The 72,089-nt window shown below is 33.8% G+C and overlaps 1 pseudogene; it reads right to left on the bottom strand.

Annotated features, from left to right (window-relative positions):
• Nucleotides 1-17,796: 17,796 nt before the first annotated feature.
• On the bottom strand, nucleotides 17,797-32,859 carry LOC141549873 (BAG family molecular chaperone regulator 5-like; annotated as a pseudogene).
• Between the last annotated feature and the right edge of the window lie 39,230 nt (nucleotides 32,860-72,089).

The raw sequence follows: 72,089 nt of genomic DNA, 5'->3' as shown, positions 1-72,089 counted from the left end.
CTGGAGAGCAATCTGGAATTATGCCCAAAAAGTTATCAAACTGTGCATACCCTTTGACCCAACAGCGCTACTACTGGGATTATATCCCAAAGAAATACTAAAGAGCGGAAAGAGACATATATGTGCCAAAATGTTTGTAGCAGCTCTTTTTGTTGTAGCTAGAAACTGGAAGATGAATGGATGTCCATCAGTTGGAGAATGGTTGGGTAAATTGTGGTATATGAAGGTTATGGAATATTATTGCTCAGTAAGAAATGACCAGCAGGAGGAATACAGAGAGGCCTGGAGAGACTTAGGTCAACTGATGCTGAGTGAAATGAGCAGAACCAGAAGATCACTGTATACTTCAACAACAATACTGTATGAGGATGTATTCTGATGGAAGTGGAAATCTTCAACTTAAAGAAGATCCAACTCACTTCCAGTTGATCAATGATGGACAGAAATAACTATACCCAGAGAAGGAACACTGGGAAGTGAATGTAAATTGTTAGCACTAATATCTGTCTGCCCAGGTTGCATGTACCTTCGGATTCTAATGTTTATTGTGCAACAAGAAAATGATATTCACACAAATGTATTGTACCTAGACTATATTGTAACACATGTAAAATGTATGGTATTGCCTGTCGTCGGGGGGAGGGAATAGAGGGAGGGGGGGCAATTTGGAAAAATGAATACAAGGGATAATATTATAAAATATATATATAATAAAAAAAAAAAAAAGGAATTTACAAAAAAAAAAAAAAAAAGAATCTAAAGCAATTCCATTGCAAATTATACTGACAATTTCACCAAAATAAAAACAGGGACTTATCTTTTTCTTCTTCCATGCTTTTCATTCATTTCCCTTTTGCATTTGTTTCTCCCTCCACTGTGTCCTGTAATATTAATGTGAAACCACTTTTATCTATAATAAAATATTAGGTATTAGAAAAAATATGATATAGTTGTCATAGGTTGCCTTTTTATGCATTGCAAAGTGTCTAAAAAGCTTTCTTAGAAGACAGAAGCATTATGTCTAATTACAAGTCCTAATATGACACATTTAAGTAGCTTTTGTGTTATCAAGGTCCATTATAGTGAAACAAAAAAAATAGGGTAAGGAAGCTTATTGGTGGAGGGGGTAGTAAGTGGAATTGATAGAGACAATAATTATCTAATTTAGCATGGTTCAGTATAATTGATATGATTTTACAAGGAGATGTTATGGACCAGAACTTGAAACAAGGTATATGGAATTGAGGAGATAGTGATTTAATCCTACAACAAATTATGGTTTCCTAGTGATTTAATGATTGGTGTATACTCAGTATGGGACATATAAGGAGGGGGTCCCAGGGCCAGGAAGGAAAAGTCCACTAGAAGCTCTTGGAGGAGGAGACAGAGTCACTCCATCTTCCACCTTTGTTGTGGCTAGAGGCTGAAGTACAAATCTTTGGAATCAGAAACATTCAGAGGGAGCTAGAGGCAGAAGCTAGCAGAGGCAAAGGACTAGGGGCAGGAGCCCTAGGAACCAAGACTACAGAAGGCCTCCGGAAAGCTAACCATGTGGCAGGAAGGATACAAGACTTTGAAGGACACAATAAAGGAATTGGACTTTAACTCCTGGCTGCATTTGAGGTGATAATTGAATCTAAACTGAATTATTGAACTGAAAAGAAACCTGCTCCCAGAGAACAATATACTCTAGAGAAGAATATTACACCAGGACATCTGCTGGGGATCTGAATGGAATAGAATACCCTTAACCAGGTAAGTCTTCTGGGTTTTTAATGTTTTTAATATGAATTTAATAAGAATTAGGCATCTGAGAAAGTAAGAACTATGGACCTAATGACTTTTTTCTTTAGTTATGGCAGTGTTTGACAGGGAAGGTGTTTGGAAGTCTCCCATACTCCTGAGGAATTGGTGGCTAGTTGATATTCATACAATTAAGTAGAGGACTTTGGGACATTGTTGCTGGTCTTTCCTTGACAAGATGACTTAGGGGTTTTGAACTTCCCCCAGGGCATGATGGTTAAGACTACTGGGGTCATTAGAGGTCCTTTTCCCTCTATTCCCTTGGGTTATACCTGGGGATATGTGTTGATCAAAAGAGAAAGCAGTGAGAGAATCAGGACAGAATTGTCAATCTGTGCATGCAAGTGAAGGAAAACAGTGCACAATGTTGTGGAATGAAACTAGTCAAGCATTATTGCTTTTCTGTTTTTTGAGTCCGACCCAAACAATTGTTATTCTGATTTTTTACCATACATATGTACAGCCCCATACTCATATCCACATACACATACATACATACAGATATACACACAGAAATATATATATATATATATATATATATATATATATATATATACAATTTTTGCAAAAATTTCTCAACTTTATTTGTTGAAATTATTGCAAGTAGGTTTTTCCAAGATTATGCTGGTTCTTCTCTGTGCATTGGGTGTTTTAGTGGTATCACCTCTCAGATTGGCTAAGATGACAGGAAAAGATAATGATGAATATTGAAGGGGATTTGGGAAAACTGGGACACTGATACACTGCTGGTTGAATTATGAATTGATCCAAATATGCTGGAGAGCAATTTGGACCTATACTCAAAAGATTATCAAACTGTGCATACCCTTTGATCCACCAGTGTTACTACAGGGCTTATATACCCCAAAGAGATCTTAAAGAAGAGAAAGGCACCCATATGTACAAAATATTTGTGGCAGCCCTTTTTGTAGTGGCTAGAGACTGGAAATTGCATCCATTCAATCCATCCACTGTAGAATGGCTGAGTAAATTGTGGTATATGAATATTATGGAATATTATTGTTCTGTAAGAAATGATCAGAAGGATGATTTCAGAGAGGCTTGGAGAGATTTATATCAACTGATGATAAGTGAAATAAAAAGAACCAAGGAAGTCATTATATACTTCAACAACAATACTAAATGATGATCAATTCTGCTGGATGTGTCTCTCTTCAACAATGAGATGATCCAAACCAGTAACAATTATTCAGTAATGAAGAAAATCAGCTACACCCAGAGAGAGAACTATGGAAAATGAGTGTGCACCATAACCTAGCATTTCTACTCTTTCTGTTATTGTTTGCTTGCATTTTTGTTTTCCTCAAGTTTTTTTTTTTTTTTTTTTTTTTTAACTTTCTTTCTAGATCCGATCTTTCTCATGAAGCAAGATGACTGGGTGAATATGTATGCATGTATTGTATTTAACATATACTTTAACATGTTTGGCATAAATTGGACTGCCTGTTGTCTGAGGGAAGGAGTGTGGGAAGGAGGGGAAAGATTAAAGTGTTAAAGCTGAAGGTTTGGCAAGGGTCAGTGTTAGGGGGTTATCCATGCATAAGTCTTGTAAATGGAAAACTATAATGAAGGGGAAAAATAATTTAGTGGTATCTACATAGGATGGTATGGAGCAATTAAAATTGTAATTAATCCTCATGGCACCTTGTGCAGTCAGTAGGGCATAACTATTATACTCATTTAACTAAGAAAGAAACCTGAGAGTCAAATTGTTTAAGATCATACACAATAGGAAAAACATATGTAAGATTCCACACACAATTATGACCCATTCATTAATTAGGGCATTTTACATATGTTATTGAAATATAGAACTTGTTAAATTAAATATAATCTTCATAAAATGAAATTCAGCAACAGACTTCTAGTATTTTTATTCTGGATTATCTGTGGGGATTTAGGATCCTTCAAGAACTGTTATGCTAAATGTCTAAGGGTATTGGATTTGTGACCATTCCAGACTTCACTTCTAATTTTTTTTGCACAACTTTATTATAGCAATTCATAATACTGAACATAACAATTTGCATTAAATTATATTAGGCATTTTTGATGATTTTGAAGACCTAAAAATAAAGTATCTTATTGAACAATAAGAAAATTAAATGGTAGATAAGACAAATGAGATCAAATTGACCTGTACTATATATCTTTGCCTTACAGCTGGTATTCAGCTTCAAATGTCAGCACATATTAAAAAATAATTCTCATGGCAAATGAAAAGGAAGGTGATCCTTTATATTAAACAATTCAAACATAGAGAGGACATATTTTAGGAATATATGCAATCATTGATTGCATATATTTTAAAGCCAATTTATTTTTTTTCTAAAACATGGTTTCCCTCCAGTTTTTGATTTTTTTGTCATTTCTCAACTAGACCCTAGTTAATTGGATGTGAATGATATGAAGGAGGTGGAGCAAAGATAGCTACATAAAGGCAGAGATACATTGAGTTCTCCCCAATAATCCCTTCAAACACCATTAAATAATGACTCTAATAAGATTCTAGAATGTCAGAACCTACAAAAATACAGAGTGAAGCAGTTTTCTGGCTCAAGATAATTTATAAAGTTAGCTGAAAGGGTTTGTTGCACCAGGCTGATAAAAAGATCACAGTTTGGCGGAGGCTGTAGCAGCAAAACCTTGGCTCTAACAAACCATGAGGAGTCCTCAGGGGCTCTGAAACTGTAGTAGTAGTGGTTTCCATACTTTTTTTTAGCCCACAGAAAGCAAAGACTACATGGAAATTCAGCATGAAAGGCTGATTGTATGAGGGTGAGAGGAGAACACAGTCTAATGCAGGGTATAACATCACAGTCACTACTCCAGCAAAATAGAAGCAGGCATTGGCAATCTCTTAATTAGCAATGGCTTCTTCTGGAGATATCAGCCCATGGACAGTAAGGGAATCAGACAGTTGGTCAAAAGGAGATTACAGAGGTTTTTTTTGCTAGCACTGAGTCAGGACTATATTGCTTAGCTCATCTCAGATACCAGACACAGTCCTGGGTCACAATCCTAGGATTTGGAAAAACATTAGCACACTAACATTTAGAGCCACAATGGATTAGGGAATGTTCTCACAGTACTAGAAAAGAGTGTTTGCAGTCAGTTATAGACTAAAGGATAAGGTGGGAGAATAGTTAAAAAAAAAAAAAAGCAACAAAACTCTTCTTAGGATATACTACCTTGGAAGATTAAAAACTCACATATCCCTAGATAATTATATGAAAACAGCCACCCCAAACCCCTGAAACTTGGAAAACTGCACCTTCCACCCTGGAAACAGAGCCCTACCCCAATAAAGAGATAAAAGTCAAGTAACAGGCTATGGAAATGAGCAAACAACAGAAAAAATATTCTGAGTTACTATAGTTACTATGATGAGAAGGAAGTTTAAAACACATGCACAGAAGAAAGTAAAATGAAAGCTCCTAAATCCATAGGTTTCAAGAAACATGAAAATCATCTCAGGCCATAAAAAAATTCAAAAGGGATTTTGAAAGTCAATTAATAGAGATAAAGTAAAAATTGGGAAGAGAAATGCGAGTTTCTTCAAAAGGAAGGTTTTATTTTAAAAACCAATAAAGACAAGAATGCCTTAAAAAGCACAATAGACCAAATAGAAAAAAGCGATACAGAGACACAAAAACTCACTAATTTTTGTAAAAATTACAATTGAGCAAAATGAAGCTAAAGACAGTGTGAGAAATTGGAAAACAATGAAAACAAAACCAAAGAATGAAAAAAAAAAGAAAAAAAGAAAACCATATGAAATATTTCATTGTACAAATAACTAACTTGGAAAAAAAAAGTCCAGGAAAGAAAATTAAAAAAAAATTGACCTACCTGAGAACCATGATAAAAAAAGAGGCTAGACATTATCTTTCAAGAAATTATTAACAAAAATTCTCCCAATATTCTAGAACCAAAAGGTGAAATAGAATTCCAAAAAATGTACCAATGATCTCCTGAAAAAGATCCCAAACAAAAACTCCCAAGAATGTTACAGCCAAATTCCAGAACTCCCATGTGAAGAAGGAAATACTTCAAGCATTCAAAAAGAAACCATTTAAGGATAGTAGAATAATAGAATAATACAAGATTCAGCAGTTTCTACAGTAAAGAATCAGAGTGCTTGGAATATTATATTCTGGAGAATAAAGGAGCTATTATATACAACTATTACAACTCAAGAATCACCACTTAGAATATCCAGTAAAACAGAATATAATTTTTCAGGGGGGAAATGCGTATTTAATGAAATAAAGGACTTCCAAGTATTTGTGATGAAAAGAACAGAGCTTAATAGAAAATCCAAGTTCCAAATCCAAGTTACAAGAGAAGCATTAAAAAGTTAACCAGGAAAGAGAAAACGCAAGAGACTTAGCAAAGTTAATCTATTTATATTGCTATATGGAAAATGATACTTGTAACTTATAAGAACTTTCTCATTATCAGGATAGTTAAAAGGGATATTTATATCTATATCTACCCCCTCCCCCTCTCTCTCTCTCTCTCTCTCTCTCTCTCTCTCTCTCTCTCTCTCTCTCTCTCAAAGACAGAAACAATGAGAGAGATTCAAAGAATATGCACTTATTTTTCTATTTTTTTTCCATCTCCCATGTTTTTTGCCTTTTGCTCTGAATTTTCTCCCCCAACATAATTCATAAAGCAATATGTAATAAAAGCAAATTAATTTGCTAGGAAAAAATAAATCTATCTTGCCCTAAAGGGTAAAGGGATAAGAAAAAGGAAGGCTGATAGAAAGGTGAGCTGATTTGAGGAGGGAAAAGTCAGAAACAAAAGAGTTTTAAGGACTAAAGTACTTTTGAGGATAAAGCAGAGAGAAAATAGAATAAATGGGGGAGGGTTGGATGAAAAGAAATACAATTAGTGATAATAACAATGAAAAAGAATTGAAGCAAGTTTCTCTGTTAATGGTCTCATTTTCAAACATAGGGAACTGAGTCAAATTAAAAACAAAAAAAAATCATTCTCCAACTGAAAAATGATTAAAAGATATGAAGTTTTCAGATGAAGATATCAAATATATTTATTGCCACATTTTTTAAAGTTCTAACTCCATTGACTTGAGAAATGCAAATTAAAACAATTCTGAGGTACTATTTCGTATCTATTAGTTTAGTTAATAGGTCAGAAATGGAAAGTAAAAAATGTTGAAAGAGATGTGGGAAAAAATAAGACATTAATGCATTTTTGGTAGAATTGTGAAGTGATTCATCCATTCTGTAGAGCAATTTGGAACTATGTCCAAAGGATCATAAATCCTTTGACCTAATAGTACCACTCTTAGGCATATATTCCCAAAAATGATTTAAAATAAAAGAAAAAAAGAGATATGTACAAAAATGTTTCTACAAAGTATTTTCTCAGGGCAAAGAACTGGATTGTGAGGGAATGCCCATCGAATGGGAAATGACTAAACAATCAGTGGTATGTAATTTTGATGGAATCAAAATTGTGCTAATAAGAAATGAAGAGCAGAATGTTCTTGGGAAAAAACCTGTAAAGACTCCTGTGAACTGATGCTAAGTGAAATGTACTCTGCACAAAGAAATAGCTCAAAATGATCCACTGTGAAAGATTTGCTTATTTTCATTAATACAATGATGCACGATAATTCTGAACAATTTATGAAAGAAAAGTGCTATCTATATAGAGAAAAAGAACTGATTGTTTCTGAATAAAACTTGAAACTTATTTATAATTTTATTTTCTTGAGGGTTTATTTGGGGGAAGACCTATATTTTCTTTCATAAATGACATATGGGACATAATTTCATGTGTACTTTCTCAATGAGGGGGAGGTTAGGAAAAAAGAGAATCTAGAACTCAAAGTTTTAAAAATAAATATGAGTTATTAATTTTTGTAAAGACAGAATGATTTTAAGGTGGGCTTATTTATTGAGTACATTTTTAGGGAGTTATAAACTTTTAAAAAATTTCCATTGCATTGGTTCTTCATTTATTATTCATGTGACTGACAGAACATTTGCCTTTAAGAGACTATATTATACATTTTTAAAAGCCAGTGATTTCATTCTGTTTCACTAGAATGCATTTGGCATTAAACAGTGCATGAGCTGCTTTTATAAATACTACTATTTGGTTTGTTCAGTGTTGGGAATGTTGTATAGGGCATAGATAGTAAAATATGCTCTTGGAATCAGTTTAATCAACAAAGGCATGCCTAAATGAATATACTCACATTGTCTGCCTTTATTTCATTGTGTAATCTTGCACATAAAAATATCTTGTTTTGTTCAGAACATATTTTTCTTCCTTTTTCTTGTATCAACAATTTTTTTTCATGAAACTAAACAAATATCTTTACTTTTTCAATTTTTTTCTATCTAATGAATTTTCCTTATGATTTTTCATATATCTATATTTACATGTATATATTTGTATGTATGTACAAATATATATATATGCATACATATATGTGTGGAACTATATGTGTGTATATATGTTTATACAAACATATGTAACTTTGGTAATTTTTAAAAATATCCCTTTTTCCTATTTATTGAATGTTTTCTGATCTATCAAGTTTACAATGTCTTCTCTTGATTCCCTCAGTTTTAAGGGATCAAGTTGGATTTCTCTCACACTGGTCAGATTGCACTTTAGTTAATGTATGTCTTCTATCTTTCTACATTATCAGCACTCAGTGGACAAAGACATTGTTTCATTTTTTATTAGCTCCTTCCATGATCCCAATCAAAACATTATGAATATTGCAGTAACTAATTGTTGAACTGAATTAACATATAACATATTTTTATTAAATGATGCAAAGCTACAAGTTGAAACATTTCATTATATGTATCTGGTATTTAATAGAGCAAAGTTCTTTGCAACTGCTTGGTAGCTCAACCTGTGAAAAGTGGGTCAATTAGTTTAAGGGAGCTCTGTGCTAATAAAGCAAAGGTCACAGCTTTGACTCTTGTTTTGGCCAGTTAGCTCTCACCAGGAAAAACAAAACTGCTCTGCAACCCCAGCCATAACCATCACCTCTAACCCAAGCCAGCTGCTTCCTAAATGTTTGCCATTAATTACAAAGGTTACCAGGCAAGAGAGCAGAGTTTACATCAGTACAAATCCAACATCACTGCTGTAAAAATAACTGCATAGTAGCATGTTATCTCTGTTACAAAAAGGCAGATTCTTTAAGCCTGAGGGAAAATGTCATGCTACTTTTCCAGTGAACAGTGGAGACATTTGTAGTAACTTAGTTTATCATCAACATTTATCATCAAAACATTTTTTCTGCAGTAGTGATTTGAACACACCTTACTTGACTATAGATATAATGCTCTAGTCCATAAAAAAACCTTGCTGTCTCTATCATTATACGTGTGTGTGTATGAGAGAGACACACAGAGAGAGACAGTGAGACAGAAACAGAGAGATATAGAAACAGAAAGACACAGAGAGAGGCATAGAGAAACAGACAGAAAAACAGAGACAGATAATTGGAAACAGAGAGACAGAAAAGGAGAGAGAGAAACAGATACAGAGACAAACATAGAGAGACACAAAGAAAGAGACAGACGTACATAGAGAGACACATAGAGAAAGATACACAGAGAAACAGAGACTAGTAGAGAGAGAAAAAAAGAGAGGGGGAGGAAGAAGGAGATGAGAAAAGGGGGAAAGGGACACACAGGAAAGAGAGAAACTGTATATGTGTTCAGTTGTTTCCATGACCCCCATTTGTTATTTATATTTTGTATTTTCTACATAGCATATATTTATTTCCTTTTTCTTTTCCTTGTGTATGATACTAAAGTGCATATCTTTGTTAGCAAATAGAGTGAAGTGATTTGTCAGTTCCTTCTCTAGCAAATTAAGACAAAGAATAAGTGACTTGCTTAGCTTCACTCAGCTAATATGTATATGTCTGAGACCAGATTTCAGCTCAGATATTCCTGATTCCAAGACTAGTGATTTACTTGGTTGACTCTAGGGTACCTGAGAGATTCTTTGAGGACTATTCTGGGAGTCAAGCTTGAATCAGGCTTTTTCATGAATTACTGTATTACCTTATTTTTTCACCACATAAAACAAAGACATGCACTTTAGTATCACACACAAGGAAAAAAAAAAGGAAAGAAATATATGTTGTGTAGAAAATATAAAATATAACTGGAAAAAACTTCAAAGTGTATATATAGTAAAAATAGAATACATGATCAATGACATTCATTTTCTGAGTAAAAAATAAAACATACAGCATGAATGGATGAATCAGCAGGATATTTATTCAGAATCACACAAGAGCTAGTCATAGCAAGAAATAGGTTTAGAAGATTAGAATTGGAAGGGGCCTTTTATGTCACCTCATTCATCTCCTTTTTATACAGATGAAGATATTAAGGCTTAGGGAAATTATATAATATACCAGAGATCAGGCTCTAGAGTACCATCATCTCTCCCCAGATTAAGTAGTATAGCCTTTCAGGTTAAAAACAAAAATATCAATAACCAAAAACAACAACAACAACAACAACAACAAACTTTGCCTCTCCAAAAAAAACACCCAACAAACAACAACAACAACAACAAAAAAACCAAAATAACCAATTCTATTTGTTCTGCATTCACTGAATGTTAGCACCTTTATCTTTCTAATATTTCCCACACTTAGGCTTATGACAAGCAAACTAAGCCATCACTCAAATCGGTCTTTTTAATATTCTTAGCCTTTCAGGTAATAATCTGTCCAGTTTCCAGTATGTTTTCTCTCCTCCAGTCATAAGCTTCTGTTCTTTTTTTGTTCCTATGAGAATTAACTGTAGAGAAAATTCAGAGAATTTTCAGCTAACACAGAAAATCAGCTGTTTTTCTAAATATTGTGCAAAAAAACCTCTTGGTGTGGTCAATGGCATGTTCATATATTATTGCCTTTGCAAAAAATACTTAATGTAGAGTGGTATTATTGAAAGCTATGCTAGTATGGGTCAAGTTCTGGAAATTTCCTTTATGCCATTGTCATAACTCTTCTATCTCTCCTAGAAAATTCCTTTTTAATATATATTTGTCCTTAGTTTACAATATTTCTTCATGCAAAAATTATTAAAATTTAATATAATGAGCTAACTTGAAAATTCCATTCCAACTCAAACCATTTCCAGTAAGTAAAATAAAAAAACTAACCTGTATGCTACTAGATGTCATTTTACCACTAAGTACAATAGGAATGAATCCTTGGCAAGAAGGAATAGGTTAATATAAATAAAGCATGCTTAAACACTAACCAAACAGATCACTTTCAGTTTTTTTCCCACAACAACCAAGGTAGATCTCAAAGTTTTGATGGACAAAATAATTCCATGATCAATTTAAGTCAAGTGGCAAATTCAGCACCATGTATACACACAATGCCTTATACTAAAAGCAGTTTTAAATGAGATTATTTCTTTAATAAGTCTTGGAAAATAGTTTTAGAAAAAAATATTGCATGAAAAAAATGCTATATTCTAAAGGTCAGTGAATATATTTAAATCTTGAATAACCCCTCTCCCTTTTAAGAGACAATGCAAAATTAAAATAAAACTGGGGTGATAGAGATGTATCATGTCACATCTTATTTCTCAGAGATTGAAAATGTCACATTCAATTAACAGGCAATATTGTAGTTCAGGGATTATAATCCCTTTAAAATTTAAAATGATCCATTAAAAAAAGTCAGTGAGGCAACAATGGAAAAAAAAAAGTGAAAACACAAACTAAAAACAATACTATGATGGGCTGGGGAACACCGGGCAAAGAAGCTATCATAAACAGATTGCTTCTGCATCTGGTTTCCAGGTTCCTGTTATATAATGCTGACAAAATGGAAAAAAATAAATGAAGCACTAAGTTAAGACAGCCAACAACCTTTTTGTAAAATCACCAAAAACAAAAGCTAAACACTTGTTTCAAGTGGTACTTTTATTAAAATTTTTCCTTTGCCAACAGTTTTTTTCCTAATTCAAAGAACAAAAACATTTGAAATAATATTAACATATAGTCTAAACTAGATAGACTAATAGGTTTTTAATATTTTCTGAGGGAAATGTTATAGAAATGTCTGGTTGTCCCATATAGAATTTGGGAATCTATAAGGATGATACTACTTTTAAGATGCTAAAAAGGCACTTTACTTTTCAGAAATTCTTTTGAATAGGCCAGAAAGAAAACAGAATCAAATTTAGAAAAAATACTTATGGAATCTTATGAAAACTTTCAAGCATTCCAATTATTTTAATGTGTATTTCAGAATTTAAAAAAAAAGCTTCAACATGTAAATAAAATTACTCCCAGCAATCTAATGATGATTTCAAGGCCTTTTTCCTTTTTCTTTTTTAGTTTGGTGCTTTAAATGCTGGAATCTCTTTTTCAGTGGCAATTAATTTCTTATAATGGTAAGTCAAGGGAAATCTACTTCAGTGGCTGTGTTTTGCAATTATCTGTTGCCAAATAACAGGTTTACTTAACAAATTTATCCATTACATAACCTTGATAGTCAGATGGAAGAAAACCATTACATGCTATATATACATATACATATATATATATACACACATATATATATATATATGTTTTCTGACCTTTAGCATAACTTGTCATTGATAACAAGTTACTCATTTCTAGTCTCCACAAGTTTTTCCTTCCCCCAAACAAGAACAAAAACTTAACTAAATTCATACAAATTACTAGCCTTCAACACAGATTTAACATACAATTTTTAAAAAAAAAAGATAAAAACTTAAAAGTATCAGAGAACTTTATCTCCTCTTCAATACAATCTATAACTTTCCCCTTTTTTGCTATTAGTTTCCATAATTCATTTTTTTCTTAATAGTTTTTATTTACCAGATATTTGCATGGGTAATTTTATAACATTGACAATTGCCAAACATTTTGTTCTAATTTTCCCCCTCCTTCTCGCCCCCCAGATAGTAGGTTGACCAATACATGTTAAATATGTTAGATTATAAATTAAATACAATATATGTATGCATGTCCAGACAGTTGTTTTGCTGAACAAAAATAATCAGACTTTGAAATAGTGTATATTTAGCCTGTGAAGGAAATCCAAAATGCAGGCTGACAAAATTAGAGGGATTGGAAATTCTATGTAGTGGTTCACAGTCATCTCCCAGAGTTCTTTCACTGAGGGTAGCTGGTTCAGTTCATTACTGCTCTATTGGAACTGATTCGGTTCATCTCATTGTTGGAGAGGGCCACGTCCATCAGAATTGATCATCATACAGTATTGTTGTTGAAGTATATAATGATCTCCTGGTCCTGCTCATTTCACTCAGCATCAGTTCATGTAAGTTACCCCAGGTCTTTCTGAAATCATCCTGTTGGTCATTTCTTGCAGAACAATAAAATTCCATAATATTCATATACCACAATTTATTCAGCCAATCTCCAATTGATAGGCATGCATGTAGTTTCCAGTTTCTGGCCACCACAAAGAGGGCTGCCACAAACATTCTTGCACATACAGGTCTCTTTCCCTTCTTTAAGATCTCTCTGGCATACAAACCCAGTAGCAACACTGCTAGATCAAAGGGTATGCACAGTTTGATAAATTTTTGAGCAAAATTCAAAATTGCTCTCCAGAATGGCTAGATGTATCCGCAGTTCCACCAAAAATGTATAATTCATCAATGAATCCATCTGATCCTGGAGATTTTTTCTTAGGGAGTTGATTAATAACTTGCTTTATTTCTTTTTCTGAAATGGGACTATTTAAGCAATTTGCTTCCTCCTCTGTTAATCTGGAAAGCCTATACTTTTGGAGGTAGTCCTCCATTTCACTTAGGTTATCAAATTTATTGGCATAAAGTTGGGCAAAGTAACTCCTTATTATTTCTCTAATTTCCTCCTCATTGGTGGACAGTTCCCCCTTTTCATTTTTAAGACTAACAATTTGATTTTCCTCTCTCCTTTTTCTAATCAGATTTACCAAAGGTTCATCTATTTTGTTTTTTTTTCCCATAAAACCAACTCTCAGTTTTTTTTATTAGTTCAATAGTATTTTTACTTTCAATATTATTAATTTCTCCTTTTAATTTTAGAATTTCAAGTTTAGTATTTGATTGGGGGTTTTTAATTTGCTCTTTCTTTTTTTTAGCTTTTTAAGTTGCAAGCCCAATTCATTGATTTTCTCTTTCTGTATGTTCTTCAAGTAAGCCTCCAAAGATATAAAATTTACCCTTATTACTGCTTTAGCTGCATCCCATAAATTTTGGTAGGATGTCTCATCATTGTCATTGTCTTGAGTGAAATTATTAATTTTGTCTATAATTTGCTGTTTCACCCAATCATTCTTTAAGATAAGATTATTTAGTTTCTAATTACTTTTTGTTCTATTTATCCCTAACTTTTTGGTGAATGTAGTTTTTACCACATCGTGATCTGAAAAGAAAGTCTTTACTATTTCTGCCTTCCTGCATTTAAGTTTGAGATCTTTATGTCCTAATATATGGTCAATTTTTGTATTGGTTCCATGAACTGTTGAGAAGAAAGTATACTCCTTTCTGTCACCATTCAGTTTTCTCCAAAGACCTATCATACTTAATTTTCCTAATATTTGATTTATCTCTTTAATTTCTTTCTTATTTGTTTTGTGGTTTGATTTATCTAATTCTAAGAGTGCAAGTTTGAGATCTCCCACTATAAGAGTTTTGCTGTCTATTTCTTCTTGCAACTCTCTTAACTTCTCATTTAGGAAGTTAGATGCTATACCACTTGTTGTATATATGTTTAGTATTGATATGGCTTCATTGTCTATGCTACCCTTTAGCAAGATATAATTTCCTTCCTTATCTCTTTTGATTAGATCAATTTTTGCTTTTGTTTGATCTAAGGATGGCTACTCCTGCCTTTTTGACTTCACTTGCAGCATAATAGATTCTTGTCCAGCCTTTTACCTTTACTCTGTAAGTATCTCCCTGCTTTAAATGTGTTTCCTGTAAACAACATATTGTAGGGTTGTGACTTTTGATCTAGTCTGCTATCTGCCTCCACTTAATGGGAGAGTTCCTCCCATTCACATTTACAGTTAAAATTACTAATTCTGTATTTCCTGCCATCATAATATCCCCTCATTATGCTTTTTTCCTTTACCCCCACCGAACCCCTTCCCCAGTATTAAACTTATGAGCCCCACTTGCATCACGCAGCCCTCCCTCTTTAATATCCCTCCTTCCTTCCTTTAAATCCCTTTCCCTTTCTTATTCCCTTTTCTTATTGCTCTTTTCCTTTTCCCTTTTCCCTTCCCTCTTTTTATCTTCCCTTTACCCTTTTTCTTACACTATCCCCTTTCCATTTCTACTTCCTTTTTTTTTGTTATATCCTTAAAATCAAATTATACATGTAGTCTTAGTGTATATTCACAACAGAAATACAGTTCTCAAGAGTCTCTTTTACTTTTTTCTGCTTCTCTTGAGTCCTACAATTGGAGATTAAACTTTTTCTTTAGATCTCTTTTTTTACGTAAAAACATATGGAATTCATCTGTTTCATTAAATGTCCATCTTCTTCCATGGAAGAAAATGCTCAACTTAACTGGGTAGTTTATTCTTGGCTTCATTCCAAGTTCTTTTGCCTTTCAGAATATCAGATTCCAGGCCCCTTGATCCTTTAACGTAGAGGCAGCCAGATCTTGAGTGACCCTTATTGTGGCACCTTGGTATTTGAATTGTTTTTTTTCCCAGGCTGCTTGTAATATTTTTTCCTTAATCTGATAGTTCTGAAATTTGGCCACAATGTTCTGTGGAGGTTTTTTTGTTTGTTTGTTTGTTTGTTTGTTTGTTTGTTTTTTTTGGGGGGGTCTTTTTCAGAAGGTGTTCGATGAATTCTTTAAATATCTATTTTACCTTCTGGTTCTATTATCTCTGGGCAGTTCTCTTTGATGATTTCCTGTAAAATAGGATCTAGGCTCTTTTTTTTCATCATAATTTTAGGGAAGTCCAATAATCCTCACATTGTCTTTCCTGGATCTATTTTCCAAGTCTGTCATTTTGGCAAGTAGATAGCTGACATTTTTCTGCAGATTTTCATTTTTTTGGCTTTGTTTGACTGATTCTTATTGTTGCAGTGAATCATTCATTTCTATTTGTTCAGTTCTGATTTTTAATAGCTTATTTTCTTCATTAGCTTTTTAAACTTCTTTTTGGTATGTGTCCAATTGACTTTTTAAATGTGTTGCTGCTTTGCTCCATGGAATTTTTTTCCATTTCATTAAATTTGTTTTTTAGTGAGCTATTTTCTTTTTCCAATTCACAGATCCTACTTTCCTGTGGTTTCTTTACGTTTTCCAACGCCTTAATTCTGTTTCCCTTCACTTCCTGTGAATTTTTTACCTTTTCTAATTCACATTTCAGGAAGTTGTTTACCTTTTCTAATTCAGATTTCAGGATATTGTTATTCTCTTGCATAGCTTCTCTTTCCTTTCCCCATTTTTCTTCTAATTCTGCTCTTCTAGGAGAGCATTATTTGGGAATTGTGTGGAGGCTGTCTGCTATTAGCCTCCTCAGGTTTGGAAACTAGCACTTTTTCTGCATAGAAACTTTCAATAGTTTTCTTCATTTTTTTGCTCATTTTTTTAAAGCCTTCAGGGTCTGCCCTCAGGGCAAGGAGATTACCAGCTTCCTCTGTAGGGCCAGGATGGATTTATGGGCTACAAGGAAAGGCCAAGCTGTGGGAGGGCTCTGGGAAGAGCTCCACTTGAAAGTGATTATACGTGGGTATCAGGGACAGGCTCTGTAAGTGCCCTGCTAGGAACCCTGCTCTGAGGATTAGTGACCACCTTGGGGCTAGTCGTTAAGGAGCAAAGGTATCATTGCCCCCCCACCCCCCCAACACTCCCTTTGAGTATTTGGGATGGTCCTGTTCCTCACCATACTGGAAGTGTCCCTGCCTGGGGTAGCTCATTTGGGCTGGGGAAATTCCACTGTCTCTGGTGAGCCCCTAACTGTACAGATGAGAGGCTGCCCTGAGTTGTATCCCTGCTGTGTGTGACTGTCCCTCATGAGCCCCTTGCTGTGGAATGCCGCGAAGAGCTGTGTTATGGTCTGTGCTAGGTCACTTCTGGTCCTGGGTGTGCAAAGCCAGAGTCTCTTGGGCTTTGGCGTCCCCCATCTTACCCACACTCCAGGTTTTCTACTGGTACCCTACTCTGCCACCGAAGCAGAGCAGTCAGGCTACAGCAGAGAGCTCTGTGTAAACCTTCCAACTGAAGATGCTGCCCAGCTCCTGTTTCTCTCCCTGCCCTGAGCTGGTCTGCTCCCACCACTTCAGGTTAAACCTTTTCTGGTGATATTTTAGATTCTCTTCTGCTGGTAAATTTTTGTATTTCCAATCTTGCGTGTTTTATCAGTCAAGTGTTGTTTTTGAGGCTGAATTAAATACTTGGTAGAAAGGGAATTAGAGAGCTTAGAAAGTTCTGTCTAGCTTCTCTGCATTCTTGGTTCTACGCCCCGCCCCCCCCCCCAGTTTTCATAATTTCATTACAAAAAAAAAAAGAAATAATTTGTTGACTACCTTGTTGTCCTCCATGCATAGCACAGGGGAAAAGATATTATTTTAAACACAAAGTTTTATCAAAAAAGAAAAAAAAAGTTCTTTAAACAACAAAAACTAAAATGGAAAAACAAATCAACATTTCTAAATTTTAAAAAAATTAATTTTCCTTTTTGTTTTTATTTAACATATTAAAAATTTGTGCTGCTCTAGCATTTGGGTTTTAATCTTATCAGGATTAATCAAGTTAATCTATTTATTTTATTAATCTATTATTCTATTTATTAATATTTCAAGTATTGAGTAAGGTGGCTATCTGAATTTTAAAACATCTGCATTTTTTACTTTTGCACAATCCATTTAAAAAATAAATCAATTCTTACAAATTCTTCTTCTTAACCCAACTCTTTCCCCCCCCAGAATAATAAAAATACACATCATGTAGATATTATAACCCAAATGGAAATGCTGATGGGTTGTAAATACATCTATTTTTGCACCATTAAAAATGGTAGATATGTAATCTGCTCAAGTCAGGGATCATAAACAAATACTGGTATTGAAATATGCGTCTTTACATCATATATATACATATATGCCTCAGTAGAATGAAAGAGCTCTATATAAATATATAGAAATCTATATAAAGTGCGAAACAAGCAACATCAAATGTGTGACCTCTGGTATCTTAGTATTCCCGTTCATCTGATTTCAAGTCAAGATAGCTGAGAATATTCTGTGCAAGTTTCACAGCTTATTTTCTGGCAGCTTTGCATTTCTCCTCTCCTTCAGGATCAACAGCATCTAGTGCTAACAGTTGCATTGTGAGAAGTTTTTCCAGCCATATATAGGTCTTATCAGTTCTATTTCCATCAAATGAAAGAACTTCTAGCAAGAACATCTCAGACAAGCTTCCAAGAACATTCCAGATGGCTCTGTGGGATGGGTGTTCCTCAGCAACCCCCTGCTTTCTTTTCTCAAGAGCTTCTTCAAAGTCAATAAAAGTCATAAGTATTTGCACTTTTATTACAGCTCTTCTTTATTCTGGAATACATGGTTTCTTTCCAAGGTCCACTTCATCCAACTGTCTAATTAAACCCTACAATTCTGTCTTTGATCCCAGGTATAAATTAGAAGGATTTTGTGCTTTAAGAAGTTCATTCTTTGTTGAGAGTATAAAGTATTTGGGAATCCATCTACCAAAGAATAGTCAGGAATTATATGAGAAAATTATATGAGAAAAATTACGAAACACTTGACACAAAAATAAAGTCAGATTTAAATAATTGGAAAGACATTCAGTGCTCTTGGATAGGCTGAGCGAATATAATAAAGATGACAATACTCCCCAAACTAATCTATTTATTTAGTGCTATACCAATCAGACGCCCAAGAAACTATTTTAATGACCTAGAAAAAATAACAACAAAATTGATATGGAAGAATAAAAGGTCAAGAATTTCAAGGGAACTAATGAAAAAAAAAAGTCAGATGAAGGTGGTTTAAGTGATATAAAGCTATATTACATAGCAGGAGTCACCAAAACCATTTGGTATTGGCTAAGAAATAGACCGGTCGATCAGTGAAACAGATTAGATACAAAGGAGAAAAAAGGGTACATCTATAGCAATCTAATCTTTGACAAACCCAAAGATACCAACATTAGGGATAAAAATTCATTATTTGGAAAAAACTGTTGGGAAAACTGGAAATTAGTATGGCAGAAATTAGATATGGATCCACACTTAACACCATATACCAAGATAAGATCAAAATGGGTCCATGACTTAGGCATAAAGAATGAGATAATAAATAGATTAGAGGAACAGAGAATAGTCTACCTTTCAAACCTGTGGAGGAGGAAGGAATTTATTATTGATCACAAAATAGAATATTTTGATTACATCAAACTAAAAAGTTTCTGTACAAACAATACTAATGCAAACAAGATTAGAAGAGAAGTAACAAATTGGGAAAATATTTTTAAAGTTAAAGGTTCTGATAAAGGTCTCATTTCCAAAATATATAGAGAATTGATCCTAATTTATAAGAAATCAAACCATTCTCCAATTGATAAATGGTCAAAGGATATGAACAGACAATTCTCAGATGATGAAATTAAAATTATATCCACTCATATGAAAGAGTGTTCCAAATCACTACTGATCAGAGAAATGCAAATTAAGACAACTTTGAGATACTCCTACACACCTGTCAGATTGGCTAAGATGACAGGAACAAATAATGATGAATGTTGGAGGGGATGTGGGAAAACTGGGACACTAATACATTGTTGGTAGAGTTGTGAAAGAATCCAGCCATTCTGGAGAGCAATTTAGAACTATGCCCAAAAAGTTAATAAACTGTGCATACCCTTTGATCCAGCATTGCTCCTATTGGGCTTATATCCCAAAGAAATACTGAGGAGGGGAAAGGGACCTATATGTGCCAAAATGTTTGTGGCAGCTCTTTTCGTAGTGGCTAGAAACTGGAAGATGAATGGATGTCCATCAATTGGAGAATGGTTGGGTAAATTATGGTATATGAAGGTTATGGAATATTATTGCTCTGTAAGAAATGACCAGCAGGAGGAATACAGAGAGTCTTGGAGAGACTTACATCAACTGATGCTGAGTGAAATGAATAGAACCAGAGGATCGCTGTACACTTCAATGTTGTATGAAGATGTATTCTGATGGAAGTGGATATCTTTAACATAAAGAAGATCCAACTCACTTCCAGTTGATCAATGATGGACAGAAACAACTACATACAGAGAAGGAACACTGGGAAGTGAATGTAAATTGTTAGCACTGCTGTCTATCTACCCAGGTTACTTATACCTTCAGAATCTAATACTTAATGTGCAACAAGAAAATGATATTTACACACATATATTGTATCTAGGTTATATTGTAACATATGTAAAATGTATGGGATTGCCTGTCATCAAGGGGAGGGAGTTGAGGGAGGGAGGGGATACTTTGGAAAAATGAATACAAGGGATAATTTTTTTTAAAAAATTACTCATGCATATATACTGTCAACTTTTTTTTTAATAAATAAAATTTAAAAAAAAAGTTTATTCTTCAACATAGAGAGAAGAGCTAATCCAATTCCAATTGATCAATGATGGACAGAATCAGCTACCCTCAGAGAAGGAACACTGGGAAATGAGTGTAAACTGTGAGCATTTTTTTTTTTTTTTGTTTTTCTTCCCAGATTATTTTTACCTTCCAAATACAATTCTTCCTTTGCAACAATAACAACAAAATTCGGTTCTGCACATATATATTGTACCTACGATATACAATAACATATTTAATATGTATGGGAATGCCTGCCATCTAGGGGAGGGGAGGGGAAAAATTTGGAACAAAAAGGAATACGAGGGATAATGTTGTAAAAAATTACCTATGCATATGTACTGTCAAAAATTTTATAATTATAAAATTAATAAAAAATAAATTAAAAAAACATAAAAATGATGATATTCAGATATATGCCTATATGTTAAAGAGAAGATTTTAATTGCTATCTAAAGTTTCTTTTTCTAAGAGAAATGTGAACTGAATACAAAAAAAAAAAAAAAAAAAGGTCATTCTTTATTTATCTCAGTTTTTTTGAGAACCCCTTCTATTTTTAAATGGATTGATTCTGTCCCAGGTCAAATGCATAAGTAGAATCTGATTCTTCTTCTAAATCCAAACATTTCAATAATTTGTTGATATCTTCTACAACTCCCTTACTATAATTTCTTATTTCTGTACATCCACAAACATCTAAAGCATCCAGATCAGCAATCAACCCTGACAGCACACATGACAAATGCTTGAAAGTTTCACTGTTATTTACTCCCATTAAAAGAGCAATAACAGTCCCTCTAGCTTTGTTCACTTCACACATAACAGAGTTTATTTTCGAGACAGAAGGATGTGCATCTTCAGAAAGTGGCAAGGAAGGCTGCTTCTTCATGGAATCTTCAATAATCTCTTGAACTGCACATATTCTGGTCAATGTGTGATATCTTGCTTTTCGCAAAGAGATTTTCCCTCCCATTTTTACATGTGTCAGTCTCAGTATGACATCTTGGATGGCTTCTTCAAATTCATCTGTTACCCTGTTATCTCCACTACAGAGTGGAGTAATTTCTTCCTTGACAAGTATCTGAGCTTCCTTAAAAATATTCTCTCTCTCTATCTGGTGTGGGTGTTTTACATTTTGCTTCAGTTCTTTGAGAAGGCACTCTGTCTTGAGCAACTCTTTTTCTGGCTTGTTGAATACCCTCCTTTCCTTCAGTATTTATAAATAAGGCAATGGCATTATGTGGGAGATCTAGGTAAGTAGACCATCTTGGCTTGGAGGAATATGTGGAAAGAAGTAGTAAGAAATGAAGGTGAAATATTGGGATAGTAGTTACAAAGATTTTCTACATATTTCTGTTTTTTCACTATTCCCAGCTCTTAGTACAATGTCAAACACAATTCTTGGTACTTAATAATGGCTTGTTAAACTAACTGAAGAAATGAAGGAATTGTAGAAGAAATAACAAATTACTGATTATGTGCTTTATTTCACCCATCTTCACCTTCACCTTGTAATGAAACAAAGTGGAATTAGAGTAGGGTTGCAGACAAAGTAGAGTGAATAAATACCCATCATGACACAGAATATGTCCCCCCACACAGTACAGGAGACACCTTTTGGTCTATTCTATTTTGTTCACTAAATAACAACCTATTGTCAGCCTAACAAATCTAAATTATTTACCATATGAATATACTCAAAATCTCTCAGGATCCTAAGAGAAATAGATTTTCTCTACTTGTGACTCTAGCTCTTAAAACTCTATACAGTTTGTTTTCTATTTGGATAGTCAGTCACAGAAAGCTATTTTGTATATTAACATAAATATTTCCTTAACAGTAAGGCAAAAGGAAGATGGCGGCGTGGAGGCAGACAGCTGCTTGAGCTCCTCGTTTTCTCTCAGAACTTACTTCATGACAAGCCTCTGACTTAATGCTTGACCCAGAAAGAAATCCACAAATTATCACCAAGAGAAGACATCCTTGAAAGTCGCCAGAAAAGGTCTGTGTTTGCTCGGGGGAGGGTCAATCAGACTGGGTGCAGACTGAGGGCAGACAGCCAGAGCAAGACAGGCAGCTCACACAGCTCAGACCTGAGGGGGAGGGGTACGATCTCTGCCGTTTCTGTGAAAGGGCTTTTGCCCCAGTGTGGATGCTCTGTCTTGGCAGCAAGCCAGGAGCGGTGGAGAGGGTGTAAACACCGGAGGTGAAGATTAAAACCCCAGAAAGCCAGCATCTCTCAGAGCCTGGCCACCCCCAACCCCCACCTGGACTGACTCGGTGTGTTCTCAGAGCCTCAGAGCGCAGACTCAGTACAGTCATTGCTGTTCTGTTAGTGGCTCTCTGCTGCCCTACCCCCGGTCTATGGAGGAAGCCCATTAATACCATCCAGCCCCATCCCCCGCAAAAAAGACCAATTGTTTCTCTTGTCAGTTTGTTTTCTTTGATTCCTGCTCTGACAAAATGAACAAAAAATTCAAAAGGGCTGTAACCATTGACAGCTACTGTGTGGAGAGGTAGCAGACTTCAAATGCTGAGGAGACTAGGAACAGACTGTCCACAGATGTATCCCCTGGGAGGGATATAAGCTGCTCCTCAATACAAAAGAACCTCATAGAGGAAATCAAAAAGGCTCTCACAAGAGAGCTGGAAGAGAAATGGGAAAAGGAAAGGGAAGCTTGGCAAGAGAGCCTGGAGAAGTCATCCCATGCATTCAAAGACAGAGTGGATAAAGAAATCAAATCATTGAGAAACAAGATTAGTGAGCTGGAAAAGGTAAACAATTCCAAGGAAAACAGGATTAGTGAGCTGGAAAAGGTAAACAACTCCAAGGAAAACAGGATTAGTGAGCTGGAAAAAGAAATCAGCTCTCTAAAAAATAAAATGGATAAAATGGAAAAAATTCCATAGAAGATAAAAACTCAATTGGACAAGTACAAAGAGATATAAAAAAAGTGAGTGAAGAAAATACATCATTGAAAAATTAGACTGGAACAAGTGGAAATGAATGACTCAAGGAGAAACCAAGAGGGAGTCAAGCAAAACCAGAGAAATGAAACAATTGAAAAGACTGTCAAGTACCTTACCAGAAAGACAACAGACCTGGAAAACAGATCCAGGAGAGACAATTTGAGAATAATCGGACTCCCTGAAAAATGGGAGGAAAAAAAGAGCTTGGACACCATTTTCAAGGAAATTATCAAAGAGAACTGCCCAGACGTTTTGGAAACAGAGGGTAAAATAGACATTGAAAAAATTCATCGATCGCCTACTGAAAGGGACCCTAAAATCAAAACGCCAAGAAATATAGTGGCCAAGTTCAAGAACCATCAGACAAAGGAAAAGATATTGGAAGCTGCTAGGAAAAAACAATTCAGATATGGAGGATCCACAATAAGGATAACACAGGATCTAGCAGTGTCCACATTAAAAGAATGCAGGGCCTGGAACATGATATTCCGAAAGGCTAAGGAACTTGGTATGCAGCCAAGAAAAACTTACCCAGCAAGAATGAGCATCGTTTTCCAGGGAAGAAGATGGACATTTAACGAAATAAATGAATTCCATCTATTTTTGATGAAAAAAACAGACCTACATAAAAGGTTTGATCTTCAAATACAGAACTCAAGAGATTTCTAAAAAGGTAAAAAGAAATCTTGAGAACTATACTTCTGTCAAAAAAAATATGTAAAGAACATATGTACAATTTGTCTTAGAAACTAGTGGTGGAAAGGAGATTATATCATAAAAAAGTGTAAAGTGGTGGTACTACATCTCATGAAGAGGCAAAGGTAACCTATTATATCTGAGAGAAAGAAAGGAGGGAGATGAACATAGCGTGTATCAATAGACATATTCGATTTATGGTGAAACTTCTTCCACTTCATTGAAAAGTGAAAGGGAAGGAGTAAGCTAAGGGGAAGGGAATACAGTAATTTTGAGGAAAAGGGGTAAAATAAGGGGAGGATCTTTAAGGTGGGGGAGGGATCCTAAAAAGGGAGGGCTGTGAAAAGCAAGTGGTGTTCAACAGTTTAATACTGGATAGGAGGGTAAAAGGGAAGGAAAGGGGAAAAGCATAAGCAGGGGTTAATAGGATGGCAAGCAATATAGAATTAGTCCTTCTAACCATAAGTGTGAATGGGGCAAACTGCCTCATAAAGAGGAAGCAGTTAGCAGACTGGATTAGAAGTCAGAATCCTACTATATGTTGTTTACAGGAAACACACCTGAAACAGGATGAGACATTCAAACTAAAAGTAAAAGGGTGGAGCAGATTCTATTATGCTTCAGGGAAAACCAAAAAAGCAGGAGTAGCCATCCTCATCTCAGATCAAGCAAAAACAAAAATTGATCTAATTAAAAGAGATAAGGAAGGGCATTATATCCTGCTAAAGGGAAGCATCAATAGTGAAGCAGTATCAATATTAAACATGAATGCACCAAGTGGTGCAGCATCTAAATTCTTAAAAGAGAAATTAAGAGAGCTGCAAGAGGAAATAGATAGCAAAACTATAATAGCGGGAGATCTCAACCTTGCACTCTCAGAATGAGATAAATCAAACCACAAAATAAATAAGAAAGAAGTCAAAGAGGTAAATAGAATACTAGAAAAGTTTGATATGATAGATCTTTGGCGAAAGCTAAATGGAGACAGAAAGGAATATACTTTCTTCTCAGCAGTTCATGGAACCTATACAAAAATTGATCATATACTAGGGCATAAAAACCTCAGTAAGGCAGAAATAGTAAATGCATCCTTTTCAGACCATAATGCAATCAAAATAACATTTAATAAAAAGCCAGGGGAAAATAGACCAAAAAATAATTGGAAACTAAATAATCTTATACTAAAGAATGATTGGGTAAAACAGCAAATCATAGACATAATTAATAACTTCACCCAAGAAAATGACAATAATGAGACATCATACCAAAATGTGTGGGATACAGCCAAAGCAGTAATAAGGGGAAGTTTTATATCTCTACAGGCCTACTTGCATAAAATAGAGAAAGAGAGGGCCAACGAATTGGGCTTACAACTAAAATTGCTAGAAAAGGAACAAATTAAAAACCCCCACACAAACACAAAACTTGAAATTCAAAAAATAAAAGGTGAGATTAATAAAATTGAAAGTAAAAAAACTATTGAATTAATTAATAAAACTAAGAGTTGGTTTTATGAAAAAACCAACAAAATAGACAAACCCTTAGTAAACCTGATTAAAAAAAGGAAAGAGAAAAAGCAAATTGATAGTCTTGAAAATGAAAAGGGTGAACTCACCACTAATGAAGAGGAAATTAGAACAATAGTTAGGAGCTACTTTGCTCACCTTTACGCCGAGAAATTCGATAACTTAAATGAAATGGAAGAATACCTTCAAAAATATAGCTTGCCCAGATTAACAGAGGAAGAAGTAAGTAGTCTAAATAGTCCCATCTCAGAAAAAGAAATAGACCAAGCTATTAACCAACTTCCTAAGAAAAAGTCCCCAGGACCAGATGGATTTACAGGTGAATTCTACCAAACATTTAAAGAACAACTAACTCCAATGCTATGTAAACTATTTGAAAAAATAGGGATTGAAGGAGTCCTACCAAATTCCTTCTATGACACAGACATGGTACTGATACCTAAACCAGGTAGATCGAAAACTGAGAAAGAAAACTATAGACCAATTTCCTTAATGAATATTGATGCTAAAATCTTAAATAAGATATTAGCAAATAGACTTCAGAAAATCATCCCCAGGATAATACACTATGACCAAGTGGGATTTATACCAGGAATGCAGGGCTGGTTTAATATTAGGAAAACTATTAGTATAATTGACCATATTAATAATCAAATTAATAAAAACCATATGATCATCTCAATAGATGCAGAAAAGGCATTTGATAAAATCCAACATCCATTCCTACTAAAAACGCTTGAGAGTATAGGAATAAATGGACTATTCCTTAAAATAATAAGGAGCATATATTTAAAACCTTCAGTAAACATCATATGTAATGGTGATAAACTAGAACCTTTCCCTGTAAGATCAGGAGTGAAACAAGGTTGCCCACTATCACCATTACTATTCAATATAGTACTAGAAACTCTAGCCTTGGCAATAAGAGCCGAGAAAGAGATCCAAGGAATTAGAGTAGGAAATGAAGAAATCAAATTGTCACTTTTCACAGATGACATGATGGTATACTTAGAGAACCCCAAAGACTCTGCTAAAAAGCTATTAGAAATAATTCAGAATTTTAGCAAAGTCGCAGGATACAAAATAAATCCACATAAATCCTCAGGATTTTTATATATTACCAACACAATCCAACAGCAAGAGATACAAAGAGAAATTCCATTCAAAATAACAGTCGATAGTATAAAATATTTGGGAATATATCTACCAAAGGAGAGTCAGGAATTATATGAGCAAAATTACAAAACACTTGCCACAAAAATAAAGTCAGATTTAAATAATTGGAAAGACATTCAGTGTTCTTGGATAGGCTGAGCGAATATAATAAAGATGACAATACTCCTCAAACTAATCTATTTATTTAGTGCTATACCAATCAGACTCCCAAGAAACTATTTTAATGACCTAGAAAAAATAACAACAAAATTCATATGGAAGAATAAAAGGTCGAGAATTGCAAGGGAACTAACGAAAAAAAAAAAGTCAGAGGAAGGTGGTCTAAGTGTACCTGATTTAAAGCTATATTACAAAGCAACAGTCACCAAAACCATTTGGTATTTGCTAAGAAATAGACTAGTTGATCAGTGGCATAGGTTAGGTTCACAGGGCAAGATAGTGAATAAAAATAGCAATCTAATCTTTGACAAACCCAAAGGTCCCAAATTTTGGGATAAGAATTCATTATTTGACAAATACTGCTGGGAAAACTGGAAATTAGTATGGCAGAAACTAGGCATGGACCCACATTTAACACCACATACTAAGATAAGATCAAAATGGGTCCAAGATTTAGGCATAAAGAACGAAATCATAAATAAATTGGAGGAACATGGGATGGTTTACCTCTCAGACTTGTGGAGGAGGAAGGAGTTTGTGTCCAAGGGAGAACTAGAGACCATTATTGATCACAAATTAGAACATTTTGATTACACCAAATTAAAAAGTTTCTGCACAAACAAAACTAATGCAAACAAGTTTAGAAGAGAAGTAACAAATTGGGAAAAAATTTTTACAGTTAAAGGTTCTGATAAAGGCCTCATCTCCAAAATATACAGATAATTGACTTTAATTTATAAGAAATCAAGCCATTCTCCAATTGATAAATGGTCAAAGGATATGAACAGACAATTTTCAGATGACGAAATTAAAACTATTTCCACTCAAATGAAAGAGTGTTCCAAATCACTATTGATCAGAGAAATGCAAATTAAGACAACTCTGAGGTATCATTACACACCTGTCAGATTGGCTAAGATGACAGGAACAAATAACGATGAATGTTGGAGGGGCTGTGGGAAAACTGGGACACTGATGCATTGTTGGTGGAGTTGTGAAAGAATCCAACCATTCTGGAGAGCAATCTGGAATTATGCCCAAAAAGTTATCAAAATGTGCATACCCTTTGACCCAGCCATACAACTACTGGGCTTATACCCCAAGGAACTACTAAAGAAGGGAAAGGGTCCTGTATGTGCCAAAATGTTTGTGGCAGCCCTTTTCATAGTGGCTAGAAGCTGGAAGATGAATGGATGTCCATCAATTGGAGAATGGTTGGGTAAACTATGGTATATGAATGTTATGGAATATTATTGTTCTATAACAAATGACCAACAGGAGAAATACAGAGAGGCTTGGAGAGACTTACATCAACTGATGCTGAGTGAAACGAGCAGAACCAGAAGATTATTATACACTTCAACAATGATACTGTATGAGGATGTATGCTGATGGAAGTGGATTTCTTCAACATAGAGAAGAGCTAATCCAATTCCAATTGATTAATGATGGACAGAACCAGCTACATCCAGAAAAGGAACACTGGGAAATGAATGTAAACTGTTATTTTTACCTTCTGAATCCAATTCTTCCTGTGCAACAAAAAATTCGGTTCTACACACATATATTGTATCTAGAATATACTGTAATATATTTAACATATATAAGACTGCTTGCCATCAGGGGGAGGGGGATGGGGGAGGAAGGGAAAAAATCTGAATAGAAGTAAGTGCAAGGGATAATGTTGTAAAAAATTACCCATGCATATGTACTGTCAAAAAATGTTATAATTATAAAATAAAATTAAAATTAAAAAAAAAACAGTAAGGCAAAAGATAATAATATTGAAGAGTTATATATAAACACAGACCCAGAAAACAGATACACAGAGACAACACCCCTTATACACACAAACACATATTTGTACGTAAAATCAATTAGATGAATAATAAAACATTTTAATCTACATATAAAAACTGAACAGATCACATTTCTCCACTAATACCATATTTTATTTTATGTTGCAGAATGGGTACACAATTATAAGAAATTTATTAGAAAGTACATGAGGGAGGAAAACTCACGTGGTTAGAGTAACTTTCCCTTCTAGTATGAAGACTTTGATGTTATTACCTATTTGATATTATTTTTATGAACATTCAGGAAAACTTTTAGCATATGAAATGATTCTGCTCACTGTTTGACTACTAATCTTTTGTTAGAGAAATTCTATTCTTTGTTTCTCTACTCAAAAACAGTACTTTCTAGCTTTTAATTAACCATTACACTTAATAGGACATCTAGAAAGTAGTAACTCTTAATGGGAATAATAATTATCTTTGAAGAAGACAATTGAAAAGCTTATCTAAGTGGTTATTTATAAGTTATCTAGAACATATAGATATTTATCCAGATAGGTTATTTGGTGTTTTTGGAGCTAATGGTGAAATTATTGACCAGCTCATTAGAATAAAGAAAGTAAAATATTCTTTTGTTTTTCCTTTTCAAAGTCTAAAGGTAATAGAAAAGAACACTAAGTCATTCAAAGTTTCACTTTTCACTAACTCTAGGTATCTTGGAAGTTTATCATCTTCACTAGAGCTTTTATTCAATGAAATCAGTTCTCCAACTAATTAGAAAACATTCAGCTGAAGCCTTCTATCAGTTGACTGATGCTCTCTGCCACACCTCCCATAGTATAGTTTTAAATTTTATGTCTTTAGTTTCTCCATTGGGTTCTTTTGTAACTACATTCTTCTGCTGAAGAGTATACTTGGGTGTAATCTTTTCAGTGACTCAAATGAAATGATGACCTGTCAGTGATAATTTTTTTCTCTAAAAAAATCAGACAACTCTAAATTTGTCATATTAAATTGATAGTTCTTTTAAAAATCAGATGTCAAATTACAAATCATTATAGAATTTCTTCAGATTTATGACTTATTTTCATGTTATAAAATGCCTTCTATCTTAAACAAGAGCCTTTGACTCTGAATTGCTCATTAGTGGTGAGTCTTCTGCCTTCTTAATTCCTCCACTAAGACCAAGGCTCATCCCAAAATTCTCCAGAGAGCTAGTGCGGATAGGTATATTTTTGGCACTCCAATTTGGAGGCCCTAGAAGGCACACTATATTTTGGCACCCAAACAAGGACCTCCAGAAAGCACACTATAAGGGAGCCCCTGTATTATTTTAAGGTAGCATGAATTTATGTTATCTTCGTCATTTGCTAATATAAAACATTTTCTTTACTAAAACCTCACTAATTCTGCTTAAAAAAAAAAAAAAAAAAGAGGGGCAGCTAGGTGGTGCAGTGGATAGAGCACCAGTCTAGAATTCAGGAGGACCTGAGTTCAAATCTGGTCTCAGACACTTAACACTTCCTAGCTGTGTGACCCTGGGCAAGTCCCTTAACCCCAGCCTCAGGGGGGGAAAAAACCATCCTAGGTATAGGCTAACTTTCTAAATTTAACTGAGTTTTCTTCAAATTTATCAATGATCCTTACCCTCCAAATGTAATGATATTTTGAGTTATGATTTTTTGAATTTTTTTCACTTCATATTTTTTCTGCATATTTTTTCTGTTCCCTTCTCTTTTCTTCTCTTATTAAGAAGCCAATAAAAGTAAGTCATTGAATAAATATAGTCATCATTAATAAAATTCAAAAAATGAAAAAAGAAAGAAAAAAAACTCAATTGTTGCTTTGAATCTACCAGTCTTCCTAGAGATAGATAGTATGGTTCAACATGAATCCTTTGGAATTTTGATTGGTCATTGTTGAACAGAATTACAAACTTTGAAATATTAATTATCTTAACAAATTTCTGTTTTTGTATAAATTGTTCTGGGTCTTATTCCTTCTATTTACATCTTTTTAGACAAGTCTTCCCAGCTTTTTCTGAAATTATGTTTTTCATAAGTTCTTCTCATGAGAATTTATGATATCCTATTATATTCATTTACCATAATTTGTTTGGCCATTCACCATTTGATGGATTTCTCTCAGTTTCTTTCTTTTTCTTTCTTTCTTTTTTTGCCAACACTCAACAACCTGCTATAAATACTGTTGCACATATGGTTGCTTTTCTTTCTTTTCTTTTTTTTTTTTTTAATATATTTGAAGCATAAAACTAGGAATAGTTTAGTGGTTTTTTGACATTTGTTGCAAATTGCTTTCAAGAAGGATTATACTCCCCCCCTCTCTCTTTCTCTGTGTATGTATGTATGTATATATATATATATATATACATACATATATATATATATATATATATATATATATATATATATATATATATATATATATCTCCATAAATAAATAGATAGATAGTAGATAGGGATAGAGATAGATATGTAAACTGATTTTTCAAAAATCAGTAAAAACAAAACAAAAAAATGAAAAAAAATAGAAGAAAATGTAAAATCTTTCATTGGAAAAACCTGGAAAATAGATTCAGGAGAGACAATCTAAGAATTATAGGACTAACTGAAAACCATTATGAAAAAAAGAATGTAGAAAACATCCTTTAAGAAATTGTAGAGGGACCCAGATTGTGGGGAACTTTGGGAATGGTATACTTGAAGCAAGGATACTTACAACAGGGTGTTTACTCAGTATGACTAATGAGAAAATGGTTCTCTAGTTCACATATACTTAGTGTGATGTAATGATGTAATCACTCTAGTTGGCATACACTCAGTGTGATAGGGTGATATAATGGTTCTAGAGTTGGCACATGCTCATCGTGTTGTAGTGGTGTAATTGCACTAAGGTATTTGAAGGCTGAGAGTACTGGCAACAAGAGTGTCTGCTTGAGCTCAACCTCAGATTCAAAGATTCAGACACAGACACAGAAGAGACTACACATTCCATCCTTGACCATCCTCATAGTGTCTCCTGTTTTCATCACTTCTCCACCAAAGATCAAGGCCCATCCAGAGAGCCTCCAGAAAGCTAGTCCAGACATTACATTTTGACTTCCAAATGTGGAGCACTAAATGTGGGGCCCTAGACATGAGGCCGTATATGTGAGGCTCTGGAGTAAAGACCTACACTCAGCAGTTCAACTGATGTGATAAAAAATTCAGTGGAGAAATCCCTGTGACTCAGAAACAGGGTGAGTACAAAAATAGACAAACAGGAACTTTGGTAAGGGATAAACTAGTCACTTTCATTTTTCAGCTGAAATGGGGCAAAAACTAAGAAAATATTTCCCCCACTCCTAGGGGAGTGTTTAGCATGCATAGTTAGATTAATAAAAAAGCAAGCTTTGTTGGTAACTTGGAAACAGATCACTGCACTCTTAAATATGTAAGAGTTCATGACTCCTTGGTTCTCTTAGGAAGAAAAATTGGAGCTAGATATATTGAAAATAGTGGAAGAGCAACTAATTGAATATTACAAAGGTATGAGCCCTGAATCAATTCCTGAGGTAACACACTTTAGGTTATACATGTTTATGTATATGTATATGTATATGTATATGTATATGTATATGTATATGTATATGTATATGTATATGTATGTTTATGTATGGTACAATTGGCTTTAAAGGAATCCACAAGTTCTAAAAAAAGAAAAAATTTAATGTGGATTTCCAGACAAGGAAGTGTGAAGAGAAAGTGCAGGAGAGAGATGGCATTGATAAAGCAGCTGAAAGGCATGGAGAGTTGGACAAGAAAGGAGTTAAGAATGGAGTTAATGAGCTTAAAGACTGTGGTCCTTCTCACTTTCATAGCTCAGTTTCATTTCAGCCTATGCCCAAGCAGGTGCTCTTAGGGCACTCACCATCTCCTGATCCTCCTCCTCACTCAACTTTACTTTCATGGGCAGAGGGAAGAGGATGAATGAAAGTGGCAGTGACACCATCATCTCCACCCATGCAGCAATTTTGTCCACCCTATATGACAGGATTACAAAAGGCATTGGTTAAAGCTAAAGAGGGACTTCAAGCCAAATGGCGGAAAGGAGGCACACAGCTTCTTGAGCTCCACGTTTTCTCTCAGAATTTACTTCATGGCAAACCTCAGAATTAATGCTTGACCAGAAAAACAAAACAAAACAAAACAAAACAAAACAAAACAAAAACACAAATAATTACCAACAGAAGACATTCTTGAAATTCGACAGAAAAAATCTATATTTGTTTGGGGGAGGGGACGAACAGATTGGGTGCAGGCTGAGGGCAAGCAGCTAGAGTGAGGCTGACAGCTCACAGTGCTCAGACAGGAGGAGGGAGGAGTGCGATCTTGGCTATTTCTACAGAACAGACCTTCATCCCAGTGTGGATATTCTGAATTGGCAGCAAGCCAGGATCAGCAGAAAAGGTGTAAACCCAGGAGGTAAAGAATAAAATCCTGGAAAGCTAACATATCTCAGGACCAGGCCATCCCAACCCCCACCCAGAGTGACTCAGCACGTTCTTAGAGCCTCAGAGCACAGACTCAGCACAGCCATTGCTGTCCTGTTAGTGCCTCGCTGCTGTCTCCCCCAATCTGTAGAGTGAGCCCGGGAACACCACCCAGCCCCATCCCCCCCAGAAACAGACCAATTGTTTCTCTTGTCAATTTGTTTTCTTCGATTCTACTTTGACAAAATGAACAAAATATTTAAAAGGGCTCTAACCATTGAAAGTTTTTGTATGGATAGAGAGCAGACTTCAAACCCTGAGGAGACTAAAAGTAGACTTTCTCCAGAGGAATCACCTAAGGGAAATATGATCTGCTCCTCAATACACAAGAGTCTCATAAAGGAAATCAAAAAGGCTCTCACAAGAAAGCTAGAAGAGAAATGGGAAAAGAAAAGGGAAGCTTGGCAAGAGAGTCTGGAGAAGTCATCCAGAGTGGATAGAGATCAAATCATTGAGAAATAAAATTGGCGAGTTGGAAAAAGAAAACAGCTCTCTAAAAAATAAAATTGATGAAATGGAAAAAAAATTCCATAGAAGCAAATAACTCACTTAAAAACTCAATTGGGCAATTACAAAAAGATATTTTTAAAAGTGAGTGTAGAAAATACATCATTGAAAATCAGAATCGAACAAGTAGAATTGAATGACTCAAGGAGAAACCAAGTAGTCAAACAAAACCTGAAAAACGAAACAATTGAAAAGAATTTCAATGGGAAGACAACAGACCTGGAAAATAGATCCAGGAAAGACAATTTGAGAATAATTGGACTCTCTGAAAAATGTGAGGAAAAAAAGAGCCTGGGCACTATCTTCCATCAAAGAAAACTGCCCAGATGTTTTAAAAGCAGAGGGTAAAATAGACATTGAAAAAATTTATCGATCACCTACTGAAAGGGACCCTAAAATCAAAATGCCAAGAAATATAGTGCCCAAGTTCAAGAACCATCAGATGAAGGAAAAATATTGGAAGCTGCCAGAAAAAATCAATTCAGATATGGCGGAGCCACAATAAGGGTAACCCAGGATCTAGCAACATCCACATTAAAAGAGCGAAGGGCCTGGAATATGATACTCCAAAAGGCTATAGAACATGGTATGCAGCTAAGAATAACTTACCCAGCAAAAATGAGCATCTTATTCCAGGGAAGAAGATGAACATTTAGTGAAATAAATGAATTCCATCTATTCTTGATGAAAAAACCAGATCTACACAAAAATTTTGATCTTCAATTACAGAATTTAAGAGATTTCTAAAAAGGTAAAAATAAATCTTGAGAACTATATTTCTGCTATAAAGATATGTAAAGAACACGTGTATAATTTGTCCTAGAAACTACAGGTGGAATGGAAATTATATCATAAAAAAGGGTAAAGTGGTGGTACTACATCTCATGAAGAGGCAAAGGTAACCTATTATATCTGAGAGAAAGAAAGGTTAGGTTCACAGGGCAAGATAGTGAATAAAAATAGCAATCTAGTGTTTGACAAATCCCAACCACTTTTGGGATAAAAACTGCTGGGAAAACTGGAAATTAGTATGGCAGAAAGTAGGCATGGACCCACACTTAACACCACATACTAAGATAAGATCAAAATGGGTCCATGATTTAGGCATAAAGAACGAGATCTTAAATAAATTAGAGGAACATAGGATAGTTTTCCTCTCAGACTTGTGGAGGAGGAAGGAATTTGTGACCAAAAGAGAACTAGAGATCATTATTGATCACAAAATAGAAAATTTTGATTACATCAAATTAAAAGGTTTTGTACAAACAAAACTAATGCAAACAAGATTAGAAGGGAAGTAACAAATTCAGAAAATGTTTTTACAATTAAAGGCTCTGATAAAGGCCTCATCTCCAAAATATACAGAGAAGTAATATTAATTTATAAGAAATCAAGTCATTCTCCAATTAAGAAATGATCAAAGGATATGAACAGACAATTTTCAGGTGATGAAATTGAAATTATTTCCACTCATATGAAAGAGTGTTCCAAATCACTATTGATCAGAGAAATGCAAATTAAGACAACTCTGAGATACCACTACACACCTGTCAGATTGGCTAAGATGACAGGAACAGATAATGATGAATGTTGGAGGGGCTGTGGGAAAACTGGGACACTGATGCATTGTTGGTGGAGTTGTGAAAGAATCCAAACATTCTGGAGAGCAATCTGGAATTATGCCCAAAAATTTATCCAACTCTGCATACTCTTTGATTCAGCAGTGCTACTACTGGGTTTATATCCCAAGGAAATAATAAAGAAGGGAATGTGCCAAATGTTTGTGGCAGCACTTTTTGTAGTGGCTAGAAACTGGAAAATGAATGGATGTCCATCAATTGGAAAATGGTTGGGTAAATTATGGTATATAAAGATTATGGAATATTACTGTTCCGTAAGAAATGACCAGCAGGATGAACACAGAGGGGCTTGGAGAGACTTACATCAAGTGATGCTGAGTGAAATGAGCAGAACTAGGAGATCATTATATGCTTCAACAACAATACTATATGAGGATGTATTCTGATGGAAGTAGATATCTTCAACATAGAAAGAGCTAATCCAATTGATCAATGATGGACAGAATCAGCTACACCCAGAAAAGGAACACTGGGAAATGAGTATAAACTGTGAGCATTTTTTTTTTGTTTGTTTTTCTTCCCAGATTATTTTTACTTTGTGAATACAATTCTTCCTTTGCAACAACAACAACAACAACAACAAAATTCGCTTTTGCACATATATATTGTATCTAGGATATACTATAATATAATTAATATGTATGGGAATACCTGCTATCTAGGGGAGGGGATGGAGGGAAGGAGGGGAAATTCGGAACAGAAGGCAGTACAAGGGATAATATTGTAAAAAATTACCTATGCATATGTACTGTCAAAAAATGTTATAATTATAAAATTAATAAAAAAATTAAAAAAAGATAAAGAGGAAGTATAGAATATATCTGATTTGAGAATAGAAGCATACCCTCTGATTTAAGAGTGTGACTCTTCAGGTCAAGCCAGCAGAAGATACTCTTTTTAATTTGAAAATTATCAAGGTTCTGAAAAAGGCTTGAATGGGTCTATTTATGGATCTACATCATTTTATGTTAAAATGGTTTTAGAAAATTTGGCTTATGAAATTTTAACCCCTAGTGAATGGAAATCTATAGCAAAGATATTTTTAGAACTTTGCCAAAAGTTGTTGTGGCATTCTGAGTATACTGTACAAGCCCAATGAAATATGCAACTTGGAATTAATATACCAGTTACCTTTGATCAACTAGCAGGTATAGGTCTTTATGCAGATACTTTAGAGCATATTAATTACCTTACAGCAGCATATGAGCAAATTGCTTCTGTTGTTATCAAAGCATGGGTACCCTCCCAGGATACCAAGATAAAAGGAAGCCTTCACAAAAATAGAGTAAGGTCCAAATGAACCCTTTACTGATTTTGTGGAACTTTTGCAAACAGCTGTCATAAAACTATTGGTAAAAATCTAGCAACAAAAATTATGATAAGACAACTTGCTAGAGAAAATGCTAATGAGGATTGTAGAAGAATTATACTAGGACTACCAAAGGATGCTCCTTTAAAGGAGATCATAAGACTCTATGCTATAGTGGACACAGATACCTTTTATACCCAAGCTATGAGGCAGATTTTTTAAGATCTGAGAATGGGAAGGCAGGGTCCCTTTTAGCAAGGGACCTCCAAAGAGACTTGTCAATGATTTCTATTTGGTAATGTAGGACATTTGAAGCTCACTATTAGTATAAAGATAGAGTGAAAAAAACAGGATAGGAAAATAAGACCCAAAACCCCATGTCTAAAATGCAACAAAGGCTTCCATAGGGTATCAAAAATAGATTGACTCTGGAAATGGGAAGTGATCTCAGCTCCAGGGCCCCAGGCAAAAACCACTTGGGACATGATGGCAGTGATGTTACACCCAGAGAGTCTAGAAATTCAGTACTCCAATGTGATCAATCAGCCGAGAAATAACCTGATGGGGAAAGGAATTGGAATTGGGGAAAACGGAACTTTATGCAGCTGGGACTACTGAGATATCCCTTGGAGAGGTGAAATCTGTCGCTGTTCTGCCTATAGATGCCTTGTCTCCAGGCATAGTAGGCTTGACCATTTCACCTTCTGAGAGTACTTACAAAACAATTTTCATACTTACCCTGATATGGAAAACTGGGAAATGTGCAGCTTATATCTTAGTCACTAATACAGTACACAATATGTGATTTATTACCCAGGAGAAGTAGTAGCATCAGGTTTACTGATACACACTCCTGATAAACAATTTGGTGATATTTATCCAGATTTTGACTCTCAAAAACAGAATCCAAGAATATTCTGGACTGTAGCTGTTATAGCTGATCATCCTATGCTTACTATCTCTGTAAATGGCATACCACTGACATGGTTGGTAGACACAGGTGCAGATGGTACAATTGTTAGAGGTGCCAATTGGCCCAGTCATTGTCCAAAGACTATGATAGACAAACATATGTCTGTCATAGGAGGATCAATAGCAGCTGAAATTAGTGCTACCCCTTTGAGGTGGATATTTGAAGGTGAAACAGGAGTTTTTACTCCTTTTGTAATAAATAAAATCCCCATCAATCTATGAGAAAAAGTAGGATTACAATTCAGTACTTCAGCTTTTTAGGCAGGGCTGCTGTTGAAGGCCTGCCTGTATTCTCACTTGTCCCCATTTAATAGAAAACTGATACATTAGTGTGGGTAGAACAGTGACCCTTAACAAGTGAAACAATTCAGGCCTTATTAGATACAGTACAAGAGCAACTTGACCAAGGATACTTAACATCCTTCTCTAAGTGGTTGAAATTCCCCTGTATTTGTTGTAAAAAAGAAGCCTGGAAAATGGAGGATGTTGACTGATTTAAGAAAAGTAAATGAACAGATGGAAACTATGGGGACTCTTCAGCCTGGATTCCATGTCCTACTCAGTTGCCTACATAATAGCCTCTTTGGGTTATAGACATTAAGGATTGTTTCTAATTTATTCCTATAAATAAAGAAGATATGAAAAGATTTGCCTTTTCAGTACCCAGTGTTAATTTAGCTGAGCCTTATAAAATATATGAATTGACAGTTTTGCCACAGGGAATTAAAAATAGCCCTTCTATGTATCCAATATATGTGGCTGCTGTTCTTATTCCAATAAAAAAACATTTCCAAAAGCTATGTTGTTATATTACATTGATGACATCTTGGGGTTTGCATCTGAGGAGCAAATAGTAGAAGCATATCTACAAAAGACCATAAAAAGATTAAGAAACTACAAATTGCATATCGCTCCAGAAAAAATTCAAAGGCTCACTCCTTTTCAATATTTAGGATATGAAATATATCCTAAGGTGCTTACAGTAAGAAAGCTTTCTTTAAGAACAGAGAACTTAAACATCTTAAATGACTTTCAAAAATTGATAGGAGATATCCAATGGAAGTGAACAGTCTTAGGCTTAACTACTTATCAATTACAACCATTATATGACATTTTATGGAGAGACATTGCTTTAAACTCACCCTGCCAGCTTACAAAGTAAGCTCAAGAGGCTATGAGAGAGATTGAACCGTCTCTATCCAAGGTGGTTTGAAAGAGTTACTCAAAAACCCTTGGAAATATCATTTTTTTGCTACAAAAGAAACACCGTAGCAGTCCTTTGTCAAGGAAATAATGTGATTGCTATGTGATCCTCCTAGCACAACTTGATCAAAACCTTACTCCTTACCCATAACTTGTGGCTAGAATTATCTATAATTATCTGGGGAAAGCCCTAATAAGATATACACCTTTTATACCAATGCACAAATTAATGTCTGCAAATTTTGTTGGTCACAACTCCAAATTTTACACGCAAGTCTCCATTAAAGATAACACAGCTCTGACATAATTGGCTATGGATTTTTGAAGAAAAGGTCTCTAAGGTTCCTCTTAAAGGATCAATTATTTTTGCAGATGCATCCAAACACAACATTTGTGCTGTATACTTTCGTGATTTAACAGTAAAGAGAGTAGTCAGAACTCCTTTTCAGTCTACTCAGCAGAATGAATTGAATGCAATCATGCTAGTTCTTCCTTATTATCAGGAGATGTAAATATAACATCTGATTCAGCTTATTCAGTAGGTGTGGTGCAAAGAATATCCACATCCCAAATAAAATGTGTAGCTTCTAATATATATCAGCTCTTTAAGGACCTTCAAAAGCAAGTGAGAAAGCATTCAGATAAGATTTATATCTTGCATGTCCACTCTCAAGTGGACTTCCAAGTTCTATTTTTTTATGAAAATTCAAAGGCAGATAGCCTTCTAACCAACCATATTAGCCTATACTCCTTTATTTCAGGCAGCCCAAGACCCTCATTCTAAAAATCATCCTGCTGCTCAAGCTTTACATTTGCAATTTGGGATAACAAAAGAGGAAGCTAAGAGCATAGTAAAAGCTTGTATAACTTGCCTTCCTTTCCACACTAGTAAAAGCTAGTCTAGATACTACAAGAAATCATTAAAAAAAAAAAAAAAAAAAAAAAAAAAAACTACTCTGATATCCTAGGACCAGAGGGTAAAATCACCATTGAAAAAATTCATGACCCCCTATTCAAAAAGACCCAAAAACAAAAACTCCAAGAAATATCATACTAAATTTCAGAATTATCAGATCAAGGAGAAAACATTCTTAACAGCCAAAAAGAAATAATTCAAATATTTAGCAGCCACAAATAGAACTGCCCAGGACTGAGCAACTTCCACTGTAAAGGATCAAATGGCCTGCAATATGATATTCCTTCCTGAAGGGCAAAGGAACTTGGGTTGCAGACAAGAATCAACTATCCAGCAAAATTATGCATTATTTTTCAGGCAAAAAACATGAACATTGAATGAAGCAGCTGAATTTCATTTATTTCTGATAAAAAAGACCAGACCTGAATAGAATATTTGATCTTCAAATATAGAACTCAAGAGAAGCATTCAAAGGTCAAAATGAAGGAAAAAACAACTATTTCTCCTAAAAGTTAAAACAGTTTACATCCTTTTATGGGAAAAATATACTTAATTCCTGAGAATTGTATCTGTACTATATGTATACTTAGAGGGTGTAAGAAGAATTTCATTTTATTGTGATGATGCAACCAAAATTAAATACAGGCAGAAAGGGGATTATTTTGGAAGAAGAGGAAAATGGAGGTAACATGGGATAAATTAAATCTTATGAAGAAGCAAAAAAAACATATTACAATTAAGGGAAAGAAAGGAGGGGGATGAGCATTGTGTGAACCTTGCTCTCATCAGATTTGGCTCAAAGAGAACATCAGACATATTTAGCTTTGCAGAGAAACTTGTCCCACCTATAGGGAAGTAGTAGAGGAAAAGAGAAAGGAAAGGGGAGGCTTATAGAAAGGAAAACAGAAGAAGAAGGGGAAAAGGCTAAGAAAGGGGGGAAAGCTGTAAAAAGGGAGAGCTGTTTGAGTGAGGTGGTGGGAGAAGGGAAAAGGGGAAAGGAAAGAGAAAAACATAACTTGAGGAAAATAAGATGGCAGAGTTCGTAATTTTAACTTTGAATGTGAATGTGATGAATTCTTCCAAAAAATGGAAATGGACAGCAAACTAGATTAAAAGTCAGAATTCCACAATATGTTGTTTATAAGAAATACATTTAAAGCAGAGTGATACATACAGAGTAAAGGTAAAAGACTTTTTATTATGCTTAAGTTGAAGTAAAAGGGAAGCCAAAGCAAAAATTGATCTAATGAAAAGGGATAAGGAAAGAAACTTGCTGAAGAATATCATAGAGAATGAAGTAATATGAATGATAAACATATATGCAGCAAGTGGTATAGCATCAAAATTTCTAGTGGAGAAGTTAAGAGAGCTGTAAGACATACTTGACATTACATTATTTCAATGTTGCTCTCTCAGAACTAGATAAACAGAACCACAAAATAAATAAGAAAGAAGTTAAGGAGATAAATATAATTTTGGAAAAATTAGGTATGGCATATGTAACTTACACAAAATTGACTAGGTTTAGGGCATAAAACTTCCAAAATCAAAGGCAGAAAGGCAGAAATAATAAATGCAATTGTTTCAGGGAATAATGAAATAAAAATTACATGTGATAAACGGCCAGGGGATAATAGCCCAAAAATTAATTGGAAAGTAAATAATCTAATTTTAAAGAATTAATGGGTGAAACAACAAATCATAGACACAATAGATAATTTCATCTAAGAGAATGGCAATAATGAAACAACATACCAGAATTTGTGGGATGCAGTCAAAGTGGCAATAAGGGGAAATATTATATCTCTAGATGCATACTTGCAAAAAAATAGAGAAAGAGAAGATCAATGAATTGAGATTGCAACTAAAAAAAAAACTAGAAATTTAACCCCCCAATTAAATACAAAATTTGAAATTCTGAAAATAGAAAAGGGATAATAATAAAATTGAACTTAAGAAAACTATTGATCTAATAAAAAAACTGAGTTGGTTTTATTAAAAAAAAAATCAAATGAAAGTTGCCTAGCTGTACCAGAACTAAAACTATAATAAAAATCAGTGTTCATCAACACCATTTGCTACTGGGTAAAAAATATGTCGATCAATGGAATAGTTTAGGTTTACAAGACACAGTAGTAAATGAATATAGTAATCTAGTGGTTGATAAATCTAGAGACCCCAGCTTCTTGAATAAGAACGCAGTATTTGATAAAAATTGCTTAGAAAATTGGAAATTAGCATGGTAGAAAGTAGGTATTGATCTATGCCTAACAGCTTATACCAAGATAAGGTCAAAATGAGTTCATGATTTAAACAACTCTTAGGTACCACTACACAGCTCTCAGATTGACTTAAATAATAGGAAAAGAGAAGATGTGGGAAAACTTGGACACAAATACATTGTTGATGGAGTTGTTACTCGAATCATCCATCCTGGAGACAACTTTGGATCAATGTCAAAGTGCTATAAAATTTTACATCCCATTTAATTCAGAATTATCTATACTGGGCCTGTATCACAAAGAGGTCACACAATAGGGAAAAGGACCCTCATGTGGACAAATGTTTGTGGCACCCTTCATTGTAATGGTTAGAAACTATAAACTGAATGGATGCCCATTAGTTGGAGAATGACTGAATAAGTTATTATACATGAATTTTATGGATTATTGTTTAAGAAATGATCAACAAGATGATTTCAGAGAGACCTGGAGAAATTTATATGAGGAAGACTTACAAACTATTATGAAGCAAATAAATCAGAAATATAATTTTATAATGATTATAATAATGCAAATAAAATAAACTTTGAAATACTTTGTAACTCTGATATATACAATGAGCAATCAAAATGAAATCTCCTTCAAACTTCTTATGATAGAGAAAACATTATTTACATTTGCAGAATGAGACAATAGTTCTACAATATAAGCACATTCTAAACATATTGTATGTGATCATACCAGTAGACTGAGAACAAATAAATGCAGAAAAGTTGAGCCTATTGAGGAATGCATGTGAAGGAGGGGGTAATCAATTCCCTTCCCTGAATATTCTATAAATCCCCATTCAAATCATATTCCATTCTTCCCTATCCAAAATTATCTCAACTCAATGCAATAGAGGAGAATGACACTAATGCATATATTCATTAGATATACAAAATTAAACAGACAGAAAATTGCATTGTTATGATTTTATGAGAAAGATTAAAATACAGTCACTATTTTTCCTTTTTTAATTAATGTGCAAATCGAATTCATTAGTCAACATGAAAGGCCTTTTTGATAATTGACTATGCAGTTTTCAAGACTTCTTTTCAATATAGTCAAGTGTTATTAAAGTAGTTAAATAAAAGTTAAAAAATGAACAAGACAAAGTCTTTCCATAGAATAAAAGATTGAAAGTAATGTTAGAATAATTTTAAGATATTACAAAATAACTAGAATCAAGCAAATTGCAGACTCTTATAATTAGATTTTTTTTTCATTTGTGGAGGGGATTTTCAAATTTATTTCTACTGTGAAGCTTACTCTAACTATATGATTTTATATAGACCATTGCATATCATATATCCCCAATATTCCTTATCTTCCTCAAATTTGTTTTCTAAATAAATGAGATTATTTGACATGATGAGCTCATCATTATTTTAAAAAAAACAAACTAAATATTTCATTATGTAATGAAAATTGAATTCAGTGAAAATGTATACAAAATCTGTATCTTTGTAAGTTTTTAATATTACAGATAATACTGATATAGATACATGTATGTGATACATAATAAGCAATTAACATTAAACAAATTAAAAGTGTAAATGAAACATTTATCTAATATATATGTATATGTATATATACATACATACATACATATATACATACATATATATATACATACAATATATATATATATATATTGTAGAGATCCATAGACAATAGGGGAACTCTCGGTGAGGTATAAGATCCTACAGCCCAGAGGGAACCTGCTGTGTCTGGTTCAGCTCTCATCTCCCCTTGGGGTATCTCAGCTTTCCTGAAATGTAGGGGGGAGGAGGGGAAAGGGAAGGCATAACAACCTGTGTTCTACTTGAAGCAGATATACTTAAAGTAAAATAAGCATTTACATAATAATAGCAGGGTGCTTATAGTTAGCACATGAGTAGTATGTTATAGTGATGTAATTATACTAAGGTATTTAGGGCTGAGAGAACTTGAAATAAATGGAGTACATTTTTGAACATCTGTGAGTGTCCCTGACTCACCACTCTTCCATTAAGACTAAGGACCCAGGGTGGAGTCCCAATCCTCCAAAGAGCTAGTCCAGATGGTATATTTTGGCATCACACATTGGGGCTCTAGAAAGCATAGTATATTTTGGCACCCCAACTTGGGGGCTCTAGAAAGCAAACTACAAAATATTCCTGTCCTCTCTTCTCCTCTCCTTTCTTCTTCCACTAAGAGATTGACTCAAATTTCCTTTCCTAGCTCACACACTGGACGTTGTTGGTGAAGAGAGGAATTATTGAGACAAGATTCATAAGGAGATACAGAATCATAGATTTAGAAGTAAGAGGGATGTTAAAGTAAACTTATTAAAACTTTAAAAATGATTAATAATAATAATAATAATATATTAAAATAAGTCCAACTTATTTTTGGTATTTTATTTTAAAAACAAAACAGATAGATAGATAGATAGATAGATAGATAGATAGATAGATAGATAATAGATAGATGAAGTGTTCCAAGAGGTGAAATGACAAGGGAACAAAAGAAATTTGCTTTAGAGCCATTTGTTTACTATTCAAATGTTGTTAGTCTAATTGGTGGATGTAAAAAACAAATAACAACAATAACAAAAACAAATGATCATGCTGTAGGTCAAGAATATGCAAACTACAAGCTAAAATACACATCCATCCTTCTACTTATTTTTCTAAAACTTGTGTGATAAGAATGTTTTCCCCCATTAAAGATGTTTGTACATAAAGCCATTCTTGGGCATGTTTTTTGATTGATTCAAGATCAGGATCCCTTCAGGGTCAGGAAGGGGTGATTTAGAGGTGTTCTGAAAGTCTTTAGCAATTCACAGCATTAGTCATATTCTATGTATAAACTGGCATGAAATTTTAAATAGATTTAATGAAAGTGAACATTTTAAAGATAGTCAGAAGCAAACATCACAACTCAATAACATACATTAATGTTTTATAAAATTACTATGTTGAATATTATTTTAGCTCTTATGACCAGGAACTATTAAAACAGGGAGGACAGGATATGAAAACTCAGAGGAAAAATAAAGGCTATTTTCCTTTTAAGTGAAATAACGATCAAGAATCACAAAGTAAATCTTAACTAAAAATATTACAGTTTTTTCTACATATCCTACTTTTTCTCAAAGTTCAATGTTATACTTAGAGTATATTTTTCTAATTCCTTCATTATTTCACTCATCAGTTATTATTTCAAATATTCTCATCCTATTTCAAGCTTCACATTTCACTTCCTTTATTTAATCCTTATTTCCATCCTTATTTCCCAGCTTCATACTTTACTTCCCCCAAAACAACAACAACAAAAAACCTAAGTCTATCCTCTAAGAATCCTGTCTTCTCTCTCCCTCCCTTTTCATATCATGCAAATATTTTTTTCCTTGATATCTCCTCCCTAAACTTTGTCTCACATTAAAAATGAACCTCTATTACCAAGACAATTCCCTCTATACATTAATAATATTTTTAATAGATTGTTTCCACTGTCATCTCCATTGTCTCTCTAATCTTTAATCTCTCCCTGTCTACACTCTTTTCCATATATATTAAAACGTGTAGATATTTTGATCTTTACAAAACCATCTTTCAATATGACTATGACTGATATTAATTTTCTGATATTTCCTCCTATTTAGATTTAAACTTGCCTATATTTTATGCCTCAATTTCTACCCCAGACTCCTTCTAAGCCTCTGCAATATGATTACCAACCTCATCATTGGAAAATAAAGAAACCAACAATCACAACCATAACAAAAATCAAACCAAACAAAATAAAAACAATAAACTTGATCCTTCAAATGTTACTTTGATAACTGCCCAATCTAATGGCTTTTTATTAGTGAGTTTTCTTTTTGATCTCTGCAACCTTTGACATTGTTGATCTTCTACTAATGGATATTTTATTCCTTAAATATTTTTGTGAAACTGTTCTCTTCTGCTACTTCTTTGATCTCTCTTATGACTTGTGCTCAGTCTATTTTGTTTCTTCTTTATCTAGGTCACAAACCCAAATCACATATACTACCCGTTAGTTTCCCAAAAGATCCATACTATTTCTTCTTTCTTTTTATTCTATCTTATCTTGTTAACTGAGCTCATCAGTTTTCATGGTTTCAACTTTAGACAGATGATTCTCACAATAATATATTTAACTATAATCTTTCTTCTGAACTATAGTTCAGCATTATTAGCTGTCTTCTAGACACATAAAAATGGGTATTTCATAGATATTTCAAATTCATCATCAACAGAACTCATTATGTGAATTTCTATGACCTCAACATTTTTAGTATCAGGCATGCCTCACAGTCACCCCAAATTACAATTTTTATATAATCGATGACTTTACACTACACTCAACCTACGTATCTATTATCAAGTCTGGGACTTTCTACCTTTGCAACATTTATTGTATATATTAATTCTCTTTATTCACAAAGCAATAATCTTTATACATAGACACAGATCATTGTACTCCTGGACAGTTTGACTATTATTATAACTCATCTTCTGCCTCAAGTTTATCCCCATTCTAATCCACTGGAATACTCAGTTGCCAAAGTACATTTTAATGATTGTTGCAAGTCCACATTTATTTCTAAACATATTCCAATTTTTCAGAAGACTTTTTTGTCACTTATTTCTCATCATTTCCCTCTACATTGTGTATACTTTTTATATACATACATATTTTCATGTCATCTCTGTGTTTAGGCTGTGAAATCATTATTTGCAGGGACCTTTAATTTTGTTTTCTTTCATACATTTATATCTATATGTATATCTTTATTTATCTATCTATTTGTCTGTCTGTCTATCTATCTATCTATCTATCTATCTATCTATCTATCTATCTATCTATTTATCTATATCCCCAGAAATTATGCATGGTGAAATAAAAAAAAAAGGTTGTGATTACCAAGAAGTTTAATCAAGTGATAGAAATATAATACCCCTATCCAGTGACCAAAAACCACAGTATCACCAATAGCAAGCAAAATATTTACCACAACCATTCTGCTTATGACTATAAGCAGTTAGAATACATATGGTTCAATTTGTCTTTTATCTATTAAGCTTCAAAGATATTCTAATCTGTTAATACATATAAAGTATTATCTCTTATTCTGAAAGTATAGAATTTTTAAAAAGTTATATATCTGTACATGCCATTTAAGGTAGTGATAACAAAAATGATAAAATGAGTAGGACTATACTTTAAAGAAATAAAAAATAAAAAAGGTGCTATATTTATAAAGATATTTGCAGTTGTTAACCTTTATGGAAGGAAAGTGTCAAAAATGAGGGAAAATGCAATAATTAGGGAATGGCAAAAGAAGTTATAGAATATTAATTCAATGGAATACTATTGTGAGAAATGATAAAAAGATGGTATCAAAAATCTTGGAAAGATATATATGAAATGATGCAAAGTGAAGTTAACAGAATCAGAAGAAAAAGTTACATAGTAACAGCAATATTGTGAAGATAATTCAACTATGAAAGTCTTAACAACTCTGATCAACTCAGTGACAATCACAATTCCAAAATTTCCATTTTCCAAATTCCATAACAATACATTTCATCCTCTTCCAGATAAAGAATAGACTCAAAGTATTTTCTTCATTCTCCCCTCTTTCTCTTTTCTTCTTTACTTCTTTTGTTCTCTCACCCTCTTTCTTTCTCTTTCTGTCTCTCTCTCTCTTTCTCTCTCTCCTTCCCTTCTTTTTTCTCTTCCTCCTTTCTCTCATTCTTGTTACTGTTCTTGTTATTGTTCTTTTTCTTCTTGTTCTTGTTGTTTCTTCTCCTCATTTTCTTCATCCATCTTTTTAGACATGGCTAATGCAAATTTTGTTTCATAAATTACTACACATATTTTATGGATTTATTTTATTTTTATTCTCAATAATTGTGAGAGGGGAAGGAAAAATTAGAGCCAATAATAGCTTTTAAATTTAAAAATATATATATTTTAGGAGTGATTTGCTCAAAATGGCTATTATTTTTATATTCTTTATTGTTTTTGTTGGTGGTGGTGATGTTTTGTATTTTCAGTTTTGTATGATCTTCATGACACTATTTGGGCCTTTTTTTTTTTGGCAAAGCTACTGAAATAGTATGGTATTTCCTTCTCAAAATCATTTTATAGATGAGGGAACTGTTGCAAAAAGGGTTATTAGTGTTGCTTAGAGTTGTGTGGAGTAAAATTGAATTTAAGGAAAACAAATGTTCCTGACTCCATTCCCAGTGATAAGCTACATATTTACCAATTGCACATTACTACAAATTATCTTATACTTCTGTTTGTGAAAATACTTCAAGGTACATTGATTTTAGATAATTGTTTTCATTAACAGCAGGTAACACAGTCAAGAGAAAGAAAGGATGAAATGTCTGAGATTAAAAAAAAAGTAAAGGTGGAAAATCCTTTCCAGTGTTTTCTATTCTCATTCTCAAAAGTACAAAAAGAAATAAAAGTTCACTGTACTGAAGAAGGCATTAGTAGTCCCCACTTTATATGTTTCAAAACCAAAACAAAATAGATCTTAATTTCATGTGATTGCAAGTTGATATGATATCAATGAAATGCGTGGCACTCACAATATGCTCTGGAATCACTCTGAATTTTTGTCTATTATTAGAATTTATTGTGTTTTTTTTAAATCGGGAATAACACAAGGAATATCTTTTCATCTTCCTGATGAAAGTAAGTGTTTGATCTAGTAGATATTAGAGTTCAAATGCCCAGATTAAACAAAAAAGAAAAGATAAAACAGTGAATTATTAAAGGGAAGTATTTGTCTTTGTATTTTACAAGAAATGAAGGCATAAAAGGAAAATATTTTCAGTTTGCTGAACTCTGGAAATATATACATATTATAAAATAAAATGCTACTGTTGCCTATAAATACATTTTGATAAATATGATTTATTTATATAACATTGCATATATCTCATTTTTTAAATATCAGGAACAATACATTTCAAACTGAGAAGAAATTACATTCATTAAATAGTAATACAATAAAAATAGTCAATATCTTCAACATTATTTGTAAACACCATGATATTCTAGAACATATGCATTCATACATAAAGAAAAGTGAAGGTAAGCTGAAATTAATAAGCTTTAATATGATATATTGTCATATTCTACCTCTTCTGCCCAGCTACTTTTATTACCCTAGAGATATGAACAAAGTTGGTCTACTTTTGAGGAGAAAGATTCATAAAACTATTTGGGTATATACTGCCTACTTGGGGAGACTATGAATAGAAGTCTCTCTGTTAGGTTCTTACTAAGTGCTAATGAGATAATGAGATATTAGGCTCTTACTAAGTTCTAAGTCGGTACTTAACAATTCTCTAGTTCTGGTCTTTACTAGGAGTTCAACCCCTTTGAATTCCTGGGGAGGAGCTTGCATGCTTAGGAGGAGCAAGTTCATTGGTTCAAGTCTCTTGTCTGGGCCAGACTTGAGGCGGCTCTTGGGAGGAAGAAGAAGTTACTACATTGGACCACATTTGGCAAACTGTCTGGAAACAAGGGCTCTCTATCTTTCCATGGCTGCCCTCTTTTATCCTCCCAGAGAATGGGTGTGGGATAACGCAAGGGCTTCTGGGAAAAAATTACTTCAACCAATGAACTTGCTCCTCCTAAGCATGCAAGCTCCTCCCCAGGAGTTCAAAGGGGTAAAGTAAAGACCAGAACTAGAGAATTGTTAAGTACTGATTTAGCACTTAGTAAGAACCTAACATCTCTCTATACTACCAAATGAAGTAAGTTCTCTTTTGCAATTACTATTAGTGTTTCTCAGTATATGGTACAATGATCCTAGGGAGACCCAAGAGTAATGTTTTTTTCTTTTAATATTTATGGTAATACAATATATGCATTCTTCTTAGTATTGTTTTAGAGAGAGATGATTTTTTTACAAAAAAAAAAATTAATCACAAAAAAGAAGTGTGTGGGGATGCCTAGTTTCAGAATAACTTTTGAAGTCATTTCAAAATGGATTGAAAGTTCACCTCCAATTTTTAGTAGCAATGTGACTCTAGTCAAGTCTCAGGAGTTCTCTGAGATAGTTTCCTCATCTGCAAATAGCTCCATTACTCAGATTACTTGTTGTGTGATGTCAATGTAATATTCAAATGGGATATGTAATGTTTTTTTTTTTATGTCACAAAGTCATATGGATTATTTATAGCTCTCAAAATGTGTGTCACTTCTCCCCACTCCTTCTAGTAAGGTTTATTTTATTCCATGAACAAGAAAGGGGGCACTTTGAATTCATATCTCCATTCAATGTTCATCTCTAGAGAAACCTCCTGTCAAAATTATTTCTCATCTTTCAAGATTTTACTAACATCCTTTAAATTGTTATAGATATCTATATATACATACCTACATACATTTTCGAATTTACAGGGTCTACCATGGTGCTTAGAATTTACTCAAATCTTAGTAAATGTTGTTGAGTTGAAAACAAAAAGAAATCAAGAGGTACTTATTTGATTCAATTGTATTTAATTCAATCAAGTTAATTCAATATTCATTGGGCATCTATTATGTTTGTTACACTAGATTATGAATTGTGAAATTAAGTATGATATAACTAAGATATTGTAACGTCCTCAAGGAAATTAAAGTATAGTAAGAGAGCTTAAAACAAGTGTATAGATAGACCAGTAAATAACTTTGTAATTTGTAGTAAGAGAAGTATAAATACTGAAGTCTAAATTAAAAGGATTTAGATGATGAAGCTTTTGAACATGCTCATTTTCTTTTATCTTATCAGGCATTCAATTTACAATAGTGAAAATTCTAGAATTTTGCTGTGCCACTAGAATCATGCCACTGATAATAAACTAGACAAATGAGAAAGCTTTAATTACCTACCATATGCCATGTCTAAAAAACTGTGCTCTTTCTTCCTGTGGGAATCAATATTTACTATATCATAGCTTGAAGAAAATGTAATCTCCCAACAATATGGATGAAGTTTATATACATATATATATATGTATGTATATATATAAGTATATATATAATGTTATATATATATATAAAACATTCTTTTATTCAAACTATAGTAGAAGGTTACTTCAAGAATACATAATGCTATTTAATAAATACATAAAAACTAAAGCTCTCAGCAATGTGTCAGTTGCTAAAATATAAGAAATAAACTCAGAATTTAAATGAAAGACTGAATAGTTATGACTAAACTAGTTAAAATATTTTGCCACTTAGAGATTTGTCTTTGTAAGATTTGGTTTCTTTTTAACCAATGCAAGTGTAAATCAAAGGGTTATCTAGGTGGCATAGTAGGTAGAGAGAGAGCCCCCAAGTCAAGAATACTTATCTTCTTGAGTTTGAATCTAGCCTCAGATACTTACTAACTGTGTAAACCTAAGTTACTTAATCCTATTTATCTCAAATTCATCATCTGTAAAATGACTTTAAGATGGAATGATAAATAGCTTCAGTATATTTGCCAAGAAAACTGCAAATGGGACAAAAAGGAGTCAGTCATGATTGAAAATAAACTGAACAACAAAATGAAAAATGAATACTCATTAATATTAGTAAAATAAGTTTTGTCAAATGTTGAAATTAAAAAAAATATATTGTATTTTATAAGCCATTCAATCAACACTTAAATACAATGTAAATGGAATCATCAATTTTTAGAATCAATACTAAGAAAATTATGATAAACATGATAAAAATTATAAAGTAATCCACTTTTCTACTACATCACTATCTAACATAGCAAAGTACATATTTCTCATGAAAAAACAGTATGGATAGCTACTACTCACTTAGCCTCCATTCATGTCATTTAAAACATTTAAAGTTGCACATTCACACTCCATATGATTAGAAATCTAAAAACCCATTATTTCAACATCATGGGTACTTTCTGAATTGGTGAGCAATTCCATCTCTCCACACCCCACAAAAACTTCAGTGTATCATCATTATGGCTAAAAAAAAAAAAGTCAGATTGAGTGTTTAAGTAATCAGGACTTGAACTTTAGACTCCAAGTTACAGTGATAATGATATCTGACATACTGATATCTGATATATAAAGCAATTTTCATACTCAAAAACTTGTTGAAATATCAGGAATTTTCAATTTGATAATGCAGCTTTGGAATAAGGGATTTAGTATAAATTTCTTGAAGCCATAGAATATGAAAATGCTATATTAACTCCCTTAAGTTTTTTGATTTTGTTATTTTGTTTCTGATAATGGAATTTTATTTTAGAGACTGGACTTGGAGGTAGGGAGTTCTGTGTTCAAATATTATCTCAGAAACTCCACAGATGTGTGAGACTCAGAAAGTTACATACTTTCTCAACCTTAATTTTCTTATATTTAAAATGGGGTTAATAATGTTTTGAATGATTATGTTAATTCTCAAAAAGAAAAAATGCTAATAATAATAATATTTTCTAGTGATCTAAAGAGATAATTGTTTGATATAATATGATAACTGCTTTCTAAGACATTTTTCTTAAAAGTAGTTATATATTCAAAATATAATCATTAGAATTTTACCCTTGAAATTATCTAACCTATAAAATCCATTTGTATATTTTATCTTTTACTAGATTATGAATTTACTATGCTATATATTTGTTGAAAGTTCATTATTACTTTACAATTTTTAATTTGCAGATTACGCATTTAGGATTATTTTATTCTCCCTATATAACTAGAATAAATAGCAACTAATTGCTGGTAGAACCCATTATTTTAAGACCAGAATCAGAGTCTTAAAATATAAAACTGTCCTTTTCATTTGTCTTATGTTCTGCCATTTATTTATTTGTTTGTTTAATGTAAAATATTTGGAAGAAAAATTTCTGAGAGGATGTCAGTTCACATAGGACAGCACAGATGTGGAGTAATTGAAAAACACTACCTCTCTTGAAGCAGGCCCTTGTGTTCCAAAACTGCCTTCAGAAAAAGGGATCCTTAGGATCCCAGGAAGGGAAAAACTATTAAAGGAAAATAATTAAGCAAGAATACTAATTTACAATATCATGATAAGCATAAATGATTACAGATATAGAGAAGTCTGGAAATTCTAGGGATTGGTTCTGTGTCCATACCATCTCCATTCTGAAGAGAGAGGAGAACCTTGGAAAGAAGAATTAATTCATGGTAACATGACCTTAATTCAAATCTAGTCTCAGACACTTACTTAACACTTTCTAGCTGTTTTACCCCAAGCAAGTCACTTTACTCCAATTGCTTCAACAAAAAAATAAAATAACATCTTTAATGAATTCGGGAGCAGCAGAAATATCAAAAGGTGAGGTCAAACCATTTTCTAGCCCAAAAGAATGTAGAAGATCTTCAAGAAAGTTATGTCTCATTGGAACAATAATGGTGCATAGTTAATATAGTGCAGGCCAGGTTTGCGTAAGCCAACAATTAGTCTTTGAAGTGACTGAATTGGCAGCTGCCACATTAGTAGCTCACAGATAGTATTGAATGACTGAGATTACAGTGAAGCCTTTGATGGCACTGGGAGCTATATCCTTTGCATGATCTATAAGTGGTTCCAGGTTGCACCTCAGGGCAAAGGGGAAACAGAAGAAAAAGTAGGGACCCTGGTCACAGTTCCAAGGCAGAAAAAATTGCTTAGGATTGCTCACAGTGCAGAGGACAGGGCAGAAGAATAGTGAGCAAATCTCTCTTAGATCTTATCAATTTGGAAGAATTCCAATCTTATGGACCACAAAAACTACTTTTAAAATGGCATCATGAAAAACCTAAGACTTAGATCAGTGTTCCTCCCCTTTATCCCAGGAGTAGAGCCCGATGTTAACAAAAAGATAAAATGCAAGAAGACTGGAAAAGCAGCAAATAATAACAAAAAGAACAAAGAGAACCTAATCATATAGACACAGTGTTGAAAGAAAAAGTCAAAACACTCAGAAGAAGATAACAAAGTAAAAGTAAGCTATGTGCAAAGCCTCAAAGGAAAAAAAAAAGTTAATTGATTTCAAGTCTAATAGAAATTCCCAGAAGAGCTAACAAAGGATTTTAAAAATAAAATAAGTGAGTAGAGGGGAAATAAGCAAAGAAATGAGAGTTGTACAAGAATATCATGGGGGGAAAATATCATTAGTTTGGTAAAGGAGTCACACACACACACACACACAAACCTACTGCAAAAAATTCAAAGCTTTAGTAAAGTTGTGGGATATAAAATAAACCCACAAAAATCATCAACATTTTTATATATTAGTGTCAAATCACAACAGCAAGAGATAATGAGAGAAATTCTACTTAAAGTAACTGTAAACAAAATAAAATATTTGATTGTCTTCCCCAGAAGATAAACCCAGGAACTGTATGAACACAATTACAAAACATTTAGCATATAAATAAAGTCAAATCTAAACAACTGGAAAAGTATCAATTGATCATAGGTAGACCAAAATAACAGAATAAAATTGACAATTCTGCCTAAATTGGTCCACTTGCCCAGTGCCATACCAATCAAACTGACAAAAAATATTTTACAGAGCTAAAAAAAACATAATAACAAAATTCATCTGGAAAAACAAAAGGTCAAGAATATTAAGGGAATTATTGAAAAAAATACAAAGGATGGTGGCTTAGCAGTACAGATCTAAAACTATATTATAAAGCAGTAGTCCTCAAAACCATTTGGTATTGACTAAGAAATAAAGTGGTAGATCAGTGGAATAGATTAGGTTCGCATGACACATTGATGACTGTAGTAATCTAGCATTTGATAATACTCCCCTCCCCCAAATTCCAGCTTCTGCGATAAGAACTGAGAATTTGACAAAAAAATTGCTGGGAAAACTGGAAAATAAAACTTGGCATAGACCTACATCTCACAACCTATTCCAGAAAAGGTCAAAATGTTACAAAAAGGGTGATATCATAAGCAAATTAGGAGAGAAAGGGATAATTTACCTACCAGATCTTTGGAAAAGGGAGGAATTTATAACCAAAGAAGAATAGGATAACATTATAAAAAGCAAAATGGACAACTTTGATTACAATAAATTATTTTTTTTTTTCACAAACAAAAACAACAAAAATAAGATTAAAAGGGAATTACAAAGCTAGGAAGCAAATTTACAGCTAGTGTTTCCAATAAAAGTTTCATTTCTAAAATACATAAAGGAATTTATCAAATTTATAAGAATACAAGTCATTCCCTAATTGATAAATGGTCAAAAGATATGAACAGATAATTTTCACATGACAAAAATAAAGTCAAATATAGTCATATAAGGAAATGTTCTAAATCATTCTTAATTAAATAAATGCAAATCAAAACAACTCTTAGGTACCAACTTGAACCTTTTTAGATTGGCTGAGATGACAAGAAAAGATAATGATAAACATTTGACCAGGTGTGAGAGAACTGGGACACTGATGCATTTTTGGTGGAGTTGTGAAATCATTCAACCATTCTGGAGAACAATGTGGAACTAAGCCCAAATGGTATCAATCTGTGCATACATTTGACCCAGTAGTGCCTCTAGTGACTATATCCCAAGGAAATCATAAAGAAGGGGAAAAGACCCATGTGCAAAAATGTTTGTAACAGCTCTTTAAGTGTTGGCAAAGAATTTGAAAATTAATTCTTATTCTTATCAATTGGAATTGAATGGATACATTGTGATATATGAAGGTAATAGAATATTATTCTTCTATGAAAAATGTTTAATGAACAAGCTGGTTTTAGAAAGGCATGGAAAGATTTACATGAACTGATGTGAGTGAAACAAGTAGAAAAAGGAATATATTTTACACAATTATCAGCAAGAAGGTACAATGATCAATTAGCAAATATCTAATTCTTCTCAGTATTTTAGTGATCCATGGCAATCCCAATAAACTTTGGATGGGAAATGCCATTTGCAACCAGGAAAAAAAAAAAACAACTAAGGAGATTGAATATAAATCAACACATGATATATTCACTTATTTTTTTTTCTTTCCCATGAGTTTTTTCTTTTGGTTCTGATTTGTTCTCTCAACATGATTCATGAAGAAATGTGTACTAAATAAGATGGATGTTAAATGAGCCACAATTGCACAAAATTGTTAGATTCAATCTCTCTTCTAAAGTCATCAAAATCAGTGAAAACACAAAAAGAGATGATGAGGGATGCAGTGGATGATATTGATTTGATGTCTGATAAAGCTCTGTCTTGAACAATGATAGATTCAACAATTTTCATGGCCATTGTAACAGATTTTTTCCCATTTGCACATTATGTCAGGGAAAGGCTACAACTTAGGGTACTAATACTCTTAATTTACCAATCCTCAAATTGGTTTAGCTCATCTGCCAAGACATTAACTCACAAGAGCTGAGTGGCAGATGGATACCAAAGAAAGATGGGCCCAGCTAAAAAAAATTCAATAATCCTTCAGACTACAGATGTTAGTCCTCCTTAAAAACATACAACTCAACATTTGAATGTTATGCCCCTGAACAAGAATTCCTTTTAGTAATCTCCCTTTTTCTATTAGACCTTCAGTGATCATGAGCCTTGTTCTGATAAGTCAGCCTATTCAATGTTTGTCTTGAGTATATTAATTGGAAGCTGATTCTTTATAATAACTTTTAAAAAGGAGTTACAAGAAAAAATGGGGAAGTGAAATGAGATCATTGCAAGATCAATAAGATGTCAAGAATCAGTCAAACAAAAACAAAAAAAAAAAAAGAAAAAGAAAAGAAAATATGAAACTTTTCCTAGGAAAAACAACTGACCTAGAAAATAGATCTAGGTGAGACATTCTAAGGATTATTGGACTCAGTTCCTCACCTCAATACTCAATGGGTAAAATCAAGTCTTAAATTCTTTGCATGATAACAATAGTAAAGACAGTTTTTGGGATTCCATTAAAATATCTTTCCTTCATGCTAAAAATTTTAGCTTTTTGAAAGTTTATTTATTTTTAATACACATTGCTTTATGAATCATATTAAGAGAGAAAATCAGAGCAAAAGGGAAAAACCATGGGAGTAATTAAAAAAAAAACAGAAAAAATAAGTTAATATAGCATGTGCTAATTTATATGCATTTTCCTTACATCTTTTACAGGATGCAGATGTCATTTTCTGTCCAAAGGCTATAGGAATTGCTTTTGTCATTGAACCACTCACTGATAAGAAGCAAGCATTTCATAGTTGATCATTGCATATTCTTGCTGTTATTGTGTGAAATGTATTCCTGGTTCTCCTTGTTTCACAGACCATCAGTTAATGCAAATCTTTCTAAAATCAGATTGTTCATCATTTTTGTGGAATGATAATACTCAATTGTCTTATTTGTACCACAGCTTGTTCAGCCACTCCTCAACTGATGGACATCCATTCCTTTTCCAATACTTTGCTACCACAAAAAAGTATTTCTGTAAATATTTTTGACCCTGTGGAGCCTTTTCCCTCCTTTATGATTTCCTTGGGATATAGACCCCAGTTATAGCACTGTTTCAAACAATATGCACAGTTTTATAGACCTTTAGATTTGTTTCAGATTGCTCTCAGAATGGTTGGATCATTTCATTACTCCATCAACAATGCTAATGCATTAATTAATTAATGGAATACCAGTCTTCCCATAGTCCTTTCAACAATTATCATTGTCTTTTCCTGTCATCTTAGTCAATCTGAGAGGTGTGAGGGGGTACCTCAGAATTGCTTTAATGTGCATTTCTCTGATCAATAGTGATTTAGATAATTTTTTCATATAACTATAAATGACTTTAATTTTGTCATCTAAAAATTGTCTGTCCATATCTTTTGATCATTGATTAATTGGGGAATGACTTGTATTCTCATAAATTTGACACAGTTCTTTATGTATTTTAGAAATGAGACCTTTATCAGAAACATTGGCTGTAAAATTTTTCCTCATGTTTGAACTTTCTTTTTAATCTTCTTTTTTTTGGTTTTGTTTGTGCAAAAACTGCAATTTCATGTAATCGAAGTTTTCCATTTTGTCTTTCATAATGTTCTGTAGCTCTTCTTTGCACATAAATTCCTCCTCTCTCCAAAGACCTGATAGGTAAATTATCCCTTGGTCTCCTAATTTACTTATAATATCATACCTTATGCCTATATCATGTATCCATTTTGACTTTTTTTGGTGTGGGATGTGAGATGTAGGTCTATACCAAGTTTCCCGGCAATATCTGTCAAATAGTATGTTATTTCAAAAGTTGGAGTTTTTGGAGTTTATAAAAAATTAGATCATTATAGGCCTTATTTATCAAGTCATGTGTAGCTAATTTATTTCACTGACCATTCTTTTTCTTAACCCAGTACCAAATGTTTTGATGACTTGCTTTATAATATAGTTTTAGATTTGATACTGCAAAGCCACCATCTGTCATGTTATTTTTCATTAATTCCCTTGATATTCTTGACCTATTGTTCTTCCAGTTGAATTTTGTGATTGTTTCTTTTAGTTCTATAAAATAATATTTTGGCAGTTTGATTGGTATGGTACTTAACAAGTAGACTAATTTAGGCAGAATTGTCATTTTTATTATATTAACTTGGCCTACCCTATTATGAAAAACTGATATTTTTCCAATTGTTTACATAATTTTTTTTTGTGTGTGTGAGAAGTGTTTTTTAATTGTGTTCATATAGTTTGTCTTGGCAGATAGATACCCAAATATTTTATTTTGTCTACAGTAATTATAAATGGAATTTCTCTTTCTATCTTTTGCTTATAGGGTTTGCCCATGTTATATTGAAATTTTGATGATTTGGGGGGGTTATTTTATGTCCTACAACTTTGCTAAAGCTTTGAATTGTTTCCAGTCGGTTTTTGGATTTTTTTTTTTTTAGGATCCTTTGTCTACATCATTATATCATATGCAAATAGTGATAGTTTTATTTTGTCATTACCTATTATATTTCCTTTAATTTATTTTTCTCTTCTTATCTCTAAAGGCAACATTAGTACATTAGAATAATTTTGCTGTCAATTTCTTTCTGTAACAAGTTTAAAATTTTCTCTAGGAATTTGCCTGCTCTATCATTTGGTGCATACATATTTAGTATCTTTAATATTTCACAATTTACTGTACCCTTTATCATGATGTACTTTCTTAACTTATCTCTTTTTAAGAGCACAAACTGATGAGGTCAAGCTTTAGACTGGGCTCATCTCTCTCCCTTTTCACCCTCTGTTGTTAAAGGTCTTTTGTGGCTCATATGAACTAATTGTCCCATTGTAACTCTCTTTTCCTCTTTTGTTTTTTATGAAGCTTTTTAACCCTTAATTTATTTTTGTTTGATGTTATCATATCAGAGTCAATTCACAACTACACCCTTAGTCTATGTGATGCTCCCCTCTGTCTGCTCCAGTGTGAGATAAAGTTCTCAAAAGTTACAGATATTGTTTTCCCACCTAAGTATAACCTTTAAATATATATTTTCTACTGTTTATCTTTTTATAGTTCTCCTTAGTTCTCTGTTTTTGGATTAAATTTTCTCTTTAGTTCTGTTTTTTCAATAGAAATGATTGAAAGTCTCTTACTTCATTGGAGATCCATCCCCTCCTCTGAAAGTTGATACTGAATCTCTCTGAGTAGGTAATTATTCATTGTAATCCCAAACCCTTTGCCTTCCAGGATATGGTATTCTAGGCCCTTTGACCGTTTACTATAAAAGCTGCCAGATCCTGGGTAATCCTGACTATTGCTCTTTGATATTTGAATTGTTTTTGTCTGGCAGTTTGCAGTAATTTTTTCCCTTGAGATTATAGTTTTGGCATTTTGAAACAATGTTCCTTGGGTTTTCCTTGTGGGATGTCTTTCAGAGGTTATTGATGGATTCTTTTCATGAGTATTTCTCCCTCTCTTTCTAGAATATCAAGGCACTTTTCCTTAATGACCTCTTGTAGCATGCTATTCAGGCTCTTTTTTTGGTCATGGCCTTCAGGTCATACAATAGTTTTTAAATTGTCTCTTTGGGATCTATTTTCCAGGCTGGCTGTTTTTCCAATGAGTTTTTTCACATTTATTTCATTCTTTTTAGTTTATTTGATTGATTATTGCTGTCTCACAAAGTCATTAGCTTCCATTTGCCCTGCTCTAGTTTTTAGAGTGTGATTTTCTTTAGTTTTATTTTGTATCTCTTTTTCCATTTTGTTTATTCTACTTTTTAAGGAGTTGTTTTATTCAAACAATTTTTTTCCCCTTTCCCTTTTTCCCCCTTTTCAAACAATTGGTTCTCTCATGCATACCTTTTTTATTTTCCTCCATTTTTCTACCTCTCTCAATTGTTCTTTGAAGTTTTTTATTAACATTTCCAAGAGAGCTCTTTGGGCTTGAGACCAATTTATCTCACTCTTTGAAATTTCTTCTGTCAACATTCAGTCCGTGTCTCAGTTTGTGTTTTAGTTTCACCTGTCACCATAGTAGTTTCTATTGCCAAGGTTCTTTACTGTTTCTTGCTCATTTTTTCCTTTTCTTGTCATATCCCTTTTGTTGTTGTTGTTGTTGTTGTTGTTGTTGTTGTTTGTTTGTTTTGTTTTATTTTGTTTTTCTTTTAAGGTGAAGCTCTGCTCCTCTGGTAAACCTGGAGCTGTTCCAAGCTTCCTGTGCAGCTCTGAGCCTTGCCTTTAAACACAGTGGCCCCTTGTGGTTTTGGGAGTAGCTTTGCCTGCTCTGTTTAATAAACACCCTGGTTTCTTAGTTTGCTTTCTGATATGGGACTGGAAGCTGCCCCCTGTTGTGTTCCTCTACTGAATCAGGAGTGAGGGTCTTAGTTGCTGATTTTCTGTGATTAAGACTGTCTCACCAGATCACCCAAAGGTTGAACACCCTTTTCACCCCAGTGAGACTGACCTTTCTTGAAGTTTCTCCAGTCTATCTGGAGATCAGTTTCATTCTACTAGAGTTTGTTTACATCATTCTTTTCATGTGGTTTTTCAGGGAAATTGGGAGAGTTTGAGCAGCTGCCATCTTGGCTCCACCCTCAATTATGATAACATTTTTAGCTCTTAAAATGATTAAATCACATTTTTATATATAAAACATAATACAAGTGGCTGTAAGGAATTATGTAAGTTCTAAAATAAGGAAAAAGATAAGGAGGGAGATGGTACTGAAAAAGCAGCTGAAAAACATGAAGAATTGGACAAGAAAGAATTTAAGTGCAGTGCTGATGAATTTAAGGAGTGTGGTGCTTCTTAATCAGCATCACCCATGTAACAGGTTTGTCCATCCCCTGTGACACCATTACAAATGGCACTAAATAAAGCTAAAAATGAAGGACAGAATATATCTGATTTGAAAAATAGAAGCATACCCTGTGATTGAAGAATTTGACTCCTCAGGTCAAAAAAAAAAAAAAAAAAAAGAAAATACACTCTGTTTAATGTGGAAATTATCAAAGCTCTGAAAAAGACTCGCACTCTTTATGAGTCTACATTGTCTTATGTTAAGATGTTATTAGAGAAATTGGCTTTTGAAGTATTAACCCCTAGTGATTGGAAATACATAATAAGGACATGTTTAGAACCTGGACAAAACTCTATAGAATACCAGCCCAATGAAATAGGCAAGTTATTTGGACTTATTATACCAGTCACTTTTGATCAATTAGCAGGTTTAGGTCTTTATGGAGACACTTTAGCACAGATGAATTACCTGATAGCAGCATATAACAAAATTGCTGCTGCTGCTATCAAAACATGGGACACCCTGCCAGGAAGACAAGATAAAGGGGAAGCCTTCATTATAATAACAGAAGGTCTAAATGAACCCTTTGATGATTTCATGAGATGTCTGCAGACAACTGTCATGAGAACTATTGGTGAAAATGTAGCAACAGAAATTATGATAAGACAACTTGCTAAAGGAAATACTAATTAGGTTTGTAGAAGAATTATACTAGGACTATACAAGGGTGCTCCTTTAGATGAGATCATAAGACAATGTGCCACAGTGGTCCCAAATACCTTTTATACCCAGGCTATGATGCACACTTTTCAAGATCTGAACATGGGAAGACAGGGTACCTTTTGGCAAGTAGCTTCCAGAAAGACTCATCAATGCTTTCAATGTAGTAAAGTAGGGCATCTGAAAGTTCAGTGTTGTCAGAGAAGAAAGGGTGGCAGAACAAAACCCAAAACCTTATATCCAAAATGCAACATGGCTTCCATTGGGCATCAGAATATAGATTGACTCAACAAAATGGGAAATGGGGCCAATTTCCAGGGCCCCAGGCAAAAAAAAAAAAAAAAAAAAAGATGTGGGGCATGATGGCAGCTAATGTTATACCCAGAAAATCTTTAGAAGTTCAGTATGCCTACATAATCAGTGACCTGAGAAGCAACCTGATGGCAGAAAGGGATTGAAAAGGGTGAGCAATGAAGAGAGTGACTTTACATGATTTGCCTGAGGAAATGTGTCATGCAGGACAAAGAAAAAATATTAAGACCAGGAGGACTTCATTCAAGACCTACCTTTAAAATATATGGTCTGTATGTTCCTAAGCAAGTTACTTAACTTTTGAGCACTCTAAGCCACTTCCTAATAATGCAAGTCAGAGAGAACCTAATAAAAGAAGTTTCTTCACTCATTAATTGGATATACCAAGGCAGAGGATGGAAATTCAAAGGCAGATTATCTGCTAACAATATTAGCCAATACTCCTTTATTTCAGATAGCTGAAGAATTTCTTTCTAAATATCATCAGGCTGCTTGAGGTTTACATTTATAATTTAGGATAACAAAAGAGGAAGCTAGGAACATAGTAAAAGCCTGTACAGCTTGCCTTCCTTTCCACATTCCAACAATACTCCAGGGAAGAACCCTCGTGGTTTGAGACCCAATGAAATTTGGCAAGTGGATGTGACCCATTATAAATCTTTTGGTCATCTGTATTTTTTCTATGTTGTAATAGATATCTTTTCAGGATTTACTTTTATAATACCAGCAGCAAAAGAGATTGTCTGAGTGGTCACTGAATTCCTTATATCAGCTTTTGCAATTATGTGTGTGCCACAAACAATAAAAACAGATAATGGACCTACATGTTACATCCCTACTAGCCTATGTTATATTACTATATGCTTGTGTAATACTCCCCATGCTGATGGATTTATGTATACCTGTTTCAAGTAAGACCTTTCAGTACAGAGGAAATCTACAAACAATATCTGGTTTGGTGTTCTCACCTCCTTGAAAAGTCAGGGAAAGCACGATCATCTGTTTTTTGGTGTTTTCACATCCCTTCCTGAGAAGTCAGGGAGGGTGTGACCACCTGTGTTCTAGAACAAAAAAAAAGCAGGAGATGTAAAGGGCCAGGATTCTGGAGAAGTATACTTAAAACAAGGTAGGTGTCAGTACTATGTCTGTGTCATAAAAGGAATTTGATATGACTCCTTCATTCCATATTTTTCAAATAGTTTATATAACATTGGAGCTAATTGTTCTTTGAATATTTGGTTGAATTCACCTGTGAATCCATCTGATCCTGGAGATTTTTTCTTGAGGAGTTGATTAATAGCTTGCTTTATTTCCTTTTCTGAAATGGAACTATTTAAGCACTTCACTTCCTCCTCTGTTAATCTAGAAAGCCTATATTTTTGGAGTTAGTTGTCCATTTCACTTAGGTTATCAAATTTATTGGCATAAAGTTGGGCAAAGTAACTCATTATCTTTTTTAATTTCCTCCTCATTGGTGGACAGTTCCCCCTTTTCATTTTTAAGACTAACAATGTGATTTTCCTCTCTCCTTTCTCTAATCAGATTTATCAAAGGTTTATCTATTTTATTGTTTTTTTCATAAAACCAACTCTTAGTTTTATTGATTAGTTCAATAGTATTTTTACTTTCAATATTATTAATTTATCCTTTTAATTTTAGAATTTCAAGTTTAGTATATGATTGGGGGTTTTTAATTTGGTTTTTTTCTAGCTTTCTAAGTTGCAAGCCCAATTCATTGATCTTCTCTTTCTCTATGTTCTTCAAGTAAGCCTCCAAAGATGTAAAATTTTCCCTTATTACTGCTTTAGCTGCATCCCAAAAATTTTGGTATGATGTCTCATCATTCTCATTATCTTGAGTGAAATTATTAATTTTGTCTATAATTTGCTTTCACCCAATCATTCTTTAAGATGAGATTATTTAGTTTCCAATTACTTTTTGATCTATTTACCCCTAACTTTTTGTTGAATGTAGTTTTTACACACTACTGGAATACCTTTTAATCTGCAAGGGCAGGCAATACTAGAGAGAAGAAAGAGACAATAAGATACTCCTCCAAAAACAAAAGAAAGGGAGAGTCACAGGTATCCCTAGAGAACTTCTAAATTTAGTTCTCTATACCATTAATTTTTAAATTTTTGACAAAAATGCACTGGCTCCTGCAGACAGGTTTTATAACCCACCAGAAGGGAAGTGTCCAGTGCAAGTAGCTCGACTGTCCTTAGATAATCGCCAGGTCATGTGGAAAGACCCAGAAAGTGGTGAATGGAAGGGACCAGATAGATTAACTGCCTGGGGAAGAGGGTTTACTAGTATTTCTTCAGATGGAGAAGGAATCAGATGGGTGTCAATGAGTCGTATTCACCTTGTCCATCAGAGAGAGACAGAAAAAGAGAAAAACCTCAAAACAAAGGAGAAAATCTAAGAAACACCTGACACTGAAAGAGCATGGCTAATAAGAAGACGGTTAAAGAACTTTAAAACCAGCAGGAATCATTGGATTACCTAACACAAGATGAGACTAATGGACAATGGGCTTATGGACATTTATAAATTCTCAATTTATGATTATTTGATCATGTTATTTGTTACATACTTCTAGCATGTATTATGTTACTATGTTACTATGTGTTTATGTAATCTATGTAATTATGTGTAATGCCTCCCATATTGATGGATTTATGTTTCAAGGTTATGGCCACCCTATGTTCTAAACCAAATGAAAGGGGGAGATGTTAGCTTCTTACTAAGTGCTAATGAGATAATGAGATATTAGGTTCTTACTAAGTGCTAAGTCGCTACTTAACAATTCTCTAGTTCCAGCCTTTAGGGGAGTTTTACTCCTGTGAACTCCTAGGGAGGAGCTTGCATGCTTAGGAGGAGCAAGTTCATTGGTTGAAGTAATTTTTCCCAGAAGCCCTTGCATTATCCCACTCCCATTCTCTGGGAAGATAAAAGAGGGCAGCACTTCCAGAGATTGAGAGTCTTGTCTGGGCCAGACCTGGGGTGGCTCTCTGGCAGGAGAGAAAGAGTCTCTACACAAGGTCAGAGTTGGCGGCAGTTGAGACAGCACATCTCCTCCCAGAGAGCAATTGGCAGTTTCTGGAGACAACAGCACATTACAGTTTTATTTATTAGTTCAATAGTAATTTTGCTTTCAATATTATTAATGTCTCCTTTTAATGTTAAAATTTCAAGTTCAGTATTTTTTTTTTCCCTTTCTGAGCCTGGGGTTAAGTGACTTGCCCAGAGTCACACAGCTAGGAATTGCTAAGTGTCTGAGATCAGATTTGAATGTGGGTCCTCCTGAATTCAAGTCTGGTGCTCTATTCACTGTGCCATCTAGCTGCCCCAAATTTAGTATTTGATTGGGGGTTTTTAATTTGGTCTTTTTCTAGCTTTTTAAGTTGCAAGCCCAATTCATTGATCTTCTCTTTCTCTATTTTCTTCAAGTAAGCCTCCAAAAATATAAAATTTCTCCTTATTACCGCTTTAGCTGCATCCCACAAATTTTGGTGTGATATTTCATCATTGTCATTATCTTAAGTGAAATTACTGTGTCTATAATTTGCTGTTTCACCCAATCATTCACCCAATTCTTAGTTTCTAATTACTTTTTGATCTATTTACCCCTATCATTTCATTGAATATAGTTTTTATTACAACGTGATCTAAAAAGAAAGCCTTTACTATTTCTGACTTACTGCATTTGAGTTTGAGATCTTTATGTCCTAATTCATGGTAATTTTTGTATAGGTTCCTTTCTGTCCCATTCAATTTTCTATAAAGATCTATCATAACAAATTTTCCTAATAGTTGATTTACCTCTTTAATTTCTTTCTTATTTGTTTTGTGGTTTGATTTATCTAATTCTGAGATTGCAAATTTGATATCTCCCACTATTATAGTTTTGTTGTCTATTTCTTCTTACAAGTCTCTTACCTTCTCCTTTAGGAAGTTGGATGCTATATCACTTGGTGCATATATATTTAGTATTGAAATTGCTTCATTGTCTATGCTACCCTTTAGCAAGATATAGTTTCCTTCCTTATCTCTTTTGATTAGATCAATTTTTGATTTTGCTTGATCTAAGGATGGCTACCTCTGCTTTTTTTTTACTTCACTTCAAGCATAATAGATTCTGCTCCAGACTTTTACCTTTACTCCGTATGTATCTCGCTGCTTTAAATGTATTTCCTGTAAACAACATATTGTAGGGTTCTGACTTTTGATCCAGTCTCCTATCTGTGTCCACTTAATAGGAGAGTTCATCCCATTCACATTTACAGTTAAAATTACGAATTCTGTATTTCATGCCATCATATTATCCCCTGATTATGCTTTTTTCCCTTACCCCCCCTGAACTCCTTCCCCAGTATTAAATGTATGAGCCCCACTTGCATCACATATCCTTCCCTCCTTAGTATCCCTCTCTCCTCCCTTTAAATACCTTTCCCTTTCTTGTTCCTTTTTCTTATTGCTCTTTTCCATTTCCCTTTTCTTCTCCCCCTTTTTAATGAGGTGAGAAATAATTTTCTGTAAAACAAATATGTCAATTATTTTCTCTTTGAGCCAATTCTGATGGGAGTAAAGCTCACACAATGTTCCTCCCCCTCTCTAACTGCCCTCAGATATGATAGGTTTTCTTTGCCTCTTTGTGGGATGTAGTTTCCCTCTTTTTATCTCTCTTTTCCCCTTTTTCTGACACTATCCCCTTTCCATTTCTACTTCCCCCTTTTTTTTGTTATATCCTTAAAATCAAATTATACATGTAGTCTTAATTTATATCCACAACAGAAATATAGTTCTCAAGAATTCTTTTTACGTTTTTCTGCTTCTCTTGAGTCCTATGATTTGAGATCAAATTTTTTCTTTAGATCTGTTTTTTTTTTTTTTTCCTTAGAAACAAATGGAATTCCTCTGTTTCATTAAATGTCCATCTTCTTCCATGGAAGAAAATGCTCAACTTAGCTGGGTAGTTTATTCTTGGCTGCATTCCAAGTTCTTTTGCCTTTTGGAACATCAGATTCCAGGCCCTTGGATCCTTTAATATAGAGGCAGCCAGATCTTGAGTGACCCTTATTGTGGCACCTTCGTATTTGAATTGTTTTTTCCTGGCTGCTTGTAATATTTTTCCTTAGTCTGATAGTTCTGAAATTTGGCCACAATGTTCCATGGAGTTTTTTTTTTATTGTTTTTTTTTTTTTTTAGGGTCTTTTTCAGAAGGTGTTTGATGAATTCTTTCAATGCCTATTTTACCTTCTGGTTCTATTACCTCTGGGCAGTTCTCTTTGATGTTTTCCTGTAAAATAGTATCTAGACTCTTTATTTCATCATAATTTTCTGGAAGTCCAATAATACTCAGATTGTCTCTGCTAGTTCTATTTTCCAAGTCTGTCATTTTGGCAAGTAGATAGCTGACATTTTTCTTCAGATTTTCATTTTTTTGGTTTTGCTTAACTGATTATTGGTGTCTCAATGAATCATTCATTTCTATTTTTTCAGTTCTGATTTTTAATGAGTTATTTTCTTCTTTATCTTTTTTTTTACTTCTTTTTGTATGTGTCCAATTGAGTTTTTAAATGACTGTTTTGCTTTATGGGGATTTTTTCCATTTCACTAATTTTTTTTTTTATTTTTTATTTTTTTTTTTTAGTGAGTTATTTTCTTTTTCAAATTCACAAATCCTACTTTCTTTGGAATTCTTTATCTTTTCCAATTCACAGATCCTACTTTTCTGTGATTTCTTTACCTTTTCCTACTCCCTAATTCTGTTTCCCTGTACTTCCTGTGAATTCTTTACCTTTTCCAATTCACAGGAAGTTGTTTACCTTTTCTAATTCACATTTCAGGACATTGTTATTCTCTAGCATAGCTTCTCTTTCCTTTTCCCATTTTCCTTATAATTCTCTCTTCAGATTTTTAATAGTTTCTTCTAGGAGAGCGTTATTTGGGGTATTATCTGGAGGTTGTCTGCTATTAGTCTCCTCAGGGTTGGAAACTCACTCTTTTTCTGTATAGAAGCTTTCAATCATTTTCTTCATTTTTTTTGCTCATTTTTTTTAAAGCCTTCATGGTCTGCCTTCATTGCAAGGAGATTACCAGCTTCCTCTGCAGAGCAAGAATGGGTTTATGGACAGTATCTATTCTCTCAATGAGCTGCAAGGAATGGCCAAGCTGCAGGAGGGCTCTGGGAAGAACTCCATGAATAAGTGAGTATGCTTTGTTATCTCAGTTAGGCTGTGTAAGTGCCCTGAGAGGAGCCCCACTGTAAGGATGAGTGACTGCCTTGGGGCTAGAGTTTAAGGAGCAAAGGTATCACTGCCTCCCCTCAAACCCTTGCTTTGGGTATTCACTGTTGTCCTGTCCCTCACTGTACTGGAAGTATCTCTGCCTGGGGAGAGCAGTCAAGCTGGGGAAATTCCACTATCCTGGCCAAGCACCTCACTGTGCAGAGAGAGGCTGCCCTGGGCTGTGCCCCTGCTGTGTGTGACTGCCCCGTACCATGAACCCCTTGCTGTAGAATGCCGCAGAGATCTGTGTTATGGTCTGCACTGAGTCACTTCCACTCCTGGGTGAGCACAGCCATATCCTCTTGGGCTTTGGCATCCCTCATAGTACCCACTACCCCATGCTCCAACTTCTCTGCTGGTCCACTACTCTGCCACCAAAGCAAAGCAGTCAAGCTATGGCAGAGAGCTCTATGTAAATCTTCCATCTGCAGAGGCTGCACTGCTCCTGTTTCTCTCCCTGCTTTGTGCTGGTCTCCTCCCACCACCTCAGGTCAAACCTTTTCTGGTGATATTCCAGATTCTCTTCCACTGGTAAGTTGTTGTTTTTCTAATCTTTGTGGGTTTTACCAGTCAAGTGCTGTTTTTGAGGCTGAATTAAATAGTTTGTAGAAAGGGAATTAGAGAGCTTAGAAAGTTCCTACTCGCTTCACCCCCTCCTTACTGAAAATTTTAACAATATAAGGGGGATTTTCACTTATGTGACGTTACCTTGGTCAGTTATTGATAGAAAGCCATACCCTATCTAGAAATATTTTATTTGTATTCACAGTGTTTACTGGATATTCAGGGATATTTTCTATTTTGGTTTGTATAGTGAAAAATCTTTAAATAAGATCTAGTATCAAGAGGATTCTGGATTTCTATTTGGCCTATGGAAATATAAATAAATTGATAATTGACCCCTCTCTATTTTCATTTTCATGCTCTAGGTTTCTTTACAAAAACTGCCAATTTAATATATTTGTCACTGTGTGAACTCAGTTGTTTTTACTTGTGGTTGTCACTGCTGTTGCTGCTACATACTTGGTCATGGTGGGTGTGTATGTGTGTGACAGATATGCACAAAATATTTTTGATTAATTTCTTATGGAATATATTTCATAGGACAATCAACCATCTGAGAGAGGGAAACAAACTTTATGAGATGCTACTAAAAAAGCTGACTCTATATAGATTTCTATGAATCAAATTTTATTTTCTCATTGACTCTTATTATTGAAAAATATATGGCTTCCCAAAGAAAAATATCGGTACCCAGAAGGCAATAAAATTTTTGAGTAGGAAGGCAATAATATCTTATGAAATGATTTTACATGAATTATTTAAAAGAAACATTTTTCTAGTAAAACAGTAATGATAATCATGCTCAAAATAAGAAATTACACCTATTAAACTATTTTTTCCTCAGGGTTTCAAACTACATTATAAAGGTATTGTGTTAGGGGAGCATAGGAAAAAAAAATCTTAAAAGTTCATTTAATTGAATTCACTCAATTTACCAGTGAGGAAATTGAAGTATTCTGAGGTTGTTATTTTTTCAATGGTACCACAAATTATAATTAAGTAGTCAAGGAAAAATATAACTTTTCAGTTACATCCAGATACAGTGTTTAATCACCTCCAATAATCTAACACTTTCTGATTTTTTTCTGCTTTAAATATATTTATTGGATATAAGAATTTTGTTTAGACTCTTTATAGACTTGCTACTCTCTCCCCCTCCTATCTTGTGTGTGTGTGTGTGTGTGTGTGTGTGTGTGTGTAGGTACGAGACTAGGAGTTCTAAAGTTGTTAGCTCCATTCATTTGATTTTTTTTTTCCATTAATTCCCTTGGAATTCTTCCTTCCCCACTATATTATTTATTTGAAATGCATTCCTTTGGAAAATAAGTTTTTCGGCATTAGATTGCACCAAACTAATGGGACAGAAGATAGCTGTACCAGATATAAAATTATGGATCTGTAATCATTCTACTATATTTACTATATTTTGATGGGTTAACAATGCAGAAATTCTCTAGCTATTACTGATGTTCCAATAGTAGATATCTATCAATTGCTACAAAATGGGAAGTTAAATGCAATAGACTATGTGAAGATATGATAGGTAAAGAATATAGTACCATCCACTATTGTATCAACTATTCTTATCTTTGCATAAAAGATACTTGTAATAGTGCATAAATGTCTTTAACAATCTGTAGAGTATTGTGGTGTCCTTGTCATTTGCCTTTTAAACAGGGAAATTATTAGTATATATTCAATTGTAACATTCCCTCTTGCTTCTAAATGTTCTCCCTTCTTGTATCTATCATTCAGTGTTGTAATCTGATCCTAAGTATACTGAAATGATTGCTTACGTTAAAAGAGCTTGAGAAAGGCAATCAAAACTCTATGGTATAGGAAAGTGAAACAGCTATCACAGAACAATCTTTCATAGAATGCTAAATCATTTATTTGCTTCCAAAGTACCCCTTGCCGTTTACCACTATCTTTGCAACCTATGGTGGTTATACCTCTCCCCAAAGATCCCCTTTATCTCTAGAAAGGATTCCCCCCCAAAAAAAGAATTGTTTATATACCTCCTAGAGATATATTCATGACTCTGTACTATTCAATTTATTTTTTAAGTCCCTGACTTAAATAAAGGCAGAAATGGCTTGTTCATCAAAATTTCAATTGACAGCAGTATCAGCAGTATCTCTACAGGGCTTGTATTTCAAAAAGATCATAAAAAAGAGGAAAGGACCCATTTGTACAAAAATGTTTGTAGCAGCTCCTTTTGTAGTGGCAAGGAACTGGAAATTCAGTGGATGCCCATCTTTTGGGGAATGTCTGAATAAGTTATTGTATATTAATGTCAAGGAATACTATGTTCTTTAAGAAATGATCAGTAGGATCATTTCAGAAATGTCTGGAGAGTCTTACATGAAATGATACTGAGTGAAGTAAAACAATGTATACAACAATAGCAAGATTACATTGATGATCAATTCTGATAGACATGTCTCTTTTTTACAGCAAGGGGAATTCAGGCCAGTTCCAAAAGTTGAGACATCTGTACCCAGACAGAGAACTGTGGGAACTGAGTGTGTGGATCACAACATAGTATTTTCACATTTTTTGTTGTTTTGTCTGCTTTTTGTTTTCTTTACTGTTTTTCCCTTTTTGATCTGATTTTTCTTGTGCAGCATAATTAGTGTGGAAATACATACAGAAGAATTGCACATATTTAACATATATTGGATTAATTGCCATCTAATGGAAATGTTAGGGGGGAGAGGAGAAAAAAAATTGGAATAGAAGGTTTTGTAAGGATGAATGTTGAAAATTATCTATGTACATATTTTGAAAATAAAAAAAGTTTTAATAATA

This window comes from Sminthopsis crassicaudata, chromosome 1, assembly GCF_048593235.1.
Source record: "Sminthopsis crassicaudata isolate SCR6 chromosome 1, ASM4859323v1, whole genome shotgun sequence".
In the NCBI taxonomy this organism is placed as follows: Eukaryota; Metazoa; Chordata; class Mammalia; order Dasyuromorphia; family Dasyuridae; genus Sminthopsis; species Sminthopsis crassicaudata.
This window is presented reverse-complemented; position numbering and strand designations above follow the sequence as displayed.